The 72,089-nt window shown below is 47.6% G+C and overlaps 1 long non-coding RNA gene across 1 annotated transcript; it reads left to right on the top strand.

Annotated features, from left to right (window-relative positions):
* Positions 1-45,753: 45,753 nt before the first annotated feature.
* Positions 45,754-53,691, top strand: LOC145527210 (uncharacterized). Its single transcript, XR_014069577.1, has 5 exons — positions 45,754-45,945; positions 50,609-50,741; positions 51,101-51,191; positions 53,073-53,225; positions 53,470-53,691. It is a non-coding gene; the product is annotated as an uncharacterized LOC145527210 (long non-coding RNA).
* The last annotated feature ends 18,398 nt before the right edge of the window (positions 53,692-72,089 follow it).

Raw genomic sequence — 72,089 nt, 5'->3', positions numbered from 1 at the left:
TGTCCAACAACCACTCTTAGCCAGCAAAGGAGGAGCTGCCCATGAGGCAGTAGGTTTCCCAGCACTTTCAGGTTGATCAAGCTGTGCAGTCATTTGTCAGAAAGCCAAAGAAAACCCCCAGCAAGTCGATTTCGGGATCCCATGCTTCTCAGTATACATGCTTCACAAGTACACACAAGTGCACCTCCTCAGAACACATGTAGGTGTATATGAACGTGGAAAGGGCCCGTGTGCCCCATCCATCCTTTCACCCTCCCCAATAATGGGGGTAAGTCGAGTTACATGCGCCAGGAACCAAGGCAATACACAGATAGATGGTTTCATCAGCTGGCCTTGCATTAAGAAGGGGAGCTAAGGAGAGAATGTCCTGCCCTCCAAAAATGCAGACCTATTTGGATCTTAGCTGAGGTCCCTTGGCAGCTGACACACATGCCCATCTGCCATGCTGGCACAGTGCCCCCAGCAATGGGAGCTCTGCTTCCTGCTGGTGGGTGTAGGTGCCAGGTGGTTGCATATGCCTGCAGAGGGGGCCTGGGTCCCACACAGCACAGGGCACTTGCAGTCTCCATGCTCACCCTCTATCCCACTCACCCCCCGCCTTCCCCCACCTGGGGTGTGGGGGTGCCCCAAAGCTACAGAGAGTTTAACCCAGAAGCCAGGCACTGGAGGGGTTGGGGCTGCCAAGTGAACAGGCCTTGCCGCATCCAGCATGCCATGGAGCCAAGACCACCCAAGGAACAGCCAAATGGATGCTTGGAAGGAAAGGCCGAGTCACAAATGACACCAACTCAGAGGGCATCACACAGGATCAGGCCCATGAGAGAGAGACATAGGGTAATAGAGGATGCCCTGGGCTTTGTCGTTCTCCTCCAGGAATATAGAGGAGGAACTCTGGGGGAGGAGCTTCATGTTTTTCTACATCTGGCCTTAGTGGAAAAGTTCACCCTCCTCTGCAGTTGGATGGGAGTGTCTGAGCTAGTGGTCACCTCTGCCTGGCGGTGTGGGAGTGTGTCCACCACGTTCGCTTGTGTGTGCGCATGCCCACATCTGAGGGTTGCAGTCATTGCATATTGCTGATACTGCAGAACCACATAAAGGCTGGGCAGCTAATCCAATCATTCATGCTTCCCTTGTTCCAACTCTTGGATCTGATAGATAAAAATGCCCAGGCAAATGACCAGTTTCATGGACTGTTTCCTCTTTTGTCAATACAAGGAATTGTGAGCTGTCATCTTGTCCCTCCTCTCCAGAGAGAGAACTCAAATATTTATGACCTGCTTTTATAACACTAATTGTATTTCTAATTGTTTTTCCCTCTCAGCAGCATCGCTTCCCTCACCCCAGTGACGATGGGCAGTTCTGGGGTTTATGAAGAGTGGTTTGTCACAAATGAAATTCAGAAGAGGTTTGGAACGAGGCAGCCACATTTCCTGCTTAGTGGTCTTCCTCCGCTGTGAAGCCTGGGCTCTGGCTAGAGGCCAAGGCTACGTGTCCAGAGGGCCCTACAGAAAGGATGGGGTTGGCTCTTGTCTCCCAGACCCCAGAGATGAGGCCGTCAGGAAAACGTCAGAGGTAGCCTCTTGTGTTGGGTGCCCTTCAATCGCAAACCCAGGCAAGCCCCTGCCTCAATTTTTCCACTTCAAAAATCTCTTTCCTGTCCCTCTTCCCAAACTTCTTCTTGTGATTCCCCTCAGCAAAAGGCCCATGGGTGGTTTTTTGTTTTTTGTTTTTAAGGTACGAAAACTGATTTTTAGACTTTCAGATCAATGAAAGTGCTGGAATGAGAGTGGTGTCCTGGGAGGCACATTTGACTAGGAATCGGGAAAGCTGAGACCCAGTCACTCAATTATTCATTCATTCATTTAGACATCAAACATTTATGGGGGCTTCTCCATGAGAAGCATTGCCTGCATCCTGAGAGCAGAGAGACCACTGCCTCCTAGACCTTTTCACCTCCCAAACCACAGCCTGTTCCTTATCCCATGGACGTGGACCACCAGGACCCCACAGTCCCCACCAACACTGCTTTCCAAGAATCACTGTCACCATATTTCACAGACAGCTGGAGGAACAGCTTCACTTAAGTGAATAAAGGTCCAGACCAAGGGTTGGGAAGACCCTGCTCAGCTTCTTTTCTAGTTCATGACCTTGAACAAATCACCTAGACTTTCTCAAGTCCAGATTCTTTCTTTATAGGTTAGGAATCAAAATCTTGGACCCTACATTGATTTTGAAAATTAGACAAGATAATGTAGGTAAACACTGTCTGTGAACTACATACATCTGAAGCAATCCGTGTATATAAGAAATCACTAGAGTCCTAGCTATCTCTTCCAGTCTCCCCATGCAAGGCAAAAAAATGGACATTAGGGGGCTTCCCATTGGTCTAGTGGTTAAGAATCTGCCTGTCAATGCAGGGGACTTGGGTTTGATCTCTGGTCCGGGAAGATCCCACTTGCCATGGAGCAACTAAGCCTGTGCACCACAACTACTAAAGCTCCCATGCCTAGAGCCGGTGTTCCGAAACAAGAGAAGCCACCACAGTGAGAAGCGCGTGCACTGCAACAAAGAGTAGCCTCCACTCGCTGCAACCAGAGAAAGCCAGGGCACCGCTGAAGACCCAGCATGGCCAAAAATAAATAAATAAATTTTAAAAATCAATTTTTGAAAAAAAAAAAATGGACATTAGGATGTGATGTTGAGGAAGGAGGTCCCTATTGGGTGACCCCTTTTCAAAAAAGGGAGAGAGATCTTCTCTTCAGTAAATCTTGTAGGGTATCTCCTGAGACTTGGGTCAAACCAACCAGCACTGCATAGATAAGCTCAGTCACAACTGGAAGAATAAAAGTCAGAGTTTAACCCCATAGGGTCTCAAAGAGTCAGACACGACTTAAGTGATTTAGCACTCATGCCACCCTAAGATGGAATCTTTGGCTACTGGTGAGATGTGTAACCCCAGCCTCACAAAGCCTTGGATCTGTCGTTCAAATAAGGTTCCAGGGAGCTGGTAGAAGAGACTCTGGTTACTTTCAGTGCACCCTTACCCCCAGACCCAGCCTCTCCGTATCTCAGTCCCAATGCTCTTTCATCTGGAGGCACCAGGCTAATTGGTGGCACATGAAGAAAGGAATTCTCTAAGCAGGCGAGCTTGGAAAGGAAGGTGAAAGTCACACAACATGTTTTACAAAGAAAAGACCTCAGATCTCAGCTCCTCCCCATCCTCCCCAAGGCTGGGACGATCTAAACAAGCAGGGGTGTTGGCTGTAGGGACTTACATAATCTATAAGACCTTGGATCAGTTTCTTACTTCTCTGAATCTGGAGGTTTTACTTCGTAATTGATAACGTAGTGGTCACAATGGTAACCACCTTATGGGGTTAGAGAGATCGTATGAGGTAATACTGTGTAAAGTCCTTCCAGAATGGTATGGCCTAGAGGGAAGAAAGCATATAGGACTTGCCAGAGAGCCTGGATTTATGGCTCTATTGTTCTATCTGACCGTGGCCTTAGTGAAGTCATTTAATGTCTCTGAGCTGTGCTGTTTTTACCTGTGAAATAGAAATAATGATGCCCACCTCCAAGGGTGAAGAATATCAAGTAAGATGATGAAAGCTCTTGGTGAGCTGTAAAGTGCATTTCAACATCAGTGACTTCCCTTCTGATGAAGAGACCGAGGGCCAGAGAAGCCCTCTGACTTGCCCAAGGCCCACAGCTAACATGGAACCCGACCCACATTAAGAAGTCAGCCAGGCGCTGACTCCCAAGAGGTCCCCTGTCCACTCCTGTCTTCCAGGGAGGAGGAGCCTGTCCCCCCTGACAGCCTAGGCTTTCTGCAGAGGCCTACTGGCAGCCACCCCCAACCAAATGTAGTGGGGGTGGGGGGTGGATTTTACATTGATTTGAATGCTGCTGTTTATATTTGCCTTCCCTCAGGAGTTAACTACAGTCCTTCCAGCATTGATTAGCTCCATCTGGTTTCCTAATGGAGTAAACACAGGGCCCCTTGGATATCGACAAGAATTTAACAAATATATCCCTTAGAACACTAAAATCGGCCATGGGACACAGCATTTACATACATAGGCCACTTCTGCTTAAACCCCAGCTGGGAGTGCACTGTGACTTCCCTTTGGCAGCTGCTGCAGAGGCTGTGAGCTGAACTCTTGTCTCCATGGGACTGTTTATAGTTTTTCCTTTTTAATTTTGAGGCAGGAGTGATTAATTTGAGCCTTGTTGAGGCAGAGGACAAAGACATGTTGATCACAGCAAGGCAGAAGAGAGGCTGAGCACCTGTCCATCTTCGGGCCTCCCGGAGCTTCTCTGAAGGGTCTGGGCCCCCTTGGTCAGCCCCTCCCACCCCCAGCCCAGGGACCTCTCTGAGCAGGGATCTTGCATCCTGGAGCTTGGACTGAGCCCTTCAACCACCCTCCATCTAAACTCAGTCTCCTCGTGCCCTGCTCAAACACTGCGCTCTACAGGCCCTTCTCCCCTACAGCCTCCTCACCCAAGCCTGAAGTCGCCCTGGGCCCCCACCCTCCCCCAGCAGAGTCCTGGCCTGCCGTTTCAGCTGCTTGCTTCTGGCAGTGCCTCCTGACCTCAGCCTCAGTTCAGTTCAGCTCAGTCGCTCAGTCGTGTCCGACTCTGCGACCCCATGGACTGCAGCACGCCAGGCTTCCCTGTCCATCACCAACTCCCGGAGCTTACTCAAACTCTCCCATAAAGACTGGAGCACGGCTGGGGAGGGCCGAAGGCTGGGATCGGCCAGGTGAGCTGAGGAGGGTGAGGGTGGGTGCTCCACAACTCTCATCTGCCCCACAGGGAAATTCTAGGTTAGATTTGGGGCCTGTGATCAGACCTTCCCAGCTTTTTGAAACCAATCTTTTTTTTCATTATGCCTTTGAGTTGCTGGCGTGTGTGTGTGTGTGTGTGTGTGTGTGTGTGTGTGTGTGTTCCTTCTCAGAATAGCAATAAAATAAATTAGGAGGGGAAAAAAATATCAGTAACAGTGGACAGGAAAGAACCTCTGGCTTGACTCATTAATGAGGTGCAGCTCATTTGGGAGAAAGAATTCCTGCTGTCTTTTGGGGAGCAGCACCTTGCACAGGGTCTCTCCAGGCGAAACCTCCCTTCTGGGGCCTCCTCATCTCATTTGGAGCCGAGATTCAGAGCCAAGCTTCTGAGCATCCCTGAGGGTGTGAAGGTAGCCAGGTCCTGCTTCCAAAACGAGGCCCATCCTGGAGGGGGCGGGGAGGGAGGGGTTGCAGCCTTTTCTGCCTGTCCCCTGGTCCCTGCCTGGGTTCCACCTCCCCAGGTCCTCAAGCACTAACCCACCCCCACGGCTTCCTAAGGAGCCGCACAATAGATTTATTGAGGGGAGCTGTATGTTTCAGCAAGGCTGACCCTGGGAGGAGGCAGTGACCTTCTGAGGAGGCTCCCTCTGTGCTGACTGTATCCAACACAAGAGGGTCTTTCACAACCCTCAGGGCTGCCCCGTGCAGGGGCGGGTGCTGAGCGCACCCCTGACCCGCCTTATCTACCCCCCATCACGCCCCCACCCCAGACGGCAGCATCCGGAGGGCAGCGGTCACAGGAACAAGCACTTCTGCCTTGAAGGAGACTCTTCGGACGGCTGCTCCTTTGTTTCCCCCACGCTTTGGCCTCAGACCAAAATCAAGTTGAAGGAAGGATGGAAAAGAATAACTATATCTTGCAGGCCTTTTTTAAAGTTATGACACAATAGGAGATGCCGGGAGGGGCGCGGGGGAAGGGAAAAGGACCTTTTCCCTCTTTTCTGGGGGTTGGGGGTGGGGAATTGCTACATTTTCTAATAACAAGTAACTAGAAAACAGCTGAACCTGAAAACTTCAAACTTCAATCAAAGTCACTCTTACAGAGGAGTAGGTGGTTTGAAAAGGCTAGAAAATAAGAAGAAAAAAAAGAACAATTGGTCTGGAATTAATCAAAATATTAATATTAGAAAAGGTGGCAGAGCAGACAGGCTGTACCCAGGTGGCTGGGCGTCAAGAACCCAGAGCCTGGGGACCTTCTCAGCCCATCCTCTCCCCTTCAGAAAAGCTTATGCACTAGGGACAAGACCTTGACTGGAGAGAGGTCAGGGCAGCCTTAAAAAGACACCCCTCCCAGCCACCAGCCACTGGCCACCAATCACTCTGGCCTCTCTCCCACCCACGCCTCTTCTCTGCAGCGACAGGCCAGCGGCATGGGTGGGGGACATCTGTCCCCAACGGCAGGTACCCATGGGGCAATGTTTGACTGACAGCTGCAACCTACAAAGGGCCTTACATGGTGGGAAGCAGACACTTGGTCTCCCCACGACTGTCAAGCCATTGCCTAGCTCTCAACTCATTTAAACTAAAAACCCAAGTATATTTATTCCCTCATAGACCTGATACACTCCAGTGCTCCTGCCAACTTGCTTTGCAACTTTGTACACAGCAGATCAATGTGTGCAATTTAGGAACAAAGAAATGAAGACTTCCGTGAAGATGAGCCGGGTAGGGAGGGGGAAGGCTGGGGGAGGGGGCAGGCGCTTGGTTCCCCCTCACTGCCCCCCATCCCTCCCTCTTAAAACTCTCGCTTTCCCCCTCTACCCCCACCCACCCCGTAGCACTGATCTCTGAGCCTTGAAAAGGGAGAGAAGGTCTTTGAGGCATGAACACGGACAACTCTTCCACATTACCCAGAACTAGCATCTTTTCATGTGCCTCACGTGGAGTACAGGACCGTGATCATAAGTTCATAGAAAATCCATCCATATGTCCTGCCCTGCTGGGCACCCCATAGAGCTCAGATCCCCACTCCCCCTCCCAACCCAAGGAGTTTCCGATTCCTCAGCTGACTTTGAACAACGTGGGGACAGATGACATCGTGTTGAACAAATACAGGTGCTATTTACCCTCCATCCATTTTTCCGACTATTCTTAGGGGGACTCAAAAAAAAAAAAAGTTTAACTCAGTTCTGCTGTGAAAGGAGGTTGCAGAATCTGCTGTGTTTTAGAGAGTGAGGCTAGCAGGTTTGGGAAGGTCCTTCTCCACGTTTCCAACCTCTCCTATCAAGGAGGCAACTCAAGGGGAGACAGTGGATTCAGCTCTGCCGGCAGGTGTTAAAACCACAGACCTGAAGCTCATTTTCATAAGGTTGCCAGCAAACTCCCTCAACACCAGAGCAAGGCCTTCTGCCCACTTTCACATATACCCTCAGGCTGAACATGGCTCCTTTTCCCCACCAACCTTGCCCTTGATGTTCACTTTCATCTGAATTTACTAGAACAGTGACAACAGGGAGAGGGGCACGGTGAATTTTGATTTGAGCTCCACACCCCTGCCAGGAAGGGCATGAATGCTTCATAGCGTTTAGATGAAGCAAAAAGGATTCTGCAATCTGCTAAGTATGGGGCTCCGTAATGTGATTTTATGTACATTACCAGAGCCTTCAACCAGTATCACCTCCCCACCCCTGCCCAAATTCCCCAAAAGAGATGCAAACTTCAAGAACCAGCTAGATTGATTTACCCAAGGTCACACAACATGTGGGGCTTTGCTGATGGCTCAGTGGTAAAGAATCTACCTGCCAATGCAAGACACGCCAGGTTGGACCCCTGGGTCGGGAAGGTCCCTGGAGAAGGAAATCATCGCTACTCACTCCAGTATTCTTGCCTGGAAAATTCCATGGCATTCCCAGGAAGTGCCTGGTGGGTTACAGTCCATGGGGTTGCAAGAGTCGGACACCACCTAGCAACTAAACTACAACCGTTGCCAGCACACAACATGTGAGTGACAGCAATAAGATTCAAAACTAAATTTTCTAACCCCAACATTCATGTTCTTTCCTTGAAAGCACTGTGATGTGGAGGAAAGATGGGGTCCTGGCCCAGGCAAGTCTAGATTCAAATCCTAGGTCACATCTTGTTCCAGCACTTGCTGATGGCATGGCCTTGGACAGTTACCCTTTTGAGGTCTCAGTTTCCTCATCTGTGAAATAGAGGACCTAATACCTACCTCATGGGATGGTTGGGAGGATTACATGAGTTAGTGCTTGTAAAATTTAGCAAGATATCAGGCTTGAAGTAGGTATAAATTGATGTTACTTCTCTTTTTCTTGACTTTCTTCCATTTTACAAGAGAAAAATAAATTGAAGATATGTTTTATGGTAGCTTAACGTAATTGTACAACACAATGGTTTTCACAAAATGTACCCTGAAATCAGACAAAAGAACATTTCCACTCACCCCACCCAGGGCCCCCCTCTCCCTCCCTTCCCAGTTATCATGTCCTTTCAAAGGTAATCATTATCCTAACTTCTAACACTGTAGATCCATTTTACCTGCTTCTGGCTTAAATAAATGGAATCATCTAGTATATTCTCCATTGTGTCTGCTTGCTTTCATTCACCATATTTATGAGATTCATCCATGATGCTGCATTGGTTATCGTTTGTTCTCTCATTTCTATGTAGTTTCCCAGAGTGTGAATATACCCAATTTATTTATCTATTCCATTGTTGATAAATATGTTTTGTTTCCAGTGTTTTGCTTTTACTAAAATACTGCTCTGAACATTTTCCTTTGTGTCTTTTGATAAACTTACATGTTTTTCTGTTCGTTCTAAGAAATGTATGTGTTGCATCAGTAGAAACTGCCAAGCTGTTTTCCAAAATAGTTGTTCCAATTCTCACTCCTACTAGTAGTGTTGGAGTTCTGATTGTTCCATATCCTCACCAAATACTTAGTATTGTCTCTTTTTTCTTTTAAGCACTCTGCTGAAAATGTAGTGATATTTCACAGTGATTTTAATTTATATACCCCTGATTATCAAAAGAGTTGAGCACTGTTTCATATGTTTATTGATCACTTGGAGATCTTCTTTTGAGAAAGGCCAGTTCAAATCTTTTGTTCCTTTTTTCTATTGAGTTATCTGCCTTTTTCCTATTGATTTATAGGGATCCTTACATATTCGGAGAAAGCAATGGCAACCCACTCCAGTACTCTTGCCTGGAAAATCCCATGGATGGAGGAGCCTGGTAGGCTGCAGTCCATGGGGTCGCTAAGAGTCGGACACGACTGAGCGACTTCACTTTCACTTCACTTTACGTATTCTATGAGTCCTTTGAGAGATACATATTTTGCAAATATCTTCTCCAACTCTGTAGCTTGCCTTTTTGCTTTCTTAGCTGTGTGGTTTTCCTTTTTATTATCAATTGATGCTATTAATTTTAACGTAGTTTAATACATCAGATCTTTTTCCCTTATGGTTAGGCATTTTGTGTCCTGTTGAAGAAATCTTTATTTAGCCTGGATCCAGAAGATATCCTTCCATGTTTTTTTCCCTAAAAGCTTTCATTTTACCTTTTTCATTTAGAATTATAATTTATCTGCCTGGTGTGAGGTAGGGATTTAATTTTTTTTTTTTCAAATAAGTATATCCAGTTGACTTAGCATCACTTATTGAAAAAGGTCATCCTTGCCCCCCATGGCATGACAGTCACCTTTATCATAAAGGAGGTGACTGAATATGTGTGGGGGTCTGACTCTAGACTATGCCATGTTCTAACAGTCTGGTCCTCTATCATTTCACCTGTAGAACACTATCTTTATTATTACAGTTTTAGGTAAGTCTTCAAGATGCTTTTAAAGAAACCAACACCAGTATCTTCCCAATCCAGGAAACCTGTGCCCCTCCCTTGTCTCAGGTAGATCGTGCTGGTGCTAAGCCATCCTTCCAGTTAGTTGGGTGGGAAGAGGAAAAAGGAATAGGGAGAGAGTAGAAAAATGTGTTATAAAAGTTTCATCTTCAGACTAATGAGATTGGGGCAAGTTGTCACATGTTATTCATGGTGAGAAGAACCCAAAGATGTATGAAATTTCACAGAGTGATGGGAAGAGCTTGGGAATAAGAGTGAGAATTCCTGAATTCTGGGCTCAATCATGTCATTCACTAGTTGTGTGACCTTGAACAGTCTGGTTCCTCTGTCTGGGTCCCTTTTCCTTCTTCTGTAAAAGAAGGGGATGGAACTAGACGTCTTCCATTGTCCCTTCTATCTCTGACAGTCTCCAAGAGAAAGAGAAATTGGTGTAGGAAATGCCTTTCCAGTCTATAAAGGTGTTTTCTATTAGAGCAAATAGAACTTTCTATCCTTATGCATCCCCATGCAATATCTATTCAAAGATATGAACTCTGGGCTTCTCAGGTTGCACTAAAGGTAAAGAATTTGCCTGCCAAGCAGGGGACCCGGGTTCAATCCCTGGCTCAGGAAGATCCTCTGGAGGAGTGCATGGCAACCCACTCCTGTATTCTTACCTCGAGAATTCCATGGACAGAGGAGCCTGGCAGGCTACAGACCATATGGTTGCAGAGAGTCGGATACGACTGAAGCGACTTAGCACAAATGCACTCATATGAACTGTGCTAGGCTGGATGTCTCCTTTGTATTCATCATGGTCTTGTTCATGTCTTCCTCTGAGCTGGGATTTGGTCTCAAAAGGGACAGGTGTGGTTTTGGTGTGAGACAGACAAGGGTTCAAATCCTGATTGTGCAACTTACTTGCTATTTGACTTTGGAATAATCGCTCCTCATCTTTCAGCCTCGGTTCCTTCCTATGTAAAATGGAGGCTAAGAACATTTCCCTCCTCATGTGCTTTTGCTGCCCTAGAATATTTCCACAAGGATAAGCACTTTTTACAAACTGCATAGTGTGGCTACAGTTCTAAACTCACTGTCAGATGTCTCATCACCTCTGACCTGTCCAGTTACTTTCTTGCTTCTCATCCCCACCTGCCACGCACGATCCAGTCAATAAAGATATCAACCATTAATCATTTACCTGGAGCTAACCCAAGGTAACATACACCTGCTCAGAGATTACCTGGGGTTTATTTTCAGTCTGAGTTCCTAGATGCTTCAATCCTGGGGAATGTGGTTGTGAGGGTTTGTGAGGTCAGGCGAGAAGGACAGCAGGAAGAGTTAACATGGGATCAGAGGAAGTGACTCTGTTCACGGAGTATTTAGCCCAGGGGCTGAATGCAGGGCAAACAGTGCATAATGGTATCTGCTGGTATTTCTATTATTATTACACCTTTCAGTTAAAGGACAGCACAGGTGTTCTTGGTGAAAAACACCTATGATTCTGCCCCTTAGGTGGGACACAATTAAGGTGGCATTACCTCTTCCCATGATGAAAATAACTACAGGATTCCACCCCCCAAGGGAACTCAGCTTTTGGTTGAAGCAAAACCACTGCAGGTTATTTCTTTGGCAAGAAGTAGAGAGAGAGTGAGAACAGATGGGTAAGTTGAGAAGCTGTCTTTGTCCTCCACCCAGTGGCTCCTAGGGAGTGTTTTCCTTCCCTTTAGAAAACAAGAGTCTCCTGTAGCCAGACTCTGAACTGTCATAAGCCCCTGTGGCCAGAGATCAGGTCTCTGGTCACCAGCCCCTTAGCTTCCACTGGTCAAAAGAGGACCACTTTATCTTCCCCACTCCATCCCTGTGCCCTGCAGAGGCGACTGCCTGCTGCTTCGTGATGGCTCTATACTAGAATCGCCCCCCACACCTCATCAGATGTCACAGAGAGGTCTTGCCTTCTCCTGTGTCTCTCCTTCTGTGTGGCTGGAGGGGTGCAGGCCGGGCACACAGGCCTTCAGCAGGATATAAGAGCAGATCTGTGCATTGCATGAGGTTCCCAGCATATTTGTTTGATCCGTGTCCAGGTTTGCTTAGACATCCGCTTCTAAGCTGACAGTTGAACATAAAACCCGTCCCAGGTGGCTGTTTTCAGGTCTTCAGCGCTGGTGGGCCACAGTTGGGAAAGCTTGTCCTTCCCTATGCCCCTAAGTGAATTATCACATGTTATCAAGTCAGAGCTTCGGGGTGGCCCGGCTCGGCCGCTCCTCCTCTGATGATCCATCAGCCACCGAGTGGGTGATTAAGATATCCTCTGCCCAGGAGTGTGCATCAATCTGCTGCTCAGCTGTCCTTTCTAGGGGGCATGGAGGAGGGTGCCAGGCATTTCCACTCCCTGGATGTTTGTGCTGCATGCTCTGTACCTTGGATCCACCAAGGGATCCTGAGTCTGATCACCAATCCCACCTCCAGCCCGTACTCACTCCCTCCCAGTCATTGCCCCTGTATCAGAGCCATCCAAGGGCCTACTTCTGATGCCAGCCCTCCCAGAGCACTGGATGCCTGGTCCATCCCACAACACCCAGGGACGGGCACTCTAGCCCCTCCTTGCCCCTCTGTAACCAGGTCATCCCTGCTGCCCTCAGCCCCAGGCCGTGTAGAGGATTAGATTGCACATGAATAAGCAATATTCACTTGGCTCTGAAAGCCTAGAGTAAATCCCTTGAGCTTCTGTACAGGAGCAGGGCAATATTTCCCATCTCCTCCCCCTCCATGGCCTCCCCTGGCTCCTATTCCATTTGAAAGCCCCCCCCATCTTTTTTTTTTCTGGTATGTACTGGCAGGTGGGTAACTATATTAGAACACCACCATCAAAACACAGCTTTTAGAGCAGAAAAACAGATCCCTGGGAGCATTTGCTCAATTAACAATGAGGAGAGGTACAGGAGGAGAGCACCCTCCATCTGGCCTCTCACTCAGCCGGCCAGGAGGAGGCAGTCAGCCCTTCGCTGGTCCCCAGCCCCATTTGTGGAAGGAAAAACCTCCCAGAGGCTTCACGGGAGCCACCCACTTTGTGAAGAGCCAGTCCTTCAGAAAGAATTAGAGAGCCAAGGCACCCCTGTGATAGGATGTCTTAGTCAGCTCAGGCTGCTGTAACAAAATCCCATGGTCTGGGTGTCTTAAACAACAGACATTAATTTCTCACAGTTCTGGAGGCTGGAAAGTCCAAGAGCAAGGTGTGGACAATTAGGATTTCTGCTGAAGGCCCTCTTCCTGGCTTGCAGACAGTTAGCTGTCTTCTTGCTGTGTCCTGTCACGATCCTTCTTTGGTGCTTGTGCATGGACAGAGTAGGGTAATTCCATTTTTAAATTTTTTCTGTTTATAGGAAACTCCATACTGTTTTCCACAGTGGCTACACCAATTTACAATCCCACCAATAGTGCACAAGGGTTCTCTTCTGGGAAGACATCCTTGCCAACACTTGTTATGTGTTGTATTTTTTATAATAGCCATTCTGACAGATGTGAATTGGTATCTCAGTGTGGTTTTGATTTACATTTGCTGATAATTTGTGATGTTAATCGTTTTTTTCAGATGCCTACTGGTCATCTGTATGTCATCTTTGGAAAACTTTCTATTCAGGTCCTCTGACAATTTTTTAATCAGGTTATTTGTTTTTTCGATGTTGGGTTGTATGGGTTCTTTGTATATTTTGGATATTAACCCCTTATCAAATGTATTGTTTGCAAATATCTTTTCCTATTCAGCAGGCTGTTTTTCATTTTGTTGACAGTTTCCACTACTGTGCAAGAGCCTTTTGGTTTGATATAATCCTATTTGTTTCTTTTGTTTTCCTTGCCTAAGGAGACAAATTAGGAAAAAAAAAAAGCAGCTAAAATCACTGTCAATGAGCAAATTGCTTGTGTTTTCTTCTAGAACTTTTATGTTTTCAAGTCTTACATTTACGTTTTTATTCCACTTTGAGTTTATTTTTACATATGTTATGAGAAAGCAATCCAGTTCGACGCTTTTGCATGTAGCTGCCCAGTTTTCCCAGCACTATTTATTGAAGAGGCTGTCTTTTCATAGTAACTCTTCATAATGTTTCTCAGAGATATTTTTTCCTTTTCTGGCAACTTTCACTGTAGTTCACAGCTCCATCATCTCCCCTCCCCATAATGTGATCTTCCTGCCTCTAATCGGTGTCCTCACAACCCATTCTGTCCAGTGCATCCAGATTAATCTTTCTAAAGCACCATCCCATTGTATTATCCTGTTTCAAAAACTGATGGTGGTTTCTGTTTCCTGTGGACCCACATGGCATCCCAGCCTCATTCTCTGCTTCTCTTACAGATGCCCTGCTCCAGCCTGATTTGTCTTCTATCTGGTCAGGATGCTATAAGTGCATTTGCATCACAAAAAACTTCAATTAGATGCTAGACCTGAACTGTCTGAAATGGTAGCCACTAGCCACACATGGCTATTGAACAACTGAAATATAGCAAATGCCACTGAGAAACTGAATTTTTAATTTAATTTAGATTAAATTAAAAAGGCAGAAGCATTAGTATAAAATATTTTGACATTAGACACACTTTTATTGTAAAGTTTAGTGGAAGCACATTTCACTTTAACCATTATATTCCATAACATATTATTGTTGTACTATGGTACATGGATCAACAACATGTATCATTTCTAGTATTAAAAACACAACACAAAAGGGGAAGGGATAAATTTGGAGTTTGAGATTAACATATACAAACTACTATATATAAATTAGATATACAAGAAGGACTTACTGTATAGCACAGGGAAATACACTCAATATCTTATAATAACATATAATGGAAAAGAACTTGAAAAAGAATATGTCTATATATACATATTCTTTTTCAAATGATGTATATGTATATCTATATATACATAATTTGTATGTATATATATCTATATATACATAATTATCTATATATGTACATATATCTATGTATATGTATATATGTATATATACATATATATAGGTATATCTATATATAATATACATATTCTTTTTCATATTTTTTTCCATTATAGGTTATTATAAGATATTATACACATACATATGAGTATATAACTGAATCACTTTGCTGTACACCTGAAACTAACACAATATTATAGATCAACTATACTTCAATAAAAAACAAAGATAAAGATAAACATAAATAAATAAAAAAAATGCTGTCAGTGTCAATGGATGATTTAGTTGGAATGATTTTGTTTTCTATGCACTGATATACCACTGTAATGTAATTTTTTAACTATTTTTTACAGATGGCATGAGTTTCAGTGATTCCTGTTTCCTTTTATCTCTTTCAATATACCTCATAAAACATGTAAAATACATACGTGGCTCACATTAGATTTCCATTGAATTGTTTAGCAGTAGCTCTGCATGATGATGACAGATGGGCACTTAATGGTAAGGGAAGCAGGAAATAGGAGATGGTAATGGGAGCCTCCATCTTGATCTGGTCCTGCCTGCGGCATATGGAAACCAGCTTAAGCCAGTGGAGACCTTCAGTAAATGTTGCAGAAGGTGGTAAAGTGTGGTGTATAGGAGAATAAGCTTGGGAATCCAACTATCCCTGAATTTGAATCCCAGCTCTGACAACTTGATGAATGACTCTGAGCCTCAGTTCTCCCATCTGCAAAACTGGAGTGTTAACATTACTGAATTCAGAGGATTATGGGGCGATTACATAAGATTATACATACACTTAGCATGGTACTTATGGATAATGAGTGCTCAATCATAGTTAGCTATTAGGCAGTTGGATTTAATGGAATAGAGGCAAGAGGTGTATAAAATTACTTCTGGAGGCCCTTTGATTCCTCTTTTCTCTGACTCCCAGTCACATGGTTGTTGCAGAGGATGACCTTCTGACTCATAGAGATGAGGTTCATTGCAGCAATAAAATCAGCTCATAGAGAAGTATTTTTTACCCATAGACTCAGCACAAAATGCATTCTCAAATGCCCATCAACTAACCACAATGACCTGCCCTTGCAAATCCCATGATCAGCTCTGAGCTCCACCTCCAGCCTCTCTCTCGGGGATAGGGCATGGGGGTGGGGTGAAATGGTTCCTGTTTTTATGCAATTACTGAGTTTGTCAAAAAACAATCTTCAGGATGCCTAGCCTTCCTCTTAAAATATACCTCCAGGGTCTCCCAAGGTCAACTGAACCCCATGGTTGATGACACCAGAATTACGGCACAAGTGACTCTCCAGAGAAGGGCCAAGGATAGACTCTTCTTATTCCTACCTTGCTCTCTGCCAAACTAAGAGGGTGTGCTGAGTCCTGGCACAAGCCAGGCAGACAGACTAATGTCTTGGAGATCTCTTCTGGGGTCCTGCCAGGCAGGAGGAGAGGAAGCACTTTTATAGCTTGAGTCACTGGAGCTCAAATTCTCTTCCAGTACTTCTGAGTGGAGAAGAGAAACAAAAGTAATTTCAGACAACACTGGAAGAAACAAGAAAGCAGAAACCAGCTCTAAGTTCCCTGTAATGTTCTGGGACCCAGAACCCAGGAGAGAGCCAGAGAGTCTCGGATCTAGGACCAAAGAGGCAGAGAGTAACTGTGAAGGCAAAGCACCACAACATTTTTACAAATGAATGCACATGGGAGCCTCTAGTTAAAGTAACCACTAAACCTGCAAGGGCTATTAGAGTCCCTCCAGTGTCACAGGGAGCTGTAAAGGGATCTTAATGGAGAGGAATATTAGGACCCTCATGGCTGTGACTGACACTTTTTCTAATGAAAAGAAGAAAAGAAGGAGTTTATTAAAAGAATCTCCCATAATCAGAGCTAAGATTAAATAACCAAGCCATGGGAAATATAGAGATGTGATAACAGACCAGATTTCTCCATGTGACAGAATTACTCCACGGAGCAGAGATTACTGATAGCCTAGTCCTACATGCATTTTTTCCTTTCCTCCTTAGTGACAGAATCCTGGTTTCATTGGGCAGCCATGGTTACCAGCCAAAAGACTACATTTCCCAACTATCTTTGCAGCTAGGTTTGGCCATGTGACTAGGTTCAGGCCAATGAGATGTAAGCAGAAGGATTAGGCCTTCTAAAAAAGGAGGTCCTTTTTGTCCGTTTTGTCCTTCCAACTGCCTGGAATTCAAATAAGGTCACTGAAGTTCCTGCACCCTTATTGGAATAGGAGATAACTTGGAGGCTGGAAATTGCTGAGGATGGAGGAGCAGAAAGATCAGAGCCTGACCTGGGAGCTCTCAGTTGGTCCTGTACAGCCTTCTTCTGGACTATTTTTGCAGAAGAGCAATATATATATGTCTATTTTATTTAATTACTGGTTTAGTTTTGTTTTTTTGTGGCATGGGTGGTGGAGGTTTCAGTTAAATGCAGCAAAATCCAATCTTAACTGTTATACCACAGTTAGGGTGTTTCCTATTTACAGTATCTTTAAGCAGAGATGGCCTGACTAGCTTCCTCAGCTCTTCATTGAAAATCCTGGAAAAGTCCTCAGATCGGTCCAACCTGGGTCAGATACCATCCCTGCACTGAGCAGCTGTGGTCATGGGAGAAGATCCTGAGAAAACCAGGAGCTGGGGGGAGACAAGATGGGTCCCATGCAGACCTCTGCCCACAGAGGGAGGGCTAGCAGGTCGTAGAGGTCAAGACAGAAATGAGTAGCCAACGTCTGCAAGTCTACTATAAGAAGACATGGGTTTAAATTACCTTAATCTTGGATGGACCTAGAGATGATCATACTAAGTGAAGTAAATGAGTAAGAGGAAGACAAATACTATCTGAAATCACTTATATATGGAATCTAAACTAGGACACAAAGGACCTGTCTATGAAACAGGAACAGATTCACGGACATAGAGAACAGACTTGTGGTCGCCAAGGGGGGAAGGGACTGGGGGAGGGATGGAATGGAAAGCTGGGGTTAGCAGATGTAAGCTTTTATATATAGAATGGATAAACACAGTCCTACTGTGTAGCACAGAGAACTATATTCAATATCCTATGGTAAACTATAATGGGAAAGAATGTAAACAAAAGAATGTATAGGTATACATGTATAAATATATACACACATAACTGAATCACTTTGCTGTATAGAAAAAATTAACAGAACATTGTAAATCAATTACACTGCAACAACAACAACAAAAAAGAATCCTGTAAGGTATTTATGTAATATCCCCATTTTACTGAAGCAAAACTGACACAAAGAGATTAAGTCAGTTCCCCAATGGCATATAACCAGGGAGTATAGGAGCTAAATTTCAAGTCAGTATGCAATTTTTGTTGCATTAATTATTTGTCAAGCTCAATTCATTATTGAGCTTCCCTTATTATAGAGGAAACTGAATTTGAGGTGACATATCTCCTCTCCCATCCCTACCTCCACCCCATAAAAAAGACACAGCTCTGTAGTCATGACACTTAGAATCAAACTGGTGGGGAGGGAGCAGACAACAGTGGGACAATACTTTGGCCACCTGATGTGAAGAGCCAACTCATTGGAAAAGACCCTGATGCTGGGAAAGACTGAGGGCAGGAGGAGAAGGGGATGACAGAGGATGAGATGGTTGGATGGCATCACCGATTCAATGGACATGAGTTTGAGCAAACTCCAGGAGATTAGTGAAGGACAGGGAAGCCTGGCGTGCTGCAGTCCACAGGGTCGCAAAGAATCCAACATGACTGAGTGACTGAACAACAAATTAAATAATGTCTCCAGGAGGAATGGATGCCCACATATGAAGTTAGGAATAGTCAGAGCTGGCCTGAGGACCCCCCCAGGAGAGTCAGTCCAGAGAATCTTTGAACCAGGCAGCAGAGCTGTCAGAGCAACAATATCTTTATTGGAATTTTTAAAAAGAGCTTTTGATTAGCCTGGAACATTAGTGTGACTTATTTTCTCAACTCTGGTAAATATTTAATTATCAAAAATAATAGTGTCTTTTTTTTTTTTTACCTTTTTGAATCTAAATCACAGCGAGAATTTTATTAAAGCTGTCTTGGCAGTGAATGGCATCCTAGCATGACATCTTTTAACTGACATCCCTATAATTAGAAGGAATTGTCTTTTCATACCACACATTTGAACTGGCTAATTACTCAATGAATATTTAGCTTCTCACATAGGCAAATATTATGTGAAGAGGGGAACTTTCCTGAATAAGTATTCAACCCAGAAAACTTCTCAGGAGCCAGCTATATGATCTAGTCTATCCGAGGTCTTCTCCACCGCTCTCTACCCCAACAGTTCACCACCTGCCTCCACCATCTGAGACTCACACACATGCATGGACACACACATGCATACCATGTTCTGGCACTTCTACGAAAAGCCAAGGGGGCCCTTAATTTTTGTTTGGATTTCTACATTTTTCTTTCTTAATAAAACATTTCTAAAATTATTTCAACCACTCAAAAAATATTAAGGAATAATATGATAAGCACCCTTATGCCCATATCCCAGTGTCATAAATAAAACATGACCAGTAAGGGTGGATGCCCGTGTACTGCCTCCCATTCCTGCGCACCCTCCCTCTCACTCCCTATTTCCAGGCTCTTGAGTTTGACCATCTTTGAATTTGTCTGTATTCCCATGCATTATTCATAAACAGTACCTGGCTTGGTTCTGCATAGCTTACAGCTTTTATAAGTGGCATCACAGTGGATATACTCTTCTGCAGCATGCTTCTTCAGCTCTGTGATGTTGCATAGAATCATCCATGTTGATACATGTAACTCCACTTCATTCATTTTTACTGCTGAAGAGAACCCCATTGAATGAGTACTTCACAACTTATTCAACTTATTCATTTCATTCTCCTGTTGTTAGAAATTTTGGTCGCTCCATCTTTTGTGTTTTTTGTTTGCCTGTTTTGCTATTACAAACAATAGTGCTATGATTTCTCTGGTATATGTCTCTTTATGCACCTGTATGTTTCTCTAGAGCATATGCCTAGAGTACAGTTGCCCAACTGTAGGGCAATGTATCTTTAACTTCACTAAATACTTCCAAACATTTGTAACTCAATAGCGACAGATAAGCCACTCAAGAAAAACTAATGTTTTTAACCCACCTTATGGTTTTTGGCCTGAAGGACTGTGTCAGCGTTCCTTTCCAATACTCTCCTGTGGCTCTAGTAACTTTCCAGAAACCTCTTTTGTGTTCCTTTCTCAAAGAGTGCTGGTGTCGGTGAGCCATCAATCAAAGGCCCAAAGCCAGGTCCCAATGAGAAGGCTAAGAAGTCTTACCCTCTTCATGTTCCAGCAGGTCACTTTTGAGCTCTCGGAGATGTGCAGCAGGCAGGGGGGGCATGATAAGCAACTCGGCCTGACACCCACCACCACCAGGAGTACAGAAGATCAGCGACATATACCTCAGCTTCCCCAGGGCCTCAGCAGGGGCTGTGAGTCCTCAGGTAACTCAAAAATAGCTCCAGGGAATAAATATTTTGCTTCTACTCTCCTAAGGAGAGTCAAAGAGTCTTAAGAACTTATCTTGTCTGGGGCTTCGTTGTGGTAGAGGGATCTCAGAGGGCCACAAGCCCTCCAAATCAAAGGAGCAAGTGACTCTCTTCTGAAGGATGGACGATCACTGTGGGGATGGGAGCAGAAGAGAGAAGGAGGGAGCACAGGGCGGCCTGCTCCCCCAGGAATCACCTTCTGCTCTAAGCTGCTGGGTCAGTCCTAAACCCTGAAGCATGGGGGAATGGGGCTCGTGTCTGGAGAACTGACCTCTGGTCTTATCAAGGGCCGATGGGCCCAGGCAGCCAGGAGGCACTCCAGCAGCATCACCACCAGCCCCAGCCAGGGGTTTCCTTCCTTCCAGGTCTGCCATCCCCCTCTGGGAGGCCAAATTCCTCCCCGCTCAAGGACATGGCCAGGTCCAAGTCCACCGGGGATCTGGGGAGCTGACTGCCAACCTTGAAGGAGCCTCTGCAACCTTTCAGGCCAAGAAGGAAACTCCCAGAGTAAGCTGCACCTGACCCCAGGGGCCTGCCACATTAGGTCTCCTGGTTGCTCCACAGCCCTGAGATCTACGTTCCACCTCTGCCACCACATCACCCCCCAACCTCTCATAGGACCTAGTCCCTCATCCTGCAGCTGGGGCGGGGGAGTGGTTTCTTTCTTTCTTTCATTTTTAATTTATTTTTTGGCTATGCTGGGTCTGCATGGGGCTTTTCCCTAGTTGCAGCTAGTGGGGGCTACCCTCTAGTTGCCCTGTGTGGGCTTCTCATTGTGGTGGATTCTCTTGTTGCAGAGCATGGGTTCTGGGCCCTCCAGCTTCCACAGTTGCTGCTCCGGAGCCCTAGAGCCCAGGGTCAGTAGTTGGGCGCATGGGCTTAGTTGCTTCTTGGCATGTAGGATCTTCATGGATCTACACTGGCAGGCAGATTCTCTACCACTGAGCCACCAGGGAAGCCCTCAGGGTTGGTTTCTTTATGGACATGGTGGTCTCAGGATTGGCTGCCTGTTCACAAACCTGGAGAGACTGAGGCACAGCCCTCAGTAACTAAGTTCTTCCCCTGCGCTGAACTTCTTCCCCTCCCACTGAGGTAAGAACTAGCTCTTCTGAGGGACCTGGTGAAGCTCAAAATAGAAGCCGGTTCCCAAGCCACAAGCCAGTAGCAGGGCTGGAATTTGCCATCAGAGACTCACCCACAGAGATAGGAAAGTTCCAAGATGTTGGGAGCTGAACCTCAGGGGAACCAGGGGCCCTTATCTCTGCCCCCTGCCTGTTGCAGCACCCCCACTCCCACTCAGCTCCGCAAAAATGCGTGAACTAATTTCATCCAATTCTACTTTAAAAAAGAAAACCCAGGAAATAATTACTTTAGTCAGACATTATTTACTTAAGTAATTCTTTACTCAAACGTCTTTAGGCTTTATTTTACTAATACTACATAATTACGTAATTGTGTAATTAGGAAGAAATTAAATGACAAATGTTTGCTGAGAACAAACGGAAAAAAATAGATCCTTTATTTCCCGGAGTTCTCTCAGCTCAGTACGTTACATCTTCTTCCCCTCCTCCTAGCTCTCCCCCGGTCTTCTGCCCCCAAGCCTCCCCCAGTGGCAATCAAGCAGGTGGGGTACCTGGACACGTAGCAGCAGATGTGGGCACCCTGAGCTGGAGGCGAAAAGCAGATGCCTTCTAGAATTAACCTGTGTGTCTCCCCGTACAGCCCGACCTCCCTCCCAGGGCAGGGGTCAAGCCTCCTCTGGGAGATTCATGCCTTCATCCCAAGGCAGCCTGAGAAAAGCAAGCTCAGCTGGCCCTACAGATTATCCTCCTGTAAGCAAAGTCCAATTCAGCTCATGCTGTAGGCTCCTGGGGCGACCCACTTCTCAGGCTGAAGAAGAGCAATGAAGGGTCCCCTAGGAGGAGAGGGAGATGGGAACACATCTGCTTTGCCACCTTCACGGGGACCCACCGTGTCTGCTTGGTACTCTACCCAAGGAAGAGGCATAGCAAGCACCCCAGGACTGAGTAGCTCATGGGGGGGACCCATTCCCTTGGACCACCACTCCTTTTCCCTCCTTTCCTGCTCCAACCCCAGCCACTGTGAAAGTCAGTGGAGCTTCCTGCTGCTAAAACTCCAATCAATCAACCACCCACCCAACGCCTGGCGCCTGGCGAGCGTGCCTTTTGTTCAAGTTCTGAAGGGGACATGAAAGAGCAGGCAGGCCACAGCTATGCTCATTAATACGTCAGCTGCTTGGAACTTGGCATGTAGAGCAGTGTTATTCACAGCAGAAAGTTACCTAGTCCAGCCTCCCCACCAAAAAAAAAAAAAAAAAAAAATCACTTTAAGTGTCCCCAGCATCCCGTACCAAGAAGGAGGAGTTTGAGCCATGGACTCGGGTTGTGGAAGTTCACATCTGTCTCCAGCGCTTCTAGGCTGTGCCCCTGAACAAGTCACTCATCTTGTCCGGCCTCTGTTTGCTCATCAGTAAAATGGGAATGGTGCACACCCTACCAGATCGCTGGGAGGATTAAATGAATTGGTAGCCATAAGGCATTCAGAACAGCACCAAGGGCTAATAAGCAGGAATGACAGAAGCCAACCCAGAGCAGAAGGGCTGGGGGAAAGTGCCCCTTCCACCTCCGCCAGCTCTGAGCTGATAAGGACTTACGAGCTGGAGCAGGATGAGCAGGGCAGGGGGCTGGAACAAAGTGAGAAAGGTCGTAAAGGGACTCTGGTCCCCAGGGGCAGTGCCATGGTGCCCTGTGGGAGGGACTTCCTGCTGACGGAATGCTCCAGACAAACTAGGAAAGAGCACAGGTCCCCGCCCTGACATCCTGGAAGGAAACACTTTCCAAGTTTACCCTTCTTTTTTTCCCTTCAACACAGGGGATCAAGGGATTAAAGTGACTTCCTCCAATGTCTCTATTCGTTTGTTGCATATAAAACAGACAAAGACCAAGTCTAAGCACTAACAGTATGTCTTTGGGTGTCCACCGAGGGGATGAAACCCTGTTTCTGGCCATCTCAGATGGGACAGTGGTGGTGGAGGGGGTACCTGATGGGCCTGGAGACCCTGAGCCCTTGTGACAGCAGGAGAAGGAGGGGCCGCGGGCTTTGCTCTCCCCACTCCTCTCTGGAGGAGAAAGAGCAACCCTCTGCAGAGTTTGAATCCCACCACAGCAACTTGTTATCTGAGTGACCCTGGGCAAGTTGTGTCACCTGAGACTCAGTTTCTTCTTTTTTAAATCAGATCTTATAAAATGATTAAACAATCTTTCATGAGATAAAAAGGATTCCATGAATCCCTGGGCTCAGGGCCCTGGTGCATCAAAGAACCTAACACGTGGCCATCCATTCCTTCATTATTATTATCGTTATTATTTCACGGTGCCATGACTGGTCCTGCTGCCGTAGATCAGATCTTAGAGGGGTGTCAGGAGCGGGTGCCTTGGGAAGGGGTGGGTTCCAGGCCACTGCACATAGCCCTGAGGTCTTCAGAGGAGAGCGGAGGGGACAACCAGGAAGAGACGGGAGTAAAGAAAATTCTAACAGTTGCGGAAGATGGGGCAGTTCAGAGCCAGGGCTACTGTCCCCCATGCATTGCCCAGATATGAGAGACCAACTGGGACCTTCTCTGCAGAAGGCAAGTTTCCACACAATAGGCAGGAAATTCTACCCTCTTCTTTCCAGCATCCTCCATGTGCTATGCTTAGTCGCTCAATCATGTCCAACTCTTTGCAACCCTATGGACTGTAGCCCGCCAGGCTCCTCTGTCCATGGGATCCTCCAGGCAAGAATATTGAAGTGGGTTGCCATGCCCTCCTCCAAGGGATCTTCCCAACCCAGGGATAGAACCCAGGTCTCCTGCATATTGCAGGCAGATTCTTTACCAGCTGAGCCACCAGGGAAGCCCAGCATCCTCCATAAAGCTTACTTCCAGGAGCTCCTCTGTGGTCTTAGGGTAAGAGCCACTTGTTCTCTGACAGAGGTTAGCCTCAGAAAACTTCATTTTTAAAGAATTTCTGGTATTGACCTTGGGCAAACTGGCTGCCCATGGCTCATCTCCCTTCTCTGTCCTCTTGGCTCCAGTTCATGGGGCTCAGCCTGGGCATGTTCTGCTAACCAGGGCTCCTGCTGTGGCCACGTCCCCACCCTGCATTTGCTGGAGAGCTGGGTTTAGTGTCCTCTGTCTGCTCTCGCAGCCCCTGATGCCAGCCCGGCCCCTGTCTTGCCTTTGCTGCTGCCCCCTCACGGCTTCAGCCACCTCCTAGCTGTGGCAGGTGTCCCCACCTCGCTCTGTGTTGAGCTTTTTCACAAGCAGCTACAAGGTCAAGCAGCAAAGAAGCCAGGGAAGCTGGACGGAGATCAGCCACACCCCTAGTCTCTGGGTCCAATTTCAAGTTTAATTCAATGCAATGGATATTTATAGAGCGTCTAACACCAGAAGGCTCAGAACCTGTGAGTGTGTGTGTCTGTGTGTGTGTGTTGAGGGATTCTCTGAGGGGATAAATGGAGACTTACCTTTGTTGGTTCCACTCATATCTTTCAAAAAAATGAAACTCAGGACCCCTTTGAATGTTCTGTAGAACGCACTGCAGCCAGCCAATACTGACCGATACATGAACTGAGTTTTTGAATCCCACGGCTTTCTCGCAAGTTGGGTCCCCAGGGTCGGGAGGAAACCCTACCCCAGCAGACTCCAGCTGCTCCAAATCTCTCCACTAAGCCTTGGCTTTGCCTCCTGTGGCTCATTGGCTGAGAGCTGGTGGTAATCAGGATAAGTCTGCAATTAACAAGGTCTCTCTCCTGGTCTAACCTTAACAAGGACAGCCAGCCAGCGCACAGCCTGCCCTCGCCGCCTCTGCCGTGCTGTTTGTTAGCCTCACAGATTATTATTAGAGGCACCGCAAAGCTAATCACCTCCCTGGTGGACACCCCCCCCCCCACCCGGCTCCTGCTCCTACATCGTCTGCGTTTGACCTGACATCCCTGGGCTCCCAGGCTGCCTGCTGTCAGCTCCCAGGGAGGAGCAGAGGTGAGCCCACCTGGGCAGGACTGCAGGATCATCTCCTCCAGGAGGATGACCTTTGCCCAGAGCCCCCAAGGACCGGGGCTAGGGACAGAGAGGGGTGAGGAGGAAAGGGAAGGGAGGAAGGAGAGGGAGGAGGGGTTTTGGAGAAGTGCTGTAAGCTGAAAATGCCTTGGCACTTATTCATCTCTGGTTAAGCCCTTGTTAGTACATCCAGAGGGATACACACACAGGGAAAGGCAGGAAGACCAGGCAACGGCCAAGCTCCCCTCCCACAGATCAATGTTGGGTAATGGAGAAAGGTCGTTAGCAATTCTCTCCTTCCCCCAAAGACTGCAGAAGAGAAAAACAAACTTCAGTTCCAGCAGAAGGAATTTAAGTAACTCAGGGGAATGACTTCCTCATTGTGAGGAGGATTTGCATCCCTAGATAATTTCCATGCCTCCTTCTGCAGCTCACGGAGCCCTCACCAGTTTTCACCTGGCTTTTCCCCTGCTCGGACCGCCTGGGTGGCCTCCAGTGGGTGAGAGGAAGTCCAAAGGCAGGAACTTATATCTGATATAACCACGCCCTTGTCACTGTCACCTCAGAGCACTCTTTTGGCCTATCTAATCCCCACCCTTCCTGCAGAGCCAGGTCAGGATCGCTCCAGCGTTGTTCTTCTCGCCTCAAGTTCGTCTGCCCCCCAGCCTTGTTCCCAGGGTAGGACCCATGCCTCACACATCTCTGAGTCTCCTCCCTCCGAAGAGCAGTATCTCACACAGAGAACGTGATCAACAGATATCATGTGCTTAATATGAGGGTCAGCGTGAGTCCTGGTGTTCTGGTCATTTGTAGGATGTTATAGAGTTTTAGAATCACATGGAAGGAGAGGAAGAAAGGGAATGATCAGTGATGGGACTTTATTACCTCACATCTTCCTTGTGACCACCCTACTGGGTAGGCATTATTATTCCCATTGATGGGCTTCCTTGATAGGTCAGTTGGTAAAGAATCTGCCTGCAATGCAGAAGACCCCGGTTCGATTCCTAGGTCGGGAAGATCCGCTGGAGAAGGGATAGGCTACCCACTCCAGTATTCTTGGGCTTCCCTTGTGGCTCAGCTGGTAAAGAATCTTCTTGCAATGCAGGAGACCTGAATTAGATCCCTGGGTGGGTAAGATCCCGTGGAGAAGGCAAAAGCTACCCACTCCAGTATCCTGGCCTGGAGAATTCCCTGGACTGTATAGTCCATGGGGTCGCAGAGACCGACTCGGCTGAGCAACTTGCACTTTCAATTTCACTTTGATGTATTTGCAAACTGAGGCTTAGAGAGGTAATTTGCCCAAGGCCTCATAGCCAGTAAGTAACAGAGTTCTGGGATATGAGTTGAGGCCTAACCTAAAAGCCTAAATTTCCTCCACTATGGGATGTCCACCTTGGTCAAAACTCCCTTAGATGTGAGGTGAACTTGACCTTGTTGTTTGGTCACTAAGTTGTGCCTGACTCTTTGCAACCCCATGGTCTATAGCTCACTAGGCTGCTCTGTCCATGAGCTTTCCCAGGCAAGAATACTGGAGTGGGTTGCCATTTCCTTCTCCAGGGGATCTTCCCGACCCAAGGATCGAGCTGGAGTCTCTTGCATCAGGCAGATTCTTTACCACTGAGCCACTCAGAAAGCCCTGACTTGACCTAGCCTTCTATTAAAGAACTCGCACAGGATTTACAAAAAGTGAAACAAGTGAGATATCACATTTCATACCACATCCATAGCCTCACCACCCTTTTGGAAGAATCCCATTTCACTTAGTGATTTCTGAAAGTGAAAGGTACTCACTAATTCAACAAACGTTCAGTAAGTAAACTGAGCACATACGATACACCAAGTTCTGCTGTAGGTGCCAGGAATACAGCAGTGAACAAGACAGATAAAATGCCCTACTCTCTCAACAACAACAAAACAAATAACCTGATTAAAAAATGGGCAAAGAACTTGAATAGATATTTCTTCAAAGAGGAAATACAAATGGCCAATAAGCACATGAAAAGATGCTCAACATCACTAATCATTAGGGAAATGCAAATCAAAACCACAATGAGAAATCACTTTATGCCCATTAGGATGGCTATTACTAAATAAACCAACCAACAAACAAAAACAGATGAGGATGTGGAGAAATTAGAAACCTTGTGTCCTGCTGGTGGGAATGTAAATGGTACAACCCCTACAGAACACAGTGTGGCAGTTCCTCAAAAATTAAAAATAGAATTATTACTGAGTCCAAGCCTGTACTACTTGCCACAGGACAGGCCAATAAATTGAGAGATAAATTTGAGGGGCAAGGAATAGCGACTTTATTTGGAAATACAGCAGAGATGATGGACTAGCATCCCCAAACACCATCTCACCTGAGTCAGAATTCAGGCTTATTTTATACTACAAGGGTAGGGAGTGTGGTTGATGGGTGACAATTTCTTGGTGCCAGAATCCTTTGTTCTTGCAGCTATCCATGTAGATCTGGTCATGACGTTCCTCAATCAAGACAAATGTTATTCTCTATTCTGCAACTTTTTGTCTCTGTATGAATGAGAAAGGGCTATACCTTTCAAGGTCAGAGCCCTGAGAACAGGTTACCCTGTATATTTCAGGCTATAGGCAACATTCTTTTACAAAGGTGCAGAGCCAGCATGACTAAGCACAAGCAACAAAGCACAAGGGTTAGAGCTAAAGCAATAAATCCAGCATAGAGTCAGGTTTGTTGTGTTACAGAATTATCATATGATCCATCAATTCCACTTCTGGGTATTTATCCAAAAGAACTGAAAGCAGAATCTTGAAGAGATATTTGCATACGCATGCTCACAGCAGTATAATTCACAAGAGCCAAGAGGTGGAAGCAACCCAAGTGTCCATCCAACTGTAAACAAACAAAATGTGTGGAATTTACATACAATGGAATATCATTCAGTCCTAAAAAGGAAGGAAACTATGATTCATGCTACAATATGGATGACCCTTGAGGATGTTATGCTAAGTGAAATAAGCAAGTCACAAAAAGTCAAATACTGTATGATTATACTTACATGCCGGAGAAGGCAATGGCAACCCACTCCAGTACTCTTGCCTGGAAAATCCCATGGACGGAGGAGCCTGGTAGGCTGCAGTCTATGGGGTTGCAAAGAGTCGGACCTCATAGACGGCAGCCCACCAGGCTCCGCTGTCCCTGGGATTCTCCAGGCAAGAACACTGGAGAGGGTTGCCATTTCCTTCTCCAATGCGTGAAAGTGAAGTCGCTCAGTCGTGCCTGACTCTTTGCGACCCCATGGACTGCAGCCTACCAGGCTCCTCCACCCATGGGATTTTCCAGGCAAGAGCACTGGCGTGGGGTGCCATTGCCTTCTCCAATACTTACATGAGGCACCTAGAGTAGTCAACTTCATAGAGACAGAAAGTAGAGTGATGGATGCCTGGGGCTGGGGGAGGAGAGCTGCAGAGTTATTGCTTAATGGATCCAGAGCATCAATTTTACCAGATGAAAAACTTCTAAAGATTGGTTGTACCACAGTGTGAATATATTTGACACTACTAAACTGTACACTTAGGGACAGTAAACACTGTAAATTTTATGTGTCCTTTACACAATTTAAAAGTTTTTTAAAAAAATTTTAAAGAAATCCCCTGCTCTCATGGAGCTTCCACTCCTGCACTGAGTGCATGCCCTGCTGGCTTTCTCTTCTCAGACCTCTCCCTTCCTTTCCCCTTCCATGAGCGGGAGGGGCCAGGCAGGAAGTTAAGCAGCCATCAGGGTTCATAGCCCTGCCCTGCACACTCACACTTGATACCCCCACATTCTTTGTGTTCACGCGTGCTAAGTCACTTCAGTCATGTCCGACTCTTTGCCACCCTATGGACTGTAGCTCACCAGGCTCCTCTGTCCATGGGATTCTCACGGCAAGAATACTGGAGCGGGGTTGCCATGCCCTCCTCCAGGGGATCTTCCCAACCCAGGGATCGAACCCTCGTCTCTTAAGTCTCCTGCATTGGCCGGCGAGTTCTTTACCACTAGCGCCACCAGGTCTCAACAGACTGGAAGGGTCAGGCCAGCTCCTCTCCTGACCCCCTGTTGTTTGCTCAGTCTCACTGGTGACCCCTGGAGGAGAGTTATCACAGCCAGTTATCACCTCCACTATCCTCCAGGATAGTGGTCATCACAGCCCCGCCGGAGGCTCCTTTAAGGCACAGCTCAAGTTCACCTCTGGAAACCTTCTTGTCCTCACCCCTCCAGACTCTTGGGGCCAGGAGTTTGTTGGCTCGTCACAAGCACTTGAGGGGTGTGTATGTGTGTGCACACACACAGGGTAGGGGTGGGAAGGTGGAAGAGGGAGGGGTCCTTCCAGTAGGACCACAGATGTAGCCAGCTGCCCGAAGGCCTCCAGCAGCCTGGCCACTCCCCAGAGAGCCCACCTGCCGCTAATTGTTGGTTGTTCTGCAGCCAAGGCAGCTTCTCCCCCAAAGTCCTCTCTGTCCAGATGTTGTCGTTGGCCAACCCCATCAGGCGGGGCCGGCCTGGGGTCCGGCTCTCGCCTGTCAGCCCTGACATCTTCAGTGGATAATGGAACGCAAGGATGTGAGAGGCAGAGCAGGTGCATGCTAATGAGGAGATCAATTTTAATTATGATTTTAATTAAACACCCAATCCAGTAGGAAATATGACAAGAACTGGGCTGGGGTTGTGCAGCCCGGAAGGAGGGAGGGCTGTGGGGGGAGGGAAGGCACCTCAGTCATCCTCAGGATTTAAAAGAATAAAGGGCATCACTGATGGGAAATCGAGAAAAACCTGTGCCACCTGAATCTTGCACCCAGTGAGGTTTTTCCTTCAAAAAGCGCTCAGAGATCTCAACTCCTGCAGAGAGGGTATTGGCTATGAGGAGACCTCGGAGAGGGCCAGGCCTGCTCTCTGTTCAACTGGGGAAATCGAGGCCCCAGCGGCGGGGGAATGTGACTGTCTCTCCCCTGTCCCCATAATGTGCTGTCCAGGCCTCTGATCAAAAGCATGTTCCTTACCTCCTGCCAGCCCCCATCTGCTTATATCAAGTGCCTACACAGCAAGGGCTGTTTGTGCAAAAAACCACGAGCGGACACAGAGTAGCTGATGCTCATGATGGTCATGCCTCCTCTACTGCAAAGGAATTTGGTATCATAAAGGATCATCCCCAAACTCCACCTTCCACTGGTACTCTTGAACAGTACCCAGCATGTAGTAGGCATCCAGAAAATGATGTGTGGTGAATAATTACATGACAAAGAAAGTCCCTGAAATGTAAGGAGAAGTCAGGAGTGCACCTGATTAATCAGTTATTCTCAAGTCAGGATATCAAATTTCTCAACGCTGCTTTGTGGAAGAAAGCACCATGTGCCCTGGGTGTGTGCCCTGGGTGTGCATGTCTGTATGCACATTGCTATGTATTGTGTGTGCACGTTGCTATGTGTTGTGTGCAGTGTAAGTGGTGGCAGATGACAGCAACTGGTAGGGAGGAAACCCAAGGGGCCAACAGAACTAACGCTGCAGGACTCTTGATAGCAGATAATTCTAGAATAACAGAATGGCAGAATGGCCAGAGACCCAAGTAGAACTTTTAGCAGTGACAGAGATGTTCCATATCTATACTGCCTGATACACTAGTCAGTGGCCACATCTTACTATTGAGCATTTGAAATGACTTGCGTGACTGAGCACCTGAATTTTGTATTTAATATCAATTCATTTCAATTCAAATAGCCACACGTAGCCAGTGGCTACCAAATTGGACAGTGCAGTTGTAGATCACCTAATCAAATTCTCTCTTGGTCCAGCAGAAGGACCAGAGAAGTAGCCCTTGGACATCACCCAAGCTCATGCAATGGCTTTCTCAGGCAGCGCATTAAAACTCCATTCTGGGACTTCCCTGGCAGTGGTTAAGACTCCACACTTCCAATGCAGGAGCGTGGGTTCCATCCCTGGCTGGGGAACTAAGATCCAAAATGCCTTGTGCTATGGCAAAAAAAAAAAAAAGACTCCATCCTGTATAGATTTCTGGGTACATAAACAGAATGCCTGTCAGGGGGTTTCACTCCTGGGAACGTTGATAGAGTCCCTCTGTAAGGCCTAAGGACCACTGCCAAAAAGATTCTCTTCAGTTCCCCAGATAAACTTGCCAGAGACCAGCGCAAGACTTTCGGTAGAACTGGCAAGAACCCCGTGATTGCTTCTGCCTGGTCTCCATCACCACCAGAGCCCTGGCAGGCAGGGCCCATCTGCTTCTTCCCACCTAGGTAATGCGAGGTCTTCCTAGACTCTCAGCCCACAGCTAAATTCTTGTCACTGGTGTGAACAGAGAAGCTGAGATTGGAGATGGTGGCAGAAGTTAATTGGATGCGCATGTTCCATGGTTAACAAGAGCGCAGATGATCCAGAGCCACTTCTTAAGCCAGATCATCTTCTAACTACTCTCTTCTCCTCCCTCTCTGCTTCCTCCTCACCTTACCTCCAATGATCTGCCTTCCCAGGTGCTCTGAGAGGTATCGATTGGGCTGTTTCTCCTTCTTGCAAGTTATGACTCAATATCAGTTAAACCTTTTCCATAATAAATGAGGTCATCCCAGGAGGAACAGAGAAAAAAGGGACTTCAGGCCTCACTCTGACACACCCATCAACCCCTTCTTCCCTTCCCCCCTTCCCTTGTGTCTCCTCTGCTGTCTGCTTCACTCTTCGAGCTGCCAGTGGAAGAGACAAAGTCAGAGGACTCTCAAATCACTATTTATAGTCAGGACACAAAGTATGTCTGCTGTCAAAACACATTTCAGACTCCCAGATTGGCAGCAACCGCAAGTCAGGGAAAAGCATTGGCTACAAATCCCCAGAGAATTCCCCCAGCCTTCCCCAAGGCCCCTCACTGTTGGGGCAATTGAATTCCAAGCTTCAGATGAACTCTGGTTCTCACTCTGGGAGCCAGTTCACCTTCTTAGGAAAGACCAGTTCCAAATTTGCTGTTTCTTTCATTTAAGTAAAGGATCAAGAGGGCTTCCCCAGTGGCTCAGTGGTAAAGATTCCACCTTCAATGCAGAAGGCTCACCTAGACCCACCTTCCATCCCTGCATCAGGGAGATCCCCTGGAGGAGGGTATGGCTCCTACTCCAGTATTCTTGCCTAGAGAATCCCATAGACAGAGGAACCTGGCAGGCTATGGTCCATAGGGTTGCAAAGAGTCAGACATGACTGAAGCAACTGAGCATGCACACAAGGGATCAAGAAGGACAGAAGGTTAAGCAGTTTCCATCTGTGATCCAAATTGTTCCTTCCAAGTCTGACCAGGTTCCCTAGCAGCTGGACCCTGGGATGTGGTCACATTATCCTTAGACCTGACTCGGATTCGTGAGTTCAGGACTCTCCAAGCAGAACCCAGGCAGCCTCACTGTGGACACAGCAGTCTTCCTGGAAAGGAAGGACCCTGCCTGTCAGAGACCTGTTAGCAGAAACAGACAAAAATGTAAGAGACTACCTGCTGACCCTCTGGAGCACATGGCGAGAGAGGCGTGTGCATGGCGAGAAGGTAGCATGTGGCAAGGCGGGCTGTGAAGTCATCAGCAAGCGAAGAGCCAGGGACAGACGGAGCCAGTAACCTTGCACGTTGGCCCTTCTCACTCTAAGTAGGGGTCTCCGTAGAAGAAAGAAATTCTCCTTTTAAAAGAACTGACAAAGAGGTTTTACAACTCCCAATCAGCAATTCCTTTTATCTCTGTCTTAAGGAACTCCTTTCTGAGAGCAGAGTATCCACTAAAGGAACCAGCCAGAGCCCCTCTGTTGCCGGGGCCCAGCCCTTCTGCTTTTTTCGATTCATTTTAACAAAGTCATGGGGCAACTGCTCCAGGCTTTCTTCTTCTTCCCAGCAACCAAGGACCTCTTTCCTTGCTAGAACAATGTCTATTTCTTTTTTAATAGGATTCCGGGCTTCCCTGGTAGCTCAGATGATAAAGAATCTACCTGCAATGCAGGAGACCCAGGTTCAATCCCTGGGTCAGGAAGATTCCCTGGAGGAGGGCACGGCAACCCACTCTAGTATTTTTGCCTGGAGAATTCCATGGACAGAGGAGGAGGCTACAGTCCATGGGGTTGCATACAACTTAGTAACTAACATACACACACAGTAAGATTTCACTTCTGGAGAACAATGGCTCTGGAGAGTGAAGTGGGAGTGGGGCTGTGGGTGGGAAGCAAAGGGAAGAGCAGAAATGGAAGCAAAGAAGAGGAGTGATGGACACCATGTCTTAACTAGTGTTCAGATTCTTGCCTGAATCAGTTTTGTCCCCCGCATTAGCCTGTCTCAGAGGGTTCTTCTGCTTCGGGTGACCTTGAGCATCCCTGAAGGTGAAGGCTAAGCTCTGGAAGACCTGAATGGCCTCCCCCAGCTCACTTGCATGTATTCAGTCAACCGGAGATGACCCCAGGCTCCAGACCAGCTCCAGGTGGGCATGCTTGCCACACATCTCCAGGGTACTGCTTTCAAAGCCAAACAAACACACTGTTATTTTAAGCTGCACGCCTACACCGTGCTCCTAGGAGCATCTTGGCAGGGAGACCAGCAGAGAGACGAAGATTTCAGCCTGACAGCCAGAGAGACCCACATCTTGCCCCTGACCCTGAACGAACATGTTTCTTTTCCTGCCTGGAACTGTCTTCCCATTACCATGGTTTGCTGGCAATTAGCAAGCCCTGACCAACACGCAAGAACTTTATTAGGACTGATAACATCTTCCATCATCCCAGGCTTTCTGCCCAAGATCACCATATGCCCTATAGGCAAGATCCTCTTCTGCCCCTCTCCTCTGGGCGGGGCAGGTATGAATGGAGTTGCTCCTCTCCCAAATAGAAGATGTTGCAACCAGGGCTCAGAGCTTAAGGAAAATGCTGCCAGTGAGAGAATAAATCCAAGCGGAGTCTTGACATCCTCATCTTTCAGCTTTTCCCACACCTACTGACTGCAGCAAATCCATCAACCAGTATTTAATGAGCACCTATTACAAATGAATGAGACATCACCTGAAACTCACAGATGTCTAAAATGAGACACCCCTCCTCACTTAAAGAAATTTACACTTTTTTTTTTTTGAGGAGATACAACCAGTGCATACTGGTGGTACTCAGGTACAAACTGGGGGATCCATTCACATGGAGCACAGCACAGCTGTTCTGGGGGTGATGGTCATGCCCATGACCCCCTGACACTGTTACTCACAACAGGAGGAGCCACCAAGAGCCGTAAGAATGGGAGGGGGTGTCCATGGGGTGAAGGGATGGAAAGACTTCACCAAAGTCCTGGGGCTTGAGTGTAGCTTAGAAAGTTAATTTGGGATGATTTGGTTGAGTTGAAAGGAGATGAGTGCAGAAGACATTGCAGTGAGCAAAATCCCCTAAGACAGGAGATTTGGTCAGAAAAAAAACCAGAAAGACTTCAAGAGCCACTGAAAAGAACCATTTGGCTAGAAAGAGCTTATGCAAAACCTGTTTGCAAATGTAAACTGAGGTCTCCAGGCTGAACTCTGTCCTATTAGAGACCAGTGTCCTAGACCTTCCTAGTAAAGACAAAGGGACCTTGGGTTTGAGTTACCGGATGAGGCTCAGATGGGGATTAGTGGCAGATCCCCCCAGGTGACTGCCCTCGCTCGCTCCATGGGCCACAGGGCTCTGTTCAGCCTCCGTCTTGAGGCCATCTTCCTGCCTCCTCCTTGCCTGGAGCTTCATGTCCAGCATCTAAGGATGGCAGAAGCAAGCTTTCCCATTTACCGCATTTCCACACTTCCAGTAGAGTCCTGCCTCTTCTTCCTGCCCGCAGCCCAGCAGCTCCCTGGCAACTACACCCTCCCTGCCTCCCTCCTGTCCCAGTGGAGGTAGAGGCCAGCCCTCTCTCTGTTTCAGATCTCACTCAAAACACTGATTTTGAGTGAGGGACCTGTTGCACTGATTATGCTTTCTCACCCTCAAATTGTCAATTTCCCTTCCGTACTTGAACTTTCCCATCACTATTCAAATATGCTCTAGAATCCCCCATTTTAAAATCAAAACCTTCATTGACACTACATCCACCTCTAACTATCGTCCTATCTTTGTATTTACTCCCTTCGCAGCCAAACTGCCCCCAAAGGCTCAGATCCAGATGCTTCTCCCATTGTCTTACTTCACCCTCCCTCCCACTGTGTCCTCCACACTCCCTCCCACACATACCACACCACACACATGCCTCAGAAACTGCTTTTGCTAGGACTACCAGTGACCTGAGTGCTGCGTGCTGAGTCACTTCAGTCATGTCCAACTCTTTGCGACCCCATGGACTGTTGCCAGCCAGGCTCCTCTGTCCATGGGATTCTCCAGGCAAGGATATCAAGCGGATTGCCGTGCTCTCCTCTAGAGGATCTTCCCAACCCAGGGATCAAACCCACGTCTCTTATGTCTCCTGCATTGGCAGGCAGGTTCTTTACCACTAGTGCCACCTGTGACCTCCAGGTGGGGAAATCCCATGCAGTTTCTGGTATCTGCCTGTCTTGATTCTTCAATAGCATCTAGCCGGTGAATCCTTCCCTCCTTCTAGAAACACTCTGCTTTCAGTTCCTATGATGTCACATTCATTCCCCTGAATTTCCTCCTAATGCTATTGCTTTTTGCAGCATTCCTTTTCTTGAACAAACATGACTCCCTATTATTTACACAATTCCAAACACTTTATGCTTTAACTTCTTTAATCCTCCAACAATACTATGAGATGGATAGTTTTTTCCCTTTTTTCTAGATGAGAAAACCAAGACACACAGAGAAACTTTCCCCTAGCTTACTTAGCTAGAATTGCAAAAGACAAGGTTTGAACAGACAGTTAGGATCTGATTTATGTTATTGGTCTCTACATCATGCTGTCTCTGTAACTGATGATATTAATAAGGACAGGTAGAATAGGTTGCAACAATAAACCACCTCAGGATCTCAGTAGCTTAATGGAACAAGAGTTTATTTTCATCTCATGGTATTTATCCAAGACATCTGTGAAGGATCTGCTCCACACAGTCATAGGGACCAGGTGATAAAAGTCGCGCCATCTTATAACTGTAGGAAGGAAAGGAAAAGACTGGGGGATCATATTTGGGCCTTTCTCCTTCATTTCTACTCATATTTCCTTGAATAGAACCAGTCAAGGTTCCCACTTAACTGTGAAGGGATGGGAAATATTGGGGAGCAAATGGCATATTTACCAAGGTAAGTCTATCTGCAATCAAACTTTAAATGTTGGAGTTTCTCCAGCCACAGTCTTAGGCCCTCACTCTGTACTCATCTGTTCCCATGGCTTTGGTTATCTCCATACTGAGACTTCCCAAATGGATGTTTCAGCCCAGACCCCAGCCTCATTTCTGAGCTGCAATCTTGTCTATCTGCTTACTTGACATTGTTTAAAACTGTACTTCAAAATCTTCTTCAAAAAGAGGAAATGCAGATGGCCAACAGCCACATGAAAAGGTGCTCAACATCACTAATCCTTAAGGAAATACAAATTAATCACAATGAACTATAACCTCAAACTTGTCAGAATGGCTATCATCAAAAAGACCACAAATAACACATGTTGTCCGGGATGTGGAGAAAAGAGAACTCTCCTGCACTGTTGGTGGGAACGTAAACTGGTGCAGCCACTGTGGAAAATGGTGTGGAGATGTGTCAGAAAACTAAAAATAGAAGTACCATATGACCCAGCGATTCCATTTCTGGATGTATATACCAAAAAAAACTCAGAAGACAAATTCAAAATGAGTTCATATTTGTTCATACACCCCATTGTTCACAGTAGTGTAATTTACAATAGCCAAGGTATGGAAGCAACCCAAATGGCTATCAATGGATGAATGGATAAAGAAGATACGGTGTGTATATATATGAATATGGTATATACATGTATGTATATATTCTACTGTATATATATATATGTTGCTACAAGTGGCGAAATTTTTCTTTTTATAGCTGAGTAGTATTGTGCTGTATATATATATATATATACACACTGTATGTATACATATATACATACTGTATATATATATACACTGTATATATACATATATACATACTGTGTGTATATATATATACATACTGTATATATATATATACACACATATATTTTGTATATATGCTGTACTGTAGTGTGTATATATATGCTGTATATATACATACTGCATATATATGTATATATATATATTGTGTGTGTGTGTGTGTATATATATATATACACAGTACAGTACTACTCAGCCATTAAAAGAGTGAAATTTTGCCACTTGTAGCAACATAGATGGACTTGGAGGGCATTATACGAAGTGAAATAAGTCAAGCTGAGAAAGACAGAACACTGTACAGTAGCACTTACATGTGGTATCTAAAAAATACAACAAATTAGTGAGTAAAACAAAAAAGCAGAATCACAAATACAGAGAACAAACTAGGGGAGAGAGGGAAGGGGGAGGGGCAAAATAGGGGTAGGGGACTTTAAAAAGGGGTTATTATGGGATCAGATGAAATCATGTGCATATGAAGCCCTGTAGAATTAAAGACTTTCATTCAACAGAAAAAAATGTTTTTAAAATTTATTTTATTGAAATACAGTTGATTTACAAAACTGTATGAATTTCTGCTGTACAGCAAAGTGATTCAGTTTTATATATATGTGTATATATATATATATATATATATACACACATACATTCTTAAGAAAAAAATATACTGAAAAAACAACAAAAAAAATTTTTTTAAAGCTTATTCAATTTAATATACTCAAAACAAACCCCTGGAACTCTTCCCCCACCACAAAATCTCTCCTCCCCCAACCTGTCTCATTTCATCCATGTTGTCACTTCTGTCAGGAATCTAGAAATTACTCCCGCTCCCTCCCTTGCTTCCCATATCCAACCTATGGTCAACTCTGGATGAGTCTGTTCTCAAGATAATGTTAAATCTACTCAGTTATCACCAACGCTGTCACTTGTCTCTAAGCCACCGTCATCTCTTGCCTAGACTTCTCCCGGAGCCTCCTTTCTGTTCTCATTATTTCCTTCCTTATCTTCTTCTGGAACACCTTTACAAAGTCCCATTGCTCAGGGTTGTGTACAACGCCCCCTACAGTCTAGCCCTTGCCAACCTCCCCAGCAGCATCCTCTGCCTCTCTTCTGCTCACGCACCACTTCCCAGCCCCACAGGTCTTCTTGGAGGTCCTGGACTGCGCCACACTCTTACCAGATGCAGGCCTTTCGACATGATGTTCCCATTACTTGGAATGTTCTTTTCACACTCTTTACTCTGCAAAGTCTTTCTTACACATGGGTCCAAGCCTAAATGTCACCTCCCAAGGGACCTTCCATGAAACCCCCCAATGTAATTGAGGTCCTCTTGTTGTATTATCTTATCACACTCTGTTATTTTGTTTTGCAGCACTTACAACAGTTTGTAAATATACATCTACTTTGACTTTTTTTTAATATCTGACTCCCACAGAACCATAAGCTCTATGACAGCCATGGAGGAGTACACAACCACTCGCCATTGTATCTCCTGCACACAGCATCTGGCATATAATACGTCAACTGTAGATAATCACTAAATGAACAATCAAATGAAAAAGTAACCACTTGCCCCAGAATATAATGTCAGTGATCAGCAGATGCAACCTGCAGCAAATTGGCTTACCATCTCCCTATCCCCTCGTTCCCGTTTGCTGTGGTTATGACCAAGTAACAATGATCTTTTGTTTCTGAACCCTCAGAAGAACTTGCAAATCTTGACCACCTAGAATGGGCTGTCCAAGCCTGGCTCCCGGGGGAGTTTGGGTAGCATCTCTAAGGCTGACCTGGTCTGGGCCACAGACAGACTCAGCAGGGTTGCAGTCTTTTTATTTTTTAATTGATTAATAAGCGAATTCAGTCAAATATGTAAAGTCTTTCACAAGTTGACCCATTCTGCTTTCCAACTCCACTGCTCCTATAAACAGTTGCTACAAATGTAGTGACTTAGAACAACACAAATTGATTGTCTTATAGAGAAACATTAGGCTTTCCTGGTAGCTCAGATGGTAAAGAATCTGTCTGCAATGCGAGACCCCGGTTCGATTCCTGGGTCAGGAAGATCCCCTGGATAAGGGATAGGCTACCCACTCCAGTATTCTTGGGCTTCCTTGGTGGTTCAGACAGTAAAGAATCCATCTGCAAGGAGGGAGACTTGGGTTCGATCCCTGGGTCAGGAAGATCCCCTGGAGGAGGGCATGGCAACCCACTCCAGTATTCTTGCCTGGAGAATCCCCATGGACAGAGGAGGCTGGCGGGCTACAGTCCATGGGGTCATAAAGAGTCGGACACGACCGAACAACTAAGCACAGCACATAGTCTCCAGGGTTCAGAAGTCCAAAATGGGTCTTACTGGGCTAAAATCAAGACGTTGGCAGGGCCACATGCCCTTCTGGAGGCTCAAGGGAAGAATCTATCTCCTTGCCTTTTCCAACTTTTAGAAGCCACTCGCATATTTTGTGTCATGGCCCCATTCTTCTGTCAAAGCCAGGACGATGTGACGATGTGGTCATGTCAAAGCCTGGTGGTTGAGTCCTTCTCATACTGCCTTCTCTCTGCTTCTCTCTCTTCTGTCTCCTCTTCCCACTTATAAGTACCCTTGTGATTTCATTAGGTCCAGCTAGACAAGCCAGGATAATCTCCCACCTCAAGGTCAACCGATTAGCAACCTTAACTCCATCTGCAACCTCTTTGCCACATAACCCAGTTTATCCACAGGTTCTAGGGACTAGGATACTGATACCCTTGAAGAACCATTATTCTGCCTACCATCAATCTCACTTCCCTCTACCTCTTATTCCAACCTCAACATTTAAAAAAAAAAATTTTTTTATTGGACTATAGTTGTTTTACAATGTTGGGTTAGTTTCTACTGTATAGCAAAGTAAATCAGTTATATGTATATATGGAACCCCCTTTTTTTAATTTCCTTCCCATTTAGGTCACCACAGAGCACAGAGTAGGGTCCTCTCTACATTTTAACCACAAAGAATTCCAGACTTTGAGCCATTGTTCTGAAGAGCCAGGGTTTCAGGAATGAGGATCTACAGAAAACCACTCAAGTTATCTCTGAAGATTTCTCTAATATCCTCTGCCTCTTTTACCTCTTCCTACTGTGGGTCATCATCTCCCACTTACAATTTTCTCACCTGAAAATAAGGAGAAAGATGCCTGCTTCTCTGGGTCATGTGAGGATTAAATGCATTAACATTTGTACACTGCCTAGGAAGTCAGGACAGTGAACTAAAAAAAAAAAAAAAGCTTATGTTCTGATTTCAGAAGTCTGGGTTACAATTTTGATTTCCAACACTTAAGACTTATGTGACCCCAACAGAGTATTTAATCTCTGTAAATTCCCTTGAAATCTCTATTTCCTCAATTGTAAAGAGAGGGTATCAATAATACCTATCTTAGAGAGTGCAGTGAGGATCAAATGAGATAAATTATGCAAAGTGTTTTGGCATATAGTAATTGCTCTATAAGATTGGGTATTATGATTATTACACCAGAATCCCTAATAAATTGTAGCTGTTCTTTGTTGTGATGGCACTTTTTTTCATTCCTTTATCTAACAAACTCTCAAATCTCAGCTTAAGTATTACATCTTCAGGAAAGCCTTCTCTGTCTCTCCCAGCCAAAGGTAGTTAGTTATTTCCCCTGTGTATTCCTACAACACCCAGCCCACATGTCTATTACAGCATTAGTACACTAGATTGATTTAGTGTCTGTGTACACCCCACTCCACCACCACCACAAGTGCAGGAGGCTGAGCTACTTGAAAGTAGATTCCAGGCCCCATTCATCAGCATATACGCGGTGCCCACTTAGGCCCTCAGCAATACTGGTAGTCCAGTGGCTAAGACTCTGTGCTCCGCCTGCAGGGGGTCCAGGTTCAATCTCTGGTCAGGGAACTAGAATCCACATGCTCCAACTGAAAAGGTCCCGCATGCTCCAACTAAAGATCCCTCATGCCACAACAAAGGTCTAAGATCCCACGTGCTGCAACCAAGACCTAGCACAGCCAAATAATAAATAAATACAAACAAATAATAAAAAAGGAATGGCTATTGACTAAACAAACAGAATTCTAGGTTACTGATTAGAAATTGCCATAACATAAAATGCTTGCTAATTTATGTATCTAAACATACGTGTGTGTGTTAGGTCGCTTCAGTCACATTCGACTCTTTGTGACCCCATGGACTCTAGCCCACCAGGCTCCTCTGTCATGGGATTTTCCAGGCAAGAATACTGGAGTGGGTTGCCATGCCCTCCTCCAGGGGATCTTCCCGACCCAGGAATGGAACCCATATTCCTTCATCTCCTGTATTGGCAGGCGGGTTCTCTACCACTAGGGCCATTTGGGAAGCCCCTAAACACACATAGTATTACTCTATTCATATTCCAGTAGGTGAGGTGCACACTTGGTTCCCTGGGAGCAGCATTCCTTGGCAATGAACAGAACTGGACTCCCGAGGGAGCTGCAGCCAGAAAGGAGGGTTCCTGCCTGTCCGGCCCCATTCTGAGAGGTACACTCTGGGGCACAGCGTCCCTGACCATTGCTCCTACCTGCAGCTTTGGGGCTTCCCTGCTTCAGAAAATACGCCCTGCAGAAAAAGTCTGCCCCAAGCAGAACAGGGCTGAAAATCATATTTTCACGGGATGTCAAACCTCCTCTCCTACCTTAAATGAAAGGTATTATTTTTGAGAAGAGAATGTCACACTCTACCACCAGAATTCTGCTTCCTCGGCAGAAACCCTGGCAGTTTCTCTGCACAGCTGGCAGCTCTCCACCCAAGGCCAATGCTGGGAAATGCACCAGGCCCAACGCAAATCACGGGAGCACAACTCCTCTGTGATTCAAACAAGGGAAACAGTCAAGAGGCCTTATTCCCTTTGCAGAAATGGGGCAGGAATAGGAGGTACGGTCCAGCCACTCCACCCCAGGACCCAGCGCAGGTCCTAACTCTTCTTGGGAAATTCACCCATCACTTTGCCAAATAAATAAATTATCCCCAGTTCAGCAACCTCTGGGCCTTTCCTGTAATAGATGATATCCTTTCAGCTTCATCTTTGGTATCTATAAAAATATACCCTTCGTAGCTGCCAACAAGCTATCAGTCCCTCATCTCTAAGCAATTCATTCTGGAGACTGAGGCCTCTTTCTGATTCACCCACACTGAACCTGCCCTGGGATAAAAGGCTTTGTACAGAGCTGGGAGGGTAGAAAAGGTGTCAGGCAGTGAGTGGATTCGAAGAAATGGGAAACTGTCTCTACTTTTTAATGAGTGAGAAGGTGCTTGGGAGAACAGGACAGAAGCAGCCTTCTGTCCCTTGAGTTTCCTGTTGTGTCAACTTCTGTGCATGTGGCCTGGGGGCTGATCAGGCTCCTAGTCCCCTGGAGTCCCAGCAGCCCTGGATGAATACCTAGCTGCCAGCCCTAAGTACGGACGTGCGGCCACGGTGGTCACCTTTTCCCAGATCTGGGGGATTTGGGCCCTATTTAGCCTCTGCAGCCACTCCCAGAGGCCCCTGTGTCCTGACAGAAATGTGAGTCAGCTCTGGGCAAAACCCAGATGATGAGCTCAGGTGTTCTTTGTCTTCTGGGGCTCTGCAGCAGGGCTAGGTGCCGACCTGCTCCATGCTGGCATCCTCCGTGTCATGGATCCAACTACTCTGAGACCAGGAGGCCAGATGTTTTGCCAAGATGGGTTCAGGGGCACAAGTGGTGACCTGTGCGTGGCCTGCAGGCTCTCGTGACGAGGCATCCGCATCAACATGCTCCCCCTAGCAGGTACCTGGGCGCACCACATTCTTGCCCAGCGCTTTCCAAGGGACCCATCTCTCAGAGACCACAAGTGCCTCCCTTACCAAGGACTCTCTACTCAGAACTCTCCAGCCTGCTCCTCAAGCTCCTCACTCCACTGCATGATGGGGCTGTATGCAAACATTTGCTTTGATTTGTAAAATGATCCATATAATTAGGGAAAAGAGTTAAATAAAGGGACTGATTTCAGAGAGCAGGCTCTTAATGACACTAATACCTGACAAAAGGGGTCATTATGATGGGCTAATGGGCCTTGCCTGGCGTTCAGTTCTCTCAGGACACAATCCAACACACTCAATTATCTGCTAATCAGGGCCATTTTGTCAGAGGTTATTGCCCTGAAGTATCAATTATAGGAACATTATTAATACTTTATGGAGAAACCACTTGCATCAAAGTGTTAAACTCATGGGCCAAGCCCTTCGCCCCTCCCCTCCCCACTAGGACCCACCATCTGCCATCTCTTTTCACCCCCACTCAATCCTCCTACTGGGGAATCCCATGTCCATGACCCACTGGGTCTACTGGGAAGGAGCCAGGGCCACGATGATGTTCCAAATCCTGTCACCTGTGACCGGACTAGCACTCCCAACTCTTAATGCCACCAGCTGGCAACAAGTGGCTTCACCCAAAGCCAAGCCATCACTGTCTCGGGATGAGGGAGGGAAGCTGAGGGCTGTAGGGCTGAAGGCACAAGACGGCTACGGGTGTGTGTGCCTGTGTGTGCACACTTTTCTGTCTCTGTCTCTCTCTCTCTCTCCATCTCCCTCTCTCTGTCTTTGTCTCTGTCTCTGTGTGTATATCTATCTTCCTCTCTCTCTCTTCCTCCCTCCCTCCATCCTCCTCCTCCTTCTCTCACTCTTTCTCCCCAATGTTGTCCTTTCAAGGAAACAAAAAATAGATACACAGGCTCTCTCATTTCAAAATACTGCCTGTTCAGGATGCTGTCTTTTCTGCTCCCTAGAACCCACTTCTCCATACTGGACACAGATTTCTCACCATTGTGGAGGCAACATCAACACAGAAACTGGAGGAATGACTCTAAAAAAACAGTGTGATGCAGAGGACCAAACATGAAAAGGACTTAAGAGAAAGATCAATGAGAATTCCAACCCCACAACTGGCAGTGGGATCTCAGGCAAGTCACTGAACCTCTCGGAGCCGTGGTTTTCAAATCTCCCAGGATACAGCATAGCTTAGAATGCCAGCTGGACCACTTACTAATTGTGCAAACTTGAGAAAGTTATTCTACCTCTCTGAACCTCAGTTTTTCACACATAGGATAGAAATAGTTCTGTCCATATGCTGGAGCTATGATGAAGGTTAGATGAGAATGTGCACATAAGCACCGGCCCAGCACCTGACGCTTTCCATCCACAGTGAGCAGGATACTCAATCTGCAGTGGAGCCCTGGGGTTGAAATACTTGCTCTGAAATACACAATGAATGTAAATGATCAATGGCAGTAAGTTCTCTTAGCTCCTACATCTGTGAATAATTATATAACTGCCAGGAGGGGAAGGGTTAAGGGCTTTTCCCACCTAGAACAGAGAGCAGAAGTAACCCCTGGAAACCTTCCAGGGTTCTGGCATCACGCAGTGGTGCCCAGACTGCCTGGGAGGAGTTGGCTTTCAGGAATAGGTGAGAATCTCCACTGTCATTACCCAGCAAGCCTAGACCTGCCCCTCACAATCAGGCACCTCACCAGCAGAAAGGAGATTCGACCCCATGTGGGAATCTCCTATAATCTGGCTCATAGGCCAAGTTTAGTCTCATGAGAAAAAAAGGGAGGGAGGGAGAGTTTGCTAGAATTTCCTAGAAAGGAAGGGAAAATTTGCTTTGGTATTTAGTGGTCTCTGCATCACTGTCAACCCCATTCTGTGGTTTAGAAAAGAGACGGAGAAACATGGTGTGTTCATGCGTTCACCGATAGCTGTTGAGGACCTGGAATGAGTCAAGCAGTATGATCACGAGGGAATGGGGAAGGCCAACTCAGGGACAGATCAATTCTGGAGTTTGGTTAATGTGCTAATATAAGTGTTCATCTATGCATGTTTAAAGCTTCCTGTAACTCCTGATCAACCTAAAGGACTATGAGTTAGTCCATTTTGGGAGGCAAAGGCCAGGAACAGAAATGCAACACCCAAGAGTTAGAAGAATTATCCAAAATTTTTCATCATCCCCAGTTCAACTGGGTACAGACATCAAAGAATGAATGTCATTCATCACTGTGAGGTTCGGGGTCAAAAATGTCAACCTGAACATAGCTTAAAGTGCAGAAACAAGTCTGCCACCTCTTTCCTGGAGACCAAGAACAGTCAAGGTGTTTGTCTGACTTTGGGAGAAGCCCATCCAATGAAGAGAGATGGCCAACACTACATTCAGCATCCACTGCATGTGACACTTACAGACAAAAGACCTCCACGTCATGTTTGGGGCAGCCTGACCTGGTGAGCCATGTTGGTTGAAGGCCTGAAGGTGCTGAGAATCAGTCCTTCAACTCCTTGATCACAGGGTATAAATGTGCTATTCAGTGGGCCTGGGTAATTAGCGTTTGTGGCAAGCAGTTATGGGGTTAAGTGCTACTAGGGGTTTGAGCTGGGCTGACAGAGCCTGAGCCGCAGAGTGGGGTGGTTGCCTAGCAACAACACCTGTAGCACATTAAGCAGCCAGTCAGCTTTGTCAACTTTCTAGCAGGGGCTTTGTAGAGCGGAAGGTGGGGGTGGAGGAAGGATCAGGGGGCACAGAAGTGGAAACTGGACAGTGGCTCTCAAGACAGAAGAGGGTGCAGAATCGAGAGTCCCGCCAACAAGGCTTTATGCCTCTTTTCTTCAAGCAGAAGCAGGTAGGCAGTGAGGGTGGGAGTCCAGAGTAGGTATCAGTATGGCTCTTATATCTTCCTAAGACCCTCACATGAAGCACCAAGTGAAGCTGGAAGCCGCTTCCTCAACCCAAGCTCTCAAAGAAGGCATCTTGGGATTTGCTAATTTGGGGAGGGTCTGGGAGAATGAGGAGGGGGAGGCATTCTGTGGTTTTGTTTTCGGATCCGGGAGGACTGGGGGCTCTTTCTGCTGACTCATCTTCGAGGAAGGACCACAGAGAAGAAGCAAAGACTCTGAGAGTGTAAAATCTTTCTCACCGCCTTCCTTTCACACCTTCCCACGCTTCTCTCTGGACCCCATCTCACACACATATGAGATACGGCTGAAAACAAGAAGAGATTTGGGGAAGGGCAGAGAACTTAATAATATTGTTGCTGCTGTCTTCATAGAATTCATGGTCTAGCTAGCCCCGTGATTTTTCTCACAATTTCCAAGCTGCCTGAGGGGGGCGGGGGCGGGCAGAGAGTGGTGTATGTGAGGGGAGGGGCCTATTCTTTTGTAGCCCTGGCAACCAGAAGACTTGGAGTCAACCCCCCCATCACTTGTAAGCCATGTAGCTTTTGGCCGATACCTGCACTGAGGCTCAATTTTCTCATCTGTAAAGTGGGGGTAATTACAGCTGTCCTACTTACCTTATGGGAATCAAAGAATGCCTCCTCCTCCTCCTCATTCTCCCAGACCCTCCCCAAATTAGCAAACCCCAAAGGCAGTTTAAGTAGAAGGATGTTAGAAACACTATAAGTTCTCCTACATGTATAAAGCATTCGTAATGCAAAGAAGATGCCCGTGTATCTGCTTTTTTGGTCTGACCTGAGCTATTTGCTGTTTGGCCCAAAGCAGACGAGAGAGGGGCAGCCACGTGGTGGTTGCTGGGTAACTTGGTGGCAGAAGGGCTCTTAGAGAAGGCCTATTCAATTATTCCACTCTAGGTTCACTGGTTTGAATCCAGCCCTAGCCCAACCACTATGGTAATCATTGGGTTTGGAATTCAGAGAGTCTGACTTTCAGAAGACATTTGGCTTATCTACTACCCACTGAATTTTCACCATACACTCGTGCATGAGGTTATGAGGGAGTCTAGAGAACCTGGTTCATGGGCCCAAATGTGCATCTAACCCTCCCTCCCCTCCGCAAATCAAGCTTCTCCCTCTCGATTATTGTAAAAGTTGGTCCAGTGACTTCCCAGGTGGCTCAGTGATAAAGGATCCGCTTGCAATGCAGGAGACATGAGTTTGATCACTGGGTTGGGAAGATTCCCTGGAGAAGGAAATGGCAACCCACTCCAGTATTCCTGCCTGGAAAATCCCATGGACAGAGGAGCCTAGTGGGGTACAGTCCATGGGGTCGCAGAGTCGGACATGACTGAGCACGCACGCACCAGTGACTAGGGTGCACATATGTCCCCTTAGGTATCCACATCAGCATGCCAGCCGCAACTGCCACCGCCTGAGGGTCCCCCTCCTACCTTGATCCTCCCTTCACGTCTGAAAAAGCAGGCAAGTCTCCCTTTCCACACATCAGTTAAGACAGATCCTCCCCAACCCTTGAAGTCACACCACATCTGAATAGGAAAAAGGAGAATGTGTGCAGAAACCAGCAGCGTGAAGGCCCACCCAGGCCAACGTAGCTACTTAGTGACCCAGGAGGGACCAGACCCCTGTGTGGTTCTGTGGGCTTTCTGCCTGAGTGGCCGTGGGGTCTGCAGACGCCCCGCCACCCCTAGGGTGACAGATAGTGTGACTGTGAGATGCTCACTCCACAGCTTCTCCGATCCCCGTGTTGTGCCTTTATTTTCATGCTCTGGGTTATATTTAACTCAAGTCATAATATTTGGAGGGGGGGTGCGGTTGGAAGCCTGCTGTTTCACCAAGAAAGGCATTTGAATATTCTCGGTTCCAGAGAATTCCAAGGGCTCTGGGAAGAGAGTGAGGCGGCTGCCCCAGATTTGTCTGACACATCACGGTCACGTGGACTCCATTAGCGGATGACTGAGGCAGTGAGCAGGCAGCCTAAAGGAATGTTGTAGAAACGATGAAGAGTCAGTGAGTGATGTCAGCAGGAGGCTGATGCCTCTGGGGGTCCCAGGGCACTCGCCCCACACATCCCCACAGGGAGGGAATCTCTTAATTGGCAATAGCGCCCGCCTTGTCAACCACCCCACCTCGTACAGCTGATGTCAGTCTGAGGGGGAGGCAGAATCAAGTCCCAGGTGACGTGAGCAGCACACTCAGCTCATCAGCCACAGAGGCTCTCATTCCCGATGCCTCTGATAAGAAAAGGAAACATCCAGAGGGAACCCATCCTCATCCTGGGGGGTCAGTGCTTCCCCCCAAAGAAGCCCCAGCAAGGTTGCATGTGTGTGTGTGTGCTCAGTCACTTCAGTCGTGTCCGACTCTGTATGACCCTGTTGTCTATAGCCTGTCAGTCTCCTTTGTCCATGGGATTCTCCAGGCAAGAATACTGGAGTGGAGGTTGCCATCCTCCAGAGGATCTTCCCGACCCAGGGATCGAACCTGCGTCTCTTACGTCTCCTGCATTGGCTGGTGGGTTATTTACCACTGGCGCCACCACCACGGGGCAAAATCCAGGGCAGTCCAAAAACTGTAGAAACACAGCTTCCTTCCAAGACAAAGATATCCCTGAAGACCTAGATTCACTTGTTTCCAGATTGTATGGACACCCCATAGGTGCTTCTAAATTCCGAATCTCTAAGTGTATTTTCCACAAGTTCTTTATGTGTTACATTACACAACACATTTCTCTGGGAGACTCCAACTTTGGGTTTTGGGGGGTTTTTTTTGGCATCACTTCCCTGAGCCAGGAAGGGCAGTTTGGGCGGAATCCCAAATGCATGGAGGCGGTATCCGAGTAGATGGAGAGTGAGGACAGGCGGGCCCGCCACATGTTTCTTATTATGGTGTCTGGACAAAGGCACGTCTCGAGGCTGCAGGAGACGAGCAGTGTCATGTCCCAGAGCACCAAACACTTTCTAGTCTGAGCAGACTCCAATCCCCTCACCAGCGAGGGCAGCTGGCAGGAGACCCGCAGAGCATTCCGTGAGGACAGGTCCTACTCACGCCCCTAAGGGTCTTGCCAGGCGGAGGAGTCCAGGAGTCAGTGACTCAGGGGGTGGAAATGAAGGAGGCCCTTACAGTCGGGGGCTACCCCTGACCCCGGCCATGGAGACCACCATCTCCACTCCAGTCGGAATTAAAGCACTAAAACCAGCCTCTGCTTCACATTCATGGGAACTGACATATGGTATAATTTTTTTTTAAATCTTCCGAGTTCCCTAGGCAGCTTTGACGTGAATATTAATACTAACATAATTTCATGATGATTAGAGAACACAATTAGGGGCTATTAATAATGACACAAATAATGACATTTAAGGCCTCATTTTTAATTTGAGTAATATTCTGTCTGGTGGTATTTAAACAGTCCTGTCTAGCACAATTAGGGCAGTGCCAGGGTGCAGTCACTGCTCACAGAATCCGTCAGGCCCACCTCACCCACCCACCTGTGTGGCAGAGGAGGGGATGGATGGGGGGTGCTGCCTTCGGGCCTCAGATGTTCCAGCCACGGCCCCTCAAGACAGAGGGCCTTGTGAGCGGATTGCAACACAGGAGTCCAACTCAAGAACAATGGCTGGAGTGGAGCCCACGAGAAGTGCTTGCTTTCATCCTGAAACACCACTCTCCTCCTAAAAACTGGTGGGACCAGTATAGGTATCCACGTTTCCATATCAGTCCTAGTTGTGCTGCAGAAAGTAGCCCCCATTCCTTCCCGGAAACCGCTCCAACCCATCTTCCGTCACATTGCCCTACTCCTGTCTTAGCATCCAGTACGTTTGATTCTAATTATCTGTTTGCTCATCCACCTCCCCAGCAGTCTGCTCACTTGTTGAAGGGCTGGAGTGTCTATTTGCTTTTGCCTTGTCTTTTTGCCTTGAGTTCCCAGGCACACAGTAGACTGTCTGTGAATATTTGTTGAATGACTTAATGACCAAATGACAGTGTTCTGCCTTCCATCCATCGGGCACATGTTGGAAGCTGACATCCCATACCTGCAGGAGCTCTAAGCTGCATTGTGTGGGCATTTCTAACTAATGGTAAACATGTGGAAGATGACTGGGTTGGTCGAGGGGTTGCACAGAGAGGAAATGTCTGTGAAATATAAAACTTCAGGGAGAAGCCAGGGATGGTTAGGATTTAACCCAAAGTCCTTGACCTTGGTCAAATGGCATTGGAAAAAAACATACTTTAATTTCATAATGTATTTTGGTGTTATAGACTTGATTCTGTATGACAAAAATTGATAGATAAGCCTGGACTAAAAGCTGGATTTTTCTCCCAGTTTGGGATTCTGTAGCAGAAAGGAGGAACCAAAATAACAAACTTCCTGTTAAGTGAGACTCTTCAAATGAATAAGTAGGAAGAAGAGGGGGAGGAGGAGGAAGGGAAAGGGGAGAGGAGGACGAAGAGGTGGGGGGTGAGGAGGAAGGAAAGAAAATCAGTGAGCATTTATCCTGGGGCAGCATTTCAGGCACTTGACACCCACTGTCTTCTTTGATCCTCACAGTAATCCTACGAGATACAGATTATTATTATTATTTTCGTTTCACAGATGGTGGAACTGTAGTTTAAAGAAGTTAAATAAACGTGCCAAGTCCCACAGCGGTGGGTGCTGATCCCGGCCTCAAACCCATGTCAGAACAACTCCAGAAGTCAGATGGTCACCACCTACTGAACTCGGACAGGTGACTGAGGGGGAGGACAGGTGGGGTGCTGAGCCTCAGCAGAGGGACGGGAGAGGAGGCAGCTCTTTGATGCCCCTCCCACCTGAGGATCCTGCGGGGTCTGCAGGGGGACAAAGGGAAATCCACTGGCCCAGGGCCAGAGATGGCAGCCCTAGGGCCAAAGAGAGCAGGAGCCTGGACTCCTGGATGGGTAGCCCCCTGACATGTCCGAGGACAGAGCTTGTGGGCAGCCGGCTTCAGCACAGGCCGACGGGGCTTTGGCCGAGGCCAGTGAGGCCACAGAGGCCAGGGCAGGGTGTGCAAACAGCAGGGGAAGTTAAGTGGAACCTTTCTGGGTAATTGACTCTGTCTGCCCACAGGACCCCTGCCAGGCCCAGGCAGGCCCAGGCCTGATACGCTGCAGCCTGTCTGGAGTCTGTTCTGCAAGGCGGAGCGCCTCGTTGACAGCAGGCTGGTAATTTTGTTATAAGACACCCCCTTCTGTTTGCAAGCTTCCTTTTGTCTGAATTCCTGTGCCCACAGGCAAGATAGGACTGAATGGAGGGTGGAGGGCTCAGGGGTGAGGGGTCCAGGCTGAGCCCCCACACCCACCAGAGGCCCTCCAGCCTCCTTCAGCATCCTTTCCAGGTGTTGAGCTGGTACCCATACCCCTCCCAGCAGCAAGACAGGTGTGGGGGATTCAGCAGGGCAATGGGTTCCCATCAAGGGGTTCTTGCAGCAGCAGGAAGCCCTTGAAAGCTCCCAGAGCTGGTTACTCATCAATGTCCTCCTCCTGGGGTTGAATACTTATTTTCTGCTGCTACTTACTACCATCCCCCAAATCCTTCCTTCTCCCTCCTGGTCTGCGCAGCCTGGGCATTCTGCCCACCCAACCCTCAGACTCAGTCTCCCAAGGCAACAGCAGGAAGCATGGTCTGCTTAACAGGGACCCGAGATCACCATGCCTGACCATTTGGAGAAGTAGCTGGAGAGGTTCATGTGGGGGGCTCGGGAAGGGCCCAGAGGAGACGGGAACACCAGAATCAAAGGTGGCATGAGGGCAGAGCTTCCTAGAACCCAGGTGAGGGACAAAGAGGCAGAGCAGCCATGTAAAATAAGGCAGGGGCAGGGCTAGGCTGCCCACCCCCCACTCCAGCTCCTCTACTGGCTCTGGGGTTGCTTTTCACTCTAGGTTTGTTTATATGGGTTTAAATCAACATTCTCATCTTCCTCTGCTCACCTGTAGCTTCTCCCGGTGCCCTGAGGTCTAGGACTGACACTGCCATTCTCCCAGCTGAGAGACTCCTGATGCGCCCCCACAGCCAATCGGAAGCTGAGTAACACTGATTCCCCTTCCCCATGTCTCCCTACATTCCACGGGTACCAGTCAAGGAGAAGCCCTTAGACCATCTTGCCCAGACTGTCACAAAGGCCTCCTTGCTCACCTCTGGGACTTCTATCTCTCCCCCACTTCACCCCCTTCTACCTATACCATTATCAGAATTAAATTCACAAAGGGTAAAGTTATTATAGTTCAACATTTACAAAGAGCTGACTATGTGCCAGGCATTATTCTAAGCACTCCACAGACATGATTTATTTGATCCTTACAACAACTTCATGGAGGTAAGTACTGTTTATCATTCTCATTTTACAGATGAAGGAACTGAGGCACAGAGAGATTAAATAACCTGCCCAAAGGTGCATAGTTAGCTAAGCAGCAATACAGCCAGGAATCAAAATCTCCACTCTTTCTCCTAAGAGTAGCAATGGTCACATTACACTCCCTTTTTACTCAGCAAACTTTTAGGGTTTTCTCATTCTTTATCCCACACCAAATCCATCTCCTTAGCTTCTACGCCTTGAAAACCTTGTCCTAACCTACCTTCCCACTCTCATTCTCAACCCCTACATTCCAGCCCAAGCTGCTACATCTTCTTCCCCAGGTGCTATTGAGCCTGGGAAACCTTGTTGTCAGTGTACCTTCTATCACTCAGTTTCTGCTTGCCCAAATCCCTCCCTTCTCAACCCCTAGCCCAGCCAAAAGTCAGTCTTTGCCCTTTTTGAACTCTTCTTAGGAAAGCGGATTGTTACAGTGGCAAGAGGATTGGCCTGGGACCTACCAGGTTAAAATACTTAATCTCCTTAACGGTTCCGTCACCTTTAGAAAGCAAATTCACCTCTCTGAGTGTCAGTTTCCTTGTCTATAAAATGGGAGTGATGATAAGAGTCCTTTATTATCCAGAGTTGCAATGGCTACAGGAAGTGATTTGGGGAAAGTGTCGGGCTCCTAGTGGACCCTCAGTCAAGGTTAACATCCACCCCCACCCTCCCAACTTCTTGCCCTCACAGCTTTCATCATGTCTCCCTGGCATTTCAGCTGTTCAAACCCTCAGGAAACTATAAGTTATCTAAGGGCAAGGATAACCCATCAGTCTCTGCGTTCTCCTACACTACTTGCCAAGTGCCCAACATGGCTGGTGCTCCATCAATGAATGAATAAAGGTACAAATTCATCTAAATGCTTGACCAGGGTCAATTTAAATGTTAGAAAGGGGACTCACCTACCAAAGGAGATAGATCCAGATGATCTCTGAGTCCTCTTCCACAATTTCTTTCTAAAGAGAATTTGTGCAAAACACAAAATTCTCTCCCTATCTCATCAAGACATCAGCATGAGGTCACATTGACTCCTCAAATCCATTTCCAGCCCACTCACACTTCTTCTCCTCCAAATTCTTTTTTCCAGGGGTCTGGCATTTCCAGTCCATACCAGGAAGCTGAGGTTCTCTGGCGGCCCAAAGCACGGAGGCCCCTGGCGGAAAAGTCAAACCAGCAAATAGAAATGTCACTCAATCATTTCCCCATGCTTTCCTCTCATTGGCCTTCTCCACTGCATATAATGAGAACTGCTTTTTGCCCAAATATTGTTTGAATTTCAAATACACAATTTCCCCCAGGGGTGACCAGATGAAAAGAGAACTCTGGTTTGCAACATAAGACCTCTATGTGGAAGCTGCCTTGAATGAACACCGAAACGAAATTTTTATTGAGCTCCTTGAAATGACAGAAGCACATCAAGGCAACCAGGCTCCCTTCCCACTGTGGTGTGCTAAAATTATTTTAAATGAACACCAAGGAAGCACCCCTCAAGGGGTGAGGAAAGAAGGAAAGGATTTTAAACACAGTGGGCAAAATGATAAATCCGTTCATGGCATCTAACCCATCCCTACAAGCACCCCAGCGTGTGTCTTCCGACGTGTCTCTCTGTACAGACTCTAACCGTCCACAGGTGGGGCTCTTAATCAGAGGGAGGAGGACAGTCTAAAAGGCCCTAGGGCAATGATTCTCAATCCTGGCTGCATTAGAATCTCCTAGCCTGTTATAGAAAAAACAGATGCCCAAGATCCCATCCTGGACCTTGTAAATCAGAGTCTCTATGTGTAAGGCCCAGGCCTCAGAATTTTATAAAAGCTCCCAGAGGATTCAAATGTGCAGCCAGGGTTGGGTGTATACATCGATTCGGAGGGTGTAACCCCCGGAAATGGCAGCTAAACTTGTGTATGTGTGAGAATAGGTGTGTGTTTCTGGGGTAAGTCGTCATAGTGAAAGTCATTCAGTCGTGTCCGACTTTTTGTGACCCCATGGACCATACAGTCCATGGAATTCTCCAGGGCAGAATACTGAAGTGGGTAACTGTTCCCTTCTCCAGGGGAATCTTCCCAACCCAGGGATCCAACCCAGGTCTCCCGTACTGTAGGCAGATTCTTTACCAGGTGAGCTACCAGGGAAGCCCAAGAGGTCAGTTTCAGATAATTCTTTAAAATATCTGTAACTCTAAAATATCTGAAAACTCAGGTTTTCATAATAGGTCTACACCTTATGTCGTGGGTGCCTTCCAACTGGAAAATGATGTGTACCTCAGATGTTGCTGAGGGTTAGGAGCTAAGGGGCAAACAAAAGTTCTCTGGTTCCTTGAGGGGTGAGCTTGTTGACCAAGATCCCACATGGCAACAAGCTGTCAGTGAGGGACCTAGGGACACTGAAGAGGGAAGACCCACTGAAGAACAGAGGGAAGCATTCTCACAGGCAAAAACTGGGCCCCGGTGTAATTTACTATTTCAGCAGCCCTGCCTGTGGCTCAGCTGACAGCTGTGCCCAGCTCTGCCTCCAAATCTGAACATCAGAAGCCAAGACCAGAGAGAGGGTCGAGTGCCCGGGATCTCCTATTTTGGGAGCTCCATAGCTCTGGCTGGCCACTACACTCCATAAAACTGCCCTGAGAGCCAGCTAGTAAGTGTGTGTTGGGGACTGGAGGGAGGCAGATGGTGGTGGAGTCCCTAAGCAGCATCCGCAAGACTAAGAGGTCCCTTGGAGTTTTCGGTACCATCAGAACATGATTTCAATAAATCCAGGGAGGAGTCGGGGCAGGGGGCAGAAAGTAGGGCAAGGAGGGAAGGTGCTGGGCTCACTAGTCCCCCAGAAACCCTCCTCCAAGCCTTGGAGCCTATTCTGTTATCAGCATCACTCTCAGCCCCTCCTCCTGCCCAGCTCCCATCCCCACCGCCCAAGGCTTGGTGGGATATCAGAATTTAGGTTCCTCTAGGGTACAGCCAAGCCTGCCTTTAGCACCGCCACTGCCAAAAGGCAAGAGGGCCGGCCTCGGGGGCTGCCCAGCCCCAAGTCAGCTGCCTAAGTGCTCAGCCCCGCTCATGAAAGGGCCCCCTCCTCCTCTCTTCTCAGCCATGCGCTCTAATTTATCCTCCCCTTTGATAACCAACTCCAAACACATTGAGTCGAGGCCAGGCCATCAGCGCACAAAGGCCTGTGCTCTCCCGGCTGAATGCGCACTTCACTCTTGGGGGGATTTCTATAGAAGGCGAAATCCACCAAACAAGCTATTACACTTAAATCAGACAATGCCCGAGGTGACGGCGAGGAGACCAGCGTTAATGACTCAGCTAGCAGCGGGCTTCTCTATGTGGAAGCTCTACCACAGCATGGAAGAGCAACCCGCTGCCCTTCCCAGCCTCGCAGCCAGATCCCTCTCCTGCTCCTGCACTAGAAAGTTGACCCTCTGTGTCTGCCGGTTCTCTGAATCCTGAGGGTTGATTCCCCCAGGCCCGTGTAGACTGACTCTCGATTCCCTTTTTGCCTAGGAAAAAGAACTGAGAAATGAAGCCTGCCTGCCCCCTTCTCTCGCCTTCATTCTGAAGATGAGGAAACCACGGGGATTGTTGAAAGTCACATAGGCAGCTGGAGACAAAGCCAGGATTAGAATCTCTTGTTTCTCGCCTCGTCCAATTCATACAAGAACTAATAGAAATTAGGCGATGCGCATAAGGTGCTTTGCATAGTTTCCGGCACAGGAAAAAGTGCTCGATAAACATTGGTTGTTATTCATTGTGGTAGTAGCAGCATTTTTATATGTCGTTCAACTACTCAAGGAGGGCTTATCATGAGACAGACAGTCTTAGGGTGCTGAGCACAAACAGTAAATAGAACACAGCCCTGCCCTTCTGGAGCTTCTACTCTCATGGAAGATTCAAATTGAAAAGATTCAAACAATTATATAGTGTACAGTGGTGTACAATGGTGTACAGTGGAGAATGACAGCACAGAGGAAGTAAAGGATGCCTTCGGGGTGCGCAGGGAGAGCTCCCGATGCAGGCTTGGGAAGAGAATCTGGTGTCTCAGCTGAGAGGGAAGGAGGAGTTGGATCTGGCCAGGTGAATGGAGGTGGGAAGGAGAGAGACAGGTTGGGGAAAATAGAGACTTCTAGGAGGAGGGTATAATTGAGCTCTAATTGAATGTGCAAAGGCAAATAAGGAATGTAAAGGTGCACGAGGGCAAGATGCGACAGGATAACTCACTTGGATGTATTGGGGGAAGCACACTAACTGAATCCGCCCACCCTGGCCAGGCGACCGTAGTAACCATTTGCATGAGTTATTTTATGACAGGATGTCCCAGCAAGAAACACGGAATAAGCCACCACCAACCGGAAAAATTCAGGAAAGTTCAAAAGGAGAAGCCATGTTTCCTACCACCTCCCAGAATCCTTCTCGCTGGCATCCATCTTGGCTGAGCAATGCGTTCACCACCAGGAAAGACCCTGGGTCAGAGTAATTGGCCAAAGAAAACCCGGAAACTAATCCCATCAACATAAAACCCAAGACTAGCGCCACATGGCAGAGTAGTTCTCCTGGGTTCCCTTACCCTGCTCCTCTCCACCCAGGTGCCCCTTCCCAATAAAGTCTCTTACTTTGTCTGCATGTGTGTCTCCTGGGACAATTCATTTCCGAGTGTCAGACAAGAGCTCACTCTCGGGCCCTGGAAGGGGTCCCCCTTCCTGCAACAGATGGGGTGAAGACAGGTTGGTACAGGGAGGAAGGCCAATGGTTGTGAGACGTGAGACTGGAGACGCAGGCACAAGTCATCTCATGAATCACATGAGAAGCCACAGGAAGGAGCCTGGACTGGAGGAGTCAAGGGATGACAGGATCCACGGGCATGCAGAGGTCACAGGGGAAATGGGCGTGCGGGGGGGGGGGAGTGGGTGGGTATGGGTGGAGCAGAGCAGGGAGACGGTTTATCAGGTCAGGGTCCAGTTTGGCACTTGTTCCAAGTTTCATTTCAACCCACTGCATGCATGCAAGCATGCTAAGTCACTTCAGTCATGTCCAACTCTTTGAGACCCCATGGACTACAGCCCACCAGGCTCCTCTATCCATGGGATTCTCCAAGCAAGACTACTGGAGTGGGTTGCCATTCCCTCCTCTGGGGATTCTTCCCAACCCAGAGATGGAACCCGCATCTCATGGGTCTTCTGCATTGGCAGGCGGGTTCTTCACCACTATTGCCACCTGGGAAGCCCTTCAACCATTATGTGGTTCTAATTTTGAGTCACCAAACAAGGCCCACCATTAAGAGAACTCACGGGAGGGGGAATAAGCTGAAAGTAGACAGCTCTGGCCACAGGAAGAGAGAAATCAAACAACAACAGGTTTCCCTGGCCACTTGGACCATGATCCAAAGCCTGGAGCATCCAACAGTGAGAGCAAGTTCTTCCCCACCAACCAGATCATGTGACCTTGGGCCACCTCCATTTCCCTATCTGTACAATGAGGACATTCACCAAGTAAGTGGTAAGCTGCCTTGCAGTTCTCCCATTCTGTTGTTCTATTACTTGAAATATAGATCATATATTTTTATTCTAAAAAGGCTTGCTTTGCATTTTACTGTTTATAGAAACAAGACAAAATGGTTTGCATGCTATAATACAGGAAACACAGCACATCAAGATCAAGTATCATGCACAGCAGACATTCCCTCTTTTGGGTCCAAGAGACTCAGCTTTGACAAGGTCTAGGAAAGGCTGCTTGGGAGCTGCAGTTCTGAATGTCCAGGCTTCTCCTCGCAGCCTGTGCACAATTCCCTGATCTTCAGGAAACCCTCTTCCCAAGGCCATTGCCCTGAGGAGTGAGGTTCTACAGAAGGCCATGTCTCTCTCTCTCACCTAATAGCCCTGGCAGCTGCTAAGGCAGACACAAAAGTTCCAAGGACTGGGGGCAGACGAACAAAAACAGTGAATTCAGGCTGGGGTGAGAAAAGAAAAAAACCGCATCAGAGCTGTTTTTGGCTGGAAAGTTGCTCTCCATCCTGTAGCTTTAGGACGCAAGCAGCATAGCATCCAGAGGCACACAGCTGCATGGAACAATTCAAAAATTGCCTTGTTGGACTACAACGTGCCAATTTTTCAAATCTAGAGCCATTTTCACTATTACAGTCTGTGCCGCCTAAGACCGGAGAATTTTCTTCTGGGAGGGAAAATTGATTCCGAGGTTACCATTAACTCCCATTAGCACAGCACGCCCCATTCCAAAACTATTCTTGGGAACCAAGGGGGCCAGAGGAAGCTCTAGAGACCCACAGCGAGGTTGGTGCCCAACATCCCGGGTGCTAACAGCCGAAGTCCATTAGCCCCATCCTCAGGAGGGCAAGAGAGTGCATGAGATGGAGAGAGGTGGGTGAGAGGGAGCAGAGAAGAATCTGGGCATGAGTTTTCCCAGGAATTCCTAGGCTTTGGAAGTTTCCTGGCACAGCTCACTTCATTTGGGTGGCTTGGGAACTTACATGAGCCGAAGAGCAGGAACCAAGGCTAAAATCTGCAGAGACCCTCTGGATTTTGATCTGCAGCTCTCACCTGTGACTGCGCTCTCTAAAAGGGACCAGCACCTCAGAGGGAAGTGTTCTCCAGGAACTGGTTTGGAGTTGCCCATCCATCCCTATTCCTTGCACCCAGCTGCTCAGGGCCCAGGTCTTTGCCAGATAACACAGCTCTAAGGTTTTGTATGCCCTGGTGCTATATATGGAAAACCACTCCAAGCCATTCTAAGCACAGTCAAGAGCCAGCAGCCTTGATCGTGGGGTGTGCTGTGACCTCCATCTTCCCAAACATAGAGCAAAGACCCACCAGTTCAGCGGAGAAGGCAGCAGTGACAGCAACTGCTGCAAAGCAAGGAGAGAAAGACAACTGTGGGAACAAAGGGGGAACAGCGGGCGACCGAGGAGAGCAGTACATCCACTGATCTCTCAAGCGTTATTTTTTACATGCCGGTGACAGAGCAGTAGGCGCTGGTCTTGGATCCAGCGAACCCGAGTCTGAATTCTGGCTCTGCCGCTTGACCTCGGACAAGTTACTTACTCTTTCTGAGTCTCTTTTTCTTCTTCCCTAGCCTAGGAAGTAAAAAATAACCACCCGGCAAAGTGGATGTCCATACTAAGTAAGATAATATAGGAAAGGAGTGATTATATAATAGTTTGCTCCAAAATATGTACGGATATATGCACAGAGTCGGACACACTGAAGCGACTTAGCAGCAGCAGCATACGTACATGAACAACTAAGGAAGCCCACCCTCCATTCGAAAATGTTTCTCCCTTGTTTACAGAATGACATTGCTTCGTTCTTCTTGCCAGAGTTTGCTTCAGTGTCTGAGATTGTGACTAGGTGGATGACCAGCTCTGAACTGGTCAGAGAGCTTGTCAGCCTCCTTAGTGCTCCAACAGTGCCTCTCCAGGACTACTGGAGAGAGGAAAGCGCTCTGATACAGCATGGCTTCCCTCCACAAATATTTAGAGCATCTTCCAGATGTTAGGTCCCCTGTTATGCACTGGCGCTCCAAGATTAACCATATCTGGTCCAGTCCCAACCCTCCAGGGTGCCAGGGAAGCCAAGAGAGCAGACCCATAAATACAGCTCATCACAACCCTGCAGGGAGAGGGCAGGGCGGGGTCATAACACTGAGTCAATAGCAGGGTGGGCCAAAGAGGGCGCCCCCAGGGGTGGGCCCGGGCACAGCGTTTGCGTTTGTCCCTGCAGACACTGGGAAGTTGACCTCTCTTAGTCATGGGGTGATTTGTGCGGGAGGGGAGGGGAGCGCGCAGGGCTAAGTGCTGACGGGACGTCCCTGTCAACACAATGTTCCGCCTGGCCGGGCCTTCATATATAAAGATATTTAATGAATTAGTTAATTAATGAGAGGAGTTTGATTGATAGATCATATGGCGCTCGCGGCAGGGTGAGCCTGACCCTCGATATCGCCGCCTCGGCTGCAATCCGTCCCCCTTATTGGTCGGGAGAGCGCGGTCGCTTTGGCAATTTGCATGCATTTAATGTAGCTCTTTAATAGGATGTAATGTTAGCAAAAGCCAAAAGCGCAGCAGCTGTAACTTAAAAGACAGCCCCATTACTGCAAGCCTTATAATTAGGGTAAGAGGGAGACTCGGTCTGCCATATGTTAAACTCTTTTGAGGTTAATAGCTCTGTAAGATTTTTGCAATTTAAAAAAATTACACTTGAAGGATGATGACAAGCCTCATCAATGAGGCGCCTCTCCACCGGAGGAAAGGGACAAGGAGGAGCCCAGGTCCCCCAAGACCGTCTTCCCCGGGGGACGTGACCAGGTGGCCCCTCTCCCGCCGCAGGGCACCCCGTCCCCACCGGCTTCCCGCATCCCGGCCCCATTAGCGCCGGGCAGCCAGCTCAGCTTGGCGGAATCGGAGCTCGCCCACCTGGCTCCGCTCAGCCCCCGCAGCCTCTGCAGCCTCCAGTCCCCGCATCCTCCCGAGGAGGGAGGGCGGGCGCCAGGCGATCCGCGCGCCCCAGGCAGGCGAGCAGCACGGCGCGTGCTTACCTTGCAAAGTCCTGGGCAACTCCAGAGCATTACGGGTCCCCGCAGATACCCCGGGCGCTGACTGTACAGCCGGGCCCCGAATCAGGGAACACGCAGCAGGCGTGCCGGGGGTGGGAAGAGGAAGTCGCCGGGAGTTTGCTTGGTAATTACTGGGCACAAGGCCTTGGGGGTGTTTGTCACCTCTGTGCCACAGCCCACGGGGCAGGGTTGGGCACGGAGTGAGGGGCAATGGTGCGGAGCCCTGGCCTGCGCCCGATGGACCCTGGAGCGCTGGCCCCTGCACCCTGGCCGCGACGTAGAACAGAAAGGCCTCCTCACCAAGCCCGCGTGAGCCCGGCTGCACCCTCCCAACCTCTGGTGTCTTTCCTGAGGGTCCCTTGCCAGCGACCTAGGGGCACGTTGGAGGGGGTGGGGTGGTAGGCGGGCAGCGGGAGTCAATTTCCGGATACCCGAGTAGCCTCCTCCAGCGGTCCCTCCCGCTGCCTGCGCTCGGGCGGGGAGCCGGGCCGCCAGGCACATCGTCTCCCGGAGGAGTTCTGCCTCCCGCATCTTTCCCTGCCCCCTCGCTGCCTCGCGGAGTGCGTGGGAGTCAGACCAAATTCCTGATGACAGACACTCCAGACAAAACAACAACAAGGGAAAAAAGAAGTAATCCCTCTAATTTTTTTTTAAAGGGGGCTCTTGTTAAAAGGAAATTACAGGAGCGATCAAATTACTGCTAATTGCACAATTATCTGATTGTCTCTGGTACCAAAAATACATGAGACCTTTTTCCCCCTCCCAGCCACTCTAAGAAGTCTCAGGGACATCTCTGGGGAAAGGACACCAATCTCTTTGGCCCAAACACCAAAGAATATGCGGCAAGGGAGCTTGTGGGTGAGGGTAGCAGAGGGAATCTTCAGCGTGGCCCGGTAGATCCCCAGAGAGGAGAAGGAAAGGTTCGGAACTGGGGAAGAGTTGGAGTGGCGGAAGAGAAGCGGCAAAGATAATAGAAAGGCATCTTCCAGTGAAGTATATGTCGGAGCTCACAGGGCTTCAAATTGGTGAGACCCATGGAGGTCAGGTCACTTGCTCACGGTCTCTGGAGCTCTCTGGAAGGCGTGGGGGCCTGAATGTTGGCCGGTGTTGGGTGGAGAGTTGAGGAAACTGTTGAAACCTTCTAAACTCTCATTGCCTTTTGGGAGCAGAGATTATTATGGTGGGCTTCTGCAACCCACGTACAAAAACCTTATTAATATTACAAATTCTGATTTGAAAGGCTGCTTCTTGGGAGCTGCTAAAAACGAACAAAATAGTAATAGCCAACTTTTGTTCAGGCTCTATGGTTTATAAAGCATTTTCCCATCTGCCTTCTCACATAATTCTCTCACCTACCCTGTTCCGTCGGAATCCCCATGTTCCGTCGGAATCCCCATTTTCAAACGCGCTAACAGACTCAGATGATGTGAAGAACTCCCCAGAGGTCTCATGAGTTGTCACTGGAACACCTAAAGCTCCAGGCCCCGCATCTTTACCCTGAATCTCAGAGCCTTGTCTTGGGGAGACAAGTGAGGGCTTAAGAGGATTTCTCTGTGTGGGACTGAGGCCGCGTAAATAAGGTGCTGAATTTAGGCTTTATCTTCTTTACCTTCATTATTTTTTTAAAGTCAGTGGCCCAGGTACTCTCTGCTTGGATCTCCACCTGGATGTGGCCCAATCATCTGGAGCCTTTTTTCCCATGGGAAAGGACTTCAGTTGACACACCAGCCTGAAATGTCACTTTCGGGTCACCAACGATGCCTCGGCTCTTTGATGAGAGAAGGTGGAGCGGGTCCTGCTTGAAGAGTTTGCTTCCTGTCCTCCCCCTCCCATTTTGCCAGCCAGTCGGAATGAGGAATGAGACCCTTCCCCCAGTTCCCTACCCTCTTGGCGATCACAAACTGGGGAGCAGCAGATGCACAGGCTCCAGCCCCAAGAGCCCTGTCACAGCCATGCAGACATGAGGGCCACTGCAACTTCCCAGAAGCTCCTTGGCAGTCAAGGCCACTCCTCCAGAAGCACCACATCCCACCACCCGTCTCCCTGTGGAGCAGCCATGCGGCTTCAGAATCACCATCCACAGATCAATAGCCGGGCAATTACGGGCCTTGCATGCAGCCGGCCGGGCCTCCCTCCGGAGGATCATAGGGGTGCATGCAGGAACGGAGGTTTCCTTCATTAGGGCGGCCAGTCTGAGTGACACCACAGCAAGACTGAAGACACCCAGGACTGGGGGCTGGGAGGCATCTTCCCAGGAAGAGCTTTGAACTCAGGAGGAGTGAGGAAGATGAGGGCGTGAATTGGCCTTCCTCTCAGAGGAAGAGGCTGACCCCAGGCTTGTCTCCCCCCACCGAACCCCCTCTCCCTGTCTAACCAGCTCCCAGCATCCTCTCCCCCTACACACAGCCCACTGAGAAAAGTTAATGAAAAGGAAACAAGCTGATTTTTCCCACCAACTACCCTTGGATAGAAGGTCCTGTGGCAGAAGGGGTCAATGGACAGTCAGGCAGGCTATCTAAGGCCAGAGCAGGCAGAGGGCCTGAGCCTGGGCCTGTTTCCCAATAAAGTCCTGCTTGACAAAGTCCCCAGGCTCTAGACAGGCCCTTTCCTCTAAGACCAAGCCCTCCATCTATGTATTAAACGTGGTCCCCACGATATAGATGCTGAGGATTAAAGATGAATCAGACTTGCCCTGCTTAGAGTCTAGAGTCTTGTGGGAAAGACAGACACATGACTGCTAGACTTGGAGAATATCAGATATCTCAAGTCATTGAGAGGAGGAAACAGAGGTTAGGGGTGAAATGCTTTGAGCCAGGTTTCCCAGCTGGCACCTGGGTCTCGGTGAGAACCAGGTGTCCTGAGTCCCTGTCCAGTCCTCCTCCCACCACAAGGCGGAGCCAAGTGGGAGGCGGTACTGCACTTGGCCCCCATCGGAGCAGCTCCCTTTCCTTGCCTTTGCCCACTGCTGCCACTTTCCTCACCTGCTGCTTTCTCCTGGGTGAAGATGCATAATTAGCAGTTGCTCCTCAATCCTCCCTGCCCAGCAAAGGATTTGATAACATTAAATTATTCCATTTAAAAGGAAATTTCCTCAATACTCTCTATTCTCAGGCAGGAGAGCTTGGCCAGGACAAGACACAGGAAGACTGGGGATGCAGGTCCATAAGAGGGGTGATCGACCACAGCAGGAGTCCTCTCCTGGTCAACCGAGGGGAATGCCTTTTTGTATTGTGCTCTCTTTTTCAGCGAGAATGGGCTTGGAAACTCCTTGCTATTCTGTCATACCAGACTCCCTCCAGCCTCAGGGCCTTTGCTCTGACTGTTCCCTCTAGACTTACCCGGCTATCAGCACAACTTACTCCTTGACCTCCTTTAAGTCTTTGCCCCAAAGGCAACATATTGAAGGAGACCTCCCTTGACCTCCCTACTTAAAACTGAAATACCCTTCTCCCTGTGTACAGCATCTTCACCCTGCTTTCCAGTTTTCCATAGCACTTGACAACTTCTAGTTTATTATATAATGTATTCATTTGTCATGTTTTGTGTATGTCCCACTTCTACCACCACTAGAAAGCAAATGTCAAGAGGACAAAGGCTTCCTGTGTTTTGTTCACAATAGTTAGAACACCTAGCAAATAGTAGATGCTCAGTAAATAAAGATAAAGGAATGAATGAAGTAATGAATCAAGAATCTTCAAATATGAGAGCTGGGAAAGACCTTAAGAATGAGCTAATCTCAAAACCTCAAATTGTGGGTGAGGAAAATGGAAGCTGGAGAGGGTAAGAGAAGGACTCCTGGAGAAGGTGAACCGGACATGGAACAATGGACTGGTTAAAAATTGGGAAAGGAGTGCGTCAAGGTTGTATACTGTCACCCTGCTTATTTAACTTATATGCTGAGTACATCATGAGAAATGCCTAGCTGGATGAATCACAAGCTGGAATCAAGATTGCTGGGAGAAATATCAATAACCTCAGATATGCAGATGACACTACCCTTATGGCAGAAAGCGAAGAGGAATTAGAGAGTCTCTTGATGAAGGTGAAAGAGGAGAGTGAAAAAGCTGACTTAAAACTCAACATTCAAAAAGCGAAAATCATGGCATCCAGTCCCATCACTTTATGGCATATAGATGGGGAAACATTGGAAACAGTGACAGACTTTATTTTGTTGGGCTCCAAAATCATTGTGAATGGTCACTACAGCCATGAAATTATAAGATGCTTGCTCCTTGGAAGAAAAGCAATGACAGACCTAGACATTACTTTGCCTACAAAGATCCATTTAGTCAAAGCTATGGTTTTTTCAGTAGTCATGTACAGATGTGAGAGCTGGACAATAAAAGAGGCTGAGTGCCAAAGAACTGATGTCTTCGAACTGTGGTGCTGGGAGAAGACTCTTGAGAGTCCCTTGGACAGCTAGGAGATCAAACCAATCAATCTTAAAGGAGATCAACTCTGAATATTCATTGGAAGAACTAATGCTGAAGCTGAAACTCCAATACTTTGGCTACCTGAGGTGGAGAGCCGACCCATTGGAAGGGATCCTGATGTTGGGAAAGATAGAGGGCAGGAGGAGAAGGGGGCAACAGAGGATGAGATGGTTGGATGGCATCACTGACTTAATGGACATGAGTTTGAGCAAGCTCCAGGAGATGGTGAAGGACAGGGAAGCCTGGCGTGCTGCAGTCCATGGGGTCACAAAGAGTCAGACATGACTGAGGGCCTGAACAACAACAACCTGGAGGAGGTGACATTTGAGATAGACCTTCTTTCCCATCTTCTTTTTCTGCTTCTTCAACTAGTTCATTCCATGCATTTGTTTTTTCATTTATACATATTCATTGGACATTTACTACTTTCTAAACACTGTGCAAAACATAATTGTAATGTGAGGCACATGTCGATCACTTTGTTCCGTTTATCTCATTTGAACAAGCCTATAAGCTTAGTACTATCATTATCCCCATTTAGCAGATGATAAATTAAGGCTCAGAGAGGTTAAGCAACCTGCCTAGTCACACCTAGAAAATGGCAGAGGTGAGACCTGTACCAAGGTCTGTTTGACTCCAAACTTGTATATTGCACTACAACATCTTTTTCCCCCCTTTTTCTTTACCTTCCTGTCTGTTGGGCCAGACTAAATGGCCCAACCAAGGTGGCAGCCAAGGTCACCCAGATTAAAACACTTCTGAAACAGCACAATCCTCCTTCTCCAAACACCCGCACAAAGCCCCCTCTCTCCAACCCATCTGCTTGCCTCCTCCTGGCTCCATACTCTGAGCCCCACATACCAGCGCTGGTATGATTCACAGCCCCAAGATCGGTCCCTGGGAAGGAAAAAGGGCTCATAAAACCTTACAGCAGTTTTATGATGTATTCTTAGCTTTTATAGGCGGACTGGGCGGCCGAGGCAGGCAAACAGCAAGTGTCTTGGGCAGATGAGTGGACCCCATGAGCCCAGCACTGGTGAGAACAGCTGCAAGTTTTTCGTGAAGACAGCACCATCTTTTAGTGCCCAAATGGGGAAGGGCAATATAAGAAACAAACTTATCTCTGGCTCTCTATTGTTTAAAGAACACTTTGACATTTAATGCCACCAGGCAAAGCAGGTATTATTTCAGATTCACAGATGAGGAACCCTGCAGAGAGACTGCAGAGACTCCAACTTTCCTTCCTGAATTCAGATCTGTTGCTGTGCTTCTGGGACCCCTGGCACGGCACTAACTCTCAATGACCTCTGCTATTTCTGCCCACAGAGAACAGGTCCCAGGCAGTCACCTCTTACACGATCTCGGTCCAGATTCCATCACCAGGACATCCCAGAGCAGCTCTTGAGTAAATTTCGGCTACTAGCATCCAAGTCCTGGGGAACCTCTCACCCATGTCTGTGTCTCCGGAGCTCTCGACTCCTCCACCTCCCTCCATACTACTGCTCCACTTCCATTTTGCAAGCCACCCCCATCTTGTCATTTCCAATGAATGGCTCATGTCAGCATCAGATACGGGGGGCTCAGGGAGATGTCATTACCTCACAGGTGTAATCACCTCCATTCTCTGATTTATTTGGATCACTCCTGAATTTCTAATGAAAAATAAATAAAGCGGGTCTTGTCATGCCTCTTTGACAGATGAAGATACAGGTTCAGAGAGGTCAAGCAATTTTCCCCAAGTCACACACCTGGTAATTAAGAAAACCAGAATCTAAATCAGGCGTCCTGACTCAAGTCCAGGTCCCCTACTTTTCTCCTAAGTAAGTTTCTGAGAGTCTCCGGTTACACCTAGCTCTTTCCTGCAGCAATGTTTCAGATTCAATGGGTGTTTTACTTCCTCCTCAGTTGCAAGCCAGGGCCGGTTTTCTTGGTTACCCTGACCCCGTGTGTCTGGGCATATTTAAGCTTGTGGTTTTTCCAGTAGGTGAGTGGTCTTCCTTAGGTACCAGATGCCAACACCAGCCCCCATTGAACACAGCTGGCACATTGAAGACCTCCTCATGGTGTGGCCTGAGCTAGGGGCCCAGTTAATCCTCCTTAGGTCAGGGATCCTGCACCTTTGGATTACTATATTCAAGAGGTGTCATAACTGTGAAAATCATGGGCTCAGTCATCTGGCGTGGTTAAACTCCTCTTCCATGGGAGCTTCTCAGTGAGGCTTTTCTGGGTATGGCCCCTTGACACCCCCTGAAGTAGAGTGAACAGGACCCCACACTATTCTGGGCCCCTGCTGTCCCTGAAGCCCCGTCTCTCTACGCTTTTCTCCCCCTCTCTCCTCTGCCCCCCAACATCCCCGTCACTGGCACTGCCTGCAGCCTCTCAGGGGCCCCTTGCTGCTCCATGCTCCAGCCCGTGTGCTCCCTAACACCTATGTAGCTCTCCGGCCTGGGTACCCTCCCTGTCTCCTTTGCCTGCCAATCACCCACTCATCTGTCAAGAGACAGCTCGAAGATTGCCTCCTCTGTGAAGCCTTTCCTGATCCATACCTCCGTCTCTCCAGCCAGAGAAATCCACCACCCTTCGTGTGTGCAGCCCTCACTGTGCTCTAATGGGGGAACTAGCTCCCTGCCTGGGTCTGGGAACATTTGGAGAGCAGGGATGCAGTTTGATTTCTCTCGTAATCTTATCAGAGAACCTGGTACACGGCAGATGTTCTACGGGCACTCACAGAGTACAGAAACACACACGTGAATGGATGACCACAGCAACATGCATGTAGAACAAGAAGAAACTATGCCATCAGGGAGTTTAAATCTTCACCCACGTGTCCATTGATGGGTGAACTGAAACCAAATATGATCTATACATACAATGAGGTATTAGTCTTGAAAATGATGGGAATTCTGACTTGTGTTACAACCTGGATGAACCTTGAGGACATTGTGCTCAAGTGAAATAAGCTGGACACAAAAAGACAAATACTACTGATAAATGAGCCCACTTATATGAGGCACTCAGAGTAGTCAAATTCAGAGACAGACAGTAGAATGACAGCTGCCAGGGTCTGGGGGTGCAGGTGGAGTGGTCAGGAAGTCTCCCAGGAGGGAAGGACATTAGACGGGAGCCCTAGGGTATCCCCTCAAAGCCCTCCATGGCAGTGCAGTGATCTGCCCCTCCTCCACAACCACTGCTGCTGCTGCTGCTAAGTCGCTTCAGTCGTGTCCGACTCTGTGCGATCCCATAGACGGCAGCCCACCAGGCTCCGCCATCCCCGGGATTCTCCAGGCAAGAATACTGGAGTGGGTTGCCATTGCCTTCTCCAGTGCATGAAAAGGAAAAGTGAAAGTGAAGTCGCTCAGTCGTGTCCAACTCTTAGCGACCCCATGGACTGTGGCCTACCAGGCTCCTCCGTCCATGGGATTTTCTAGAACATCCCATAACATTGAGCATGCCCATGTGAGATTAAGCTCTATGCTAGCCCTTCCCTTCCTCAGCGTAACCAGTGAAAAGCTGCATCTGACCTCTGCCTTGAAAACCAGCGTTTGGCAGATATAGACATAAACGCACCCATTTCTCTTCCTTGATTTGCACTAAAGTACAGCTGGTCCTCAACTGGCAGGCTTTGCATTTCTGGCCTGTCTTGCTTTGCTTGCCTCACACCCTTTAGCCCTTGAGAATGATGGAAAACCCAAACGACAGTAGTGTCCTTGGCCTGATCCCTTGAATTCTTACCAGGTTTTCCTCATGTGCAGCTCTGCAGCCCTCCGCCATGGACAGCTGGGTGCTGGCAGTGATGTGATGGGATCCAGGTTAGCCTCTACTCAGGAGCAGTGACGGAGTGCTGGCCTGTAGCCTCCCCTCTCCTGCACAGGCCATGAGGAGGAAGGATAGTTTAGGGCTGGAACCTTAAATACAAACTGCTTGGAAAGAACCTGTCACACGGGGAGCTCCTGCCAGGAAACTCTGATCCTGAAAACTCAAGTCAATGTGGTGCTGGAGGGCTCGTTTATGGAGAACCTATTATGTGCAATGCCCTGGACTGAAGTGTACCTATAGTCTAGAAGGGAAGATAACAAAGACCCAACTGGTTGTAATACAGGGCCAATTACAGTGTCAAGAGATACATTTCAAACACTGGGCTCAAAGGGTTCAAAGTGGGAGTCGGTTGCTCAAATCCTGGTAAGGTCTCCAAGCCAAGTCAGCCTATAAATACAATTAGCCTGAGGGGCTGTCTTTCCAGGAGAGCAGGGAGAACACCGAAACACTGGCAGGATCCATTATTCTTCTGGAATAGAAGAGGCCTTATTTGACTACTCCTCCCCAGGCAGGCAGCTGGGTTTTTCCAACCCTTGGAATGTGAAGGAAAGAAGATAACGATGTCCCAGCCAGTCTGGAAAACAAGATTTAGGCTGGGCAGAAACAAAGGCAGTCTTCAGGATCAGGTAGACCTGCCTTCAGTCTTGGCTCTTCTACTTGCTAATTGTGTGGTCTTGGGAAGGTTAGGGACTTCCCTGGTGGCTCAGAGGTTAAAGCGTCTGCCTCCAATGCGGGAGACCTGGGTTCGATTCCTAGGTCGGGAAGATCCCCTGGAGAAGGAAATGGCAAACCACTCCAGTATTCTTGCCTGGAGAATCCCATGGACGAAGGAGCCTGGTAGGCTACAGTCCCCAGGGTCGCAAAGAGTCGGACACGACTGAGCGACTTCCCTTTCCCTTTCCCTTTCCTTGGGAAGGTTACTGAACCTCTTTGAGCCTTAAGTTCTCCGTCTGTAATGTGAGGATGACAACCCTTCCATCCCAGGAGTTGTTACGAAATAAAAAGGTGTATGGAAAGCCTCAGACCTGGGAAGGAGTAAGCACTCAGTGAATGAGAGTTGGTATTGTTATTTATATCCCTAAAATTTGCTTGGATGTTCTTTTATGGCCCCTGATTGATTTATCTGGGGTCCAGGTAGGCCTTGTAGCCCTAAAAGTTTCCCAGTACTTTTGGGAGATTCCATATTTCTGAGCATAAGACATCGGTGAAGATGCCCCATGGTCCAACGTTAATTAGTACTAATGTAGGATCCTGATGAGGATGGAATGAGCTACCTTGTGTAAAGAGTGTCTAGCGCTGTCAGACACAGAGGAAGTGCCAGATGGTGTAGATGTGCAGAATGGATTCTGGAAGTAAACCCTGGGTTTGAGCCACAGTGTCACTAATTTCTAGGGGTGTGAACATGTTATTTAAGCTCCTGTGACTTAGTTTCCTCGTCTGTGAGCTGAGGATGGTAATAATGGTGCTCATCTCGCAGAGTTGTGGAGATTCAATGAGAAAATAGCTACAGAGCATGTGGAAAAGTCCTTCGTTCTCAGTAAGGGCTCCATGAGTGTTTGCTATCATGATTATGAAGTCTTGTATCCATCTTTGCCACTGTTGTTTGGGGGCAAGAGCAATGGACTTGAATTCAGAAAACCCAGGTTTGAGTTCTGGCTCCAACAATCAATGGCTCCCTAACAGTAGGCAGATGACGGCTTCTCTGAATCCATTTCCTTGTCTGAAAACCAGGGACAATAATGTTCACCCCTTACCTTGATGGCTTAATGTGAGAATGAAAGCACTTTGAGTTTATAAACTGTAAAGAAAAAGAAAATTATAATAGACAAATGAAAAATAAAGCTGTAGCACAGTGTTAAAGTATCTTTTTAACTTGTGCGTGTGTGCTAAGTCACTTCAGTTCAGTTCAGTCGCTCAGTCGTATCCGACTCTTTGCGACCCCATGAACCGCAGCACGCCAGGCCTCCTTGTCCATCACCAGCTCCCAGAGTCTACCCAAACCCATGTCCATTGAGTCAGTGATGTCATCCAACCATCTCATCCTCTGTGGTCCCCTTCTCCTCCTGCCCTCTATCTTTCCCAGCATCAGGGTCTTTTCAAATGAATCAGCTCTTTGCATCAGGTGGCCAAAGTATTGGAGTTTCAGCTTCAACATCAGTCCTTCCAATGAACATCCAGGACTGGTTTCCTTTAGGATGGACTGGTTGGATCTCCTTGCTGTCCAAGGGACTCTCAAGAGTCTTCTCCAACACCGCAGTTCAAGAGCATCAATCCTTCGGCACTCAGCATTCTTCACAGTTCAACTCTCACATCCATACATGACCACTGGAAAAACCATAGCCTTGACTAGATGGATCTTTGTTGGCAAAGTAATGTCTCTGCTTTTTAATATGCTATCTAGGTTGGTCATAACTTTCCTTCCAAAGAGTAAGCGTCTTTTAATTTCATGGCTGCAATCACCATCTGCAGTGATTTTGGAGCCCCCCAAAATAAAATGTGACACTGTTTCCACCGTTTTCCCATCTATTTGCCATAAAGTGATGGGACCAGATGCCATGATCTTAGTTTTCTGAATGTTGAGCTTTAAGCCAACTTTTTCACTCTCTTCTTTCACTTTCATCAAGAGGCTTTTTAGTTCCTCTTCACTTTCTGCCATAAGGGTGGTGTCATCTACATATCTGAGGTTATTGATATTTCTCCCGGCAATCTTGATTCCAGCTTGTGCTGGAATAAACATGCATGTTTATACAGAAATGGGAAATTTCTCAAAGGATAACTAGTGGGACCTCAGCAATGAGAATGGGCTTGAGGACTTTTACATTTTACTTGAAACCCTCTGCACCACTCGAATATATATTTTTGAAACAAGCATGTTTCCTCACCTAACTTAAAACCAAAGCCAT

This window comes from Giraffa tippelskirchi, chromosome 11 (assembly GCF_054371585.1).
Source record: "Giraffa tippelskirchi isolate mGirTip1 chromosome 11, T2T-mGirTip1v1.2.pri, whole genome shotgun sequence".
NCBI lineage: Eukaryota > Metazoa > Chordata > Mammalia > Artiodactyla > Giraffidae > Giraffa > Giraffa tippelskirchi.
Note: the sequence above shows the minus strand (reverse complement) of the source record. Positions and strands in the feature narration are given on the sequence as shown.